Source organism: Equus quagga, chromosome 2 (assembly GCF_021613505.1).
Source record: "Equus quagga isolate Etosha38 chromosome 2, UCLA_HA_Equagga_1.0, whole genome shotgun sequence".
NCBI classification, from domain to species: domain Eukaryota; kingdom Metazoa; phylum Chordata; class Mammalia; order Perissodactyla; family Equidae; genus Equus; species Equus quagga.
Window position 1 is genome coordinate 105,943,175 of NC_060268.1, and position 60,948 is coordinate 106,004,122.

The 60,948-nt window shown below is 47.4% G+C and overlaps 1 protein-coding gene across 1 annotated transcript; it reads left to right on the top strand.

Moving 5' to 3' along the window:
- The first annotated feature begins 12,780 nt into the window (after positions 1 to 12,780).
- Positions 12,781 to 59,303, top strand: TRIM67 (tripartite motif containing 67). Its single transcript, XM_046654553.1, has 10 exons — positions 12,781 to 13,824; positions 43,846 to 43,941; positions 45,577 to 45,699; positions 46,690 to 46,800; positions 47,947 to 48,106; positions 50,230 to 50,375; positions 52,741 to 52,879; positions 54,322 to 54,625; positions 57,474 to 57,636; positions 59,238 to 59,303. Exons 1-10 carry the CDS (start codon positions 12,781 to 12,783, stop codon positions 59,301 to 59,303), a joined length of 2,352 nt encoding a protein of 783 aa, XP_046510509.1.
- The last annotated feature ends 1,645 nt before the right edge of the window (positions 59,304 to 60,948 follow it).

A 60,948-nucleotide genomic window follows, 5' to 3' on the forward strand; every position in this document is an offset into this window, starting at 1 on the left:
TTTTTATTTTTCTCCCAAAGCCCCCCAGAACATAGTTGTAGATTCTAGTTGTGAGTGCCTCTGGTTGTGCTATGTAGGATGCCACCTCAGTGTGGCCTGATGAGCAGAACAGTGCCATGTCTGCGCCCAGGATCTGAACTGGAGAAACCCTGGGCCGCCGAAGCAGAGCTCATGAACTTAATCACTAGGCCGTGGGGCAGGCCCCCAATCTTTGCCTTTTAATTGAAGTGATTAGAACACTGACATTTTGTGTAATTGTTAATATGATTGAGGTTAAATCTCCCATCTTGCTATTTGTTTTTGTTTGTCCCATCTGCTCTTTGATTTCCCCCCCTCTTTTCCTGTCTTCTTTTGAATTGAGAACTTTTTAAATGATTCCATTTACCTCCTCTATTGACTTAGTTATTCCACTTTATTTTATTTTTAGTGATCGCCCTAGGGTTTACAATATACACTTTTAAGTTATCACAGTCTGTCCCGTTCTTTTTCTGTTTTCCTCCTGCAACTCCAGTTACATACGTTAATCAAGTATACATTAGATCATCTGACTTTGTCTCACAGCTCTTAGAGCCCTATCACCCACTTCTAGACCCTTTGGTAAGCTGGACCCCTTGTTCACACGACGATGGAGTGAATGAGAATGAGAAGAGACGGGATGCAGGATGTGACTGCTTTTGGCAGGACAGACGTCCAGCCAGACCAGCAAGGCACAGGTTGAAAGGACTCAAGTCTTGAGTCAAGTCAACCTATTAGCTCATAGTTGGAGAGAAGGGGAGTGGGCGTTTAGGAAACTCAAGAAGAGTTGAGTATCATGTTCAATTTGACATGGGTAAAGAACAGAAGTGACTTGTGCTGTAGTGAATGGCCATAGTCAGAGACGACATTGAGAATATCAGCCCACTGTGAGTTCTTAAAAACTCTATAAAGCAATTTGGGCTTTCAAAAGGTGTGGAATCACCAATTTGAACCAAAATATCTAGATTTCAAGGGGCAAGCGTGCCCCAGATGATATCTGTTATACATTTTAAATTGCTATCTCCTCTGCTTGGCCTGGAAGTTCTATGAAGATAAGAGTCATATCTGTCTTCTTCACTAAGGGTGCCTGACACATGGCTGGAGAGGAAACATTTTCAAATGATTGATGATATGAAATCAGAAGGCTTGGGTTAAATTTCAGTCCCACCACTTAATGGCCAAGCACACTTGGGCAGTTACTTAATGTTTCCCATCGCTTACATTCTCATCTATAAAGTAGAGTGTCGTAATCCCACTTTACAGGGTTGTTATGACGATTAAATTGAGGAATATATGAATTAGATGGGAATCTCATGCCAAAAACTTAGAGGAACAAGAAACATAACTTTTTTATTGTCTCTATAAGTGAATTCAGTTTCTATTTCAGCCACCATTCTACTGGGTGATGGAAATCTATTATCTGCCAATTAAGTGTTCTCTCAGTCATGTCTAGGCAAACACCCTCACCATCCGCCCCACCTCCCACCCCCTGGGCTTAACTTGAGTTCTGGAGGACTTCCCATGGTGAAAGTGTGTGTCTGTCCAGGGGCACTAAGCATCTAGTCTCATGGAACTGTTGTCCTCACACACAGTGGCATCTGCTAAGGTATCTTGTTCCCAGTCTGGCTTCTGGTCATAGGGTTCTTGTAGATTCTGGCTAAAAGGCTGCTTTAGGTTTGCCAGTTTTCTGGGCTAGAGCTGAGCCACAATAGACACACAAAAAACATTCGGGTGTTTCTGGAGCCCTTGCGGGGAGTGCAGGGACTCAGCTGGACTGCCCTGGCCTGGCTGTCTGGACACGACATACAGCCATTTCAGCTCTACTGCCTTGTCACCATCTGGCCCTGCACAAAGCTTGAGGCCTTTCAGTCTACTCCCAGAAATTAAAGTTCCGATTCCCTCTGCTTTCAGATCTCCTGACCCACATGAAGTGTCTGTTATCCCTCATCCCTTCTCGCAGGGCCAGTTTGAGGACATGGATCTGCAACGTCTTCCTAGTGACATAAAACTCCTCAGTTCTCTAGCCCTCCTCTGACTCTGTGTCCTCTTCTCCTAAGGAGTGTTTGGTTTGGTTTTTGTTTTCTCCTGAGGCAGGAAAAACTGATTCTAGTTGATCTTATAGTCTTCTAAAACTATTCCTTGTGACATAAATTACGTGTACTGAGTTATTTGGAGCTCTGAATTTTTTTATACTCAAAATTTGAAAATTGTTTTTTTCTCTTAAAATATTGTCTTTGCCATGAGTTCAAAAGCCTTATTTGGGAGTCACAAGCCAAGACTGGACTCTCTTCTTTCTCTCTGGTTCTCTGGTGACAATCATCCCTTTGTGATGGGTACGGAAGGTCAATAAGAGGATCTTGAGATACAGAGAAAAGATTGAAAATAAAAAATTGTTGAAAAAAGTATTGAGACTATTTCGATTACTATAGCAAAATATTATCCAGTTACATATATAAATATATAAGATGTACAAGGGTTGTTTGGTCATAATTTCTTTATTTAGCATTGTTTTACTAAAAGCTTTAAAAACAATGCTCTTAAACCCTTAATCTGTACATAGTGTAAAGACTTTAGAGTCTTTCTTTGTTTCCTCTGTTTTTTAAAAACTCTTTAGGTCGGAAGTTTGTCTCTTGTATGCAGTGTATATATGGGTCTTGTTTTTTTATCCAATTGGCCACCCTATGCGTTTTGATTGGAGCATTTAGTCCATTGACATTTAAAGTAGCTATTGGTAAATATGTATTTATTGCCATTTTGTTACTTTTTTTTTTCTGGGCATTTTGGTAGTTCTTCTCTGTTCCTTTCTTTTTCTCTTGCTCTCTTCCCTTGTAGTTTGATGAGTTTCTTTAGTAATATGTTTGATTTCTTTTCTCTTACTTCCTTGTTTAGTTATTATAGATTTCTGATTTGTGATTACCATGAGGAATCTATATAATATTCTATGTCTATAATGAGTTGATAGACTCTTTAGTTTGACCTCTTTCTAAAAGCTCTACTTTTTCACTCCCCTCCTCCCACATTTTACGTTTTTGAAATCATATCTAATCTTTTGTTTTGTGTGCATACATCCATTACCCTCTTGTCACTGAAATAGGTAATTTTAGTACTTTTATCTTTTAACCTTCATATTATCTTCATAGGTGGTTGATCTGCTACCTTTACTATATTTTTACCTTTACCAGTGATTTTATTGCCTGTTTTGGGGGAGGTTTTTTGGATAATATTTTTATCCCTATTTGTGATCATCGCTTTCCCATTTAAATAAGTCCCTTCAGCATTTCTTGTAGAATGGTTTCTTGGTAACAAACTCCTTTAATTTTTGCTTTTCTGGGAAGCTCTTTATCTCTCTTTCCATTCTGAATGACAGCCTTACTGGATAGAGTATTCTTGGCTGTAGGTTTTTTCCTTTTAGCATTTTAAATATGTTATGCTATTGTCTTCTCACCTGTAGGGTTTCAGCTGAGAAGTCCGCTGATAGCCTTATGGGCTTTCCTTTGTATGTCACTTGTTGACTTTCTCTTGCTGCTTTTAGGATTCTCTTTTCATCTTTAATTTTGGACAATTTAATTATAATGTGTGTTGGTGTGGGCCTCTTTGGCCTTATCTTGTTTGGAGGTACTCACACATTTATGGACAGCTAATATTCCACAAGGGAGCCAAGAGCATACAATGGAGAAAGGAGAGTCTCTTCAATAAATGGTGCTGGGAAAACTCGACAGCCACATGCAAAAGAATGAAAGTAGACCATTCTCTTACACCATGCACAAAAATCAACTCAATATGGATTAAAGACTTGAATGTGAGACCCGAAACCGTGAAACTTCTAGAAGAAAACATAGGCAGTACGCCCTTTGACATTGGTCTTAGTAGCATATTTTCAAGTACCATGTCTGACCAGGCAAGGGAAACAAAAGAAAAAATGAACAAATGGGACTACATCAAACTAAAAGCTTCTGCACAGCAAAGGAAACCACCAACAAAATGAAAAGACAACCTAACAATTGGGAGAAGATATTTGCAAACCATATATCAGATAAGGGGTTAATATCCAAAATATACAAAGAACTCATACGTCTCAACAACAAAAAAACCAAAAACCCAATTAAAAAATGGGCAAAAGGTCTGAACAGAGATTCCCCCAAAGAAGGTATACGGATGGCCAAAAGGCACATGAAAAGATGTTCAACATCATTAGCTATCAGGGAAATGCAAATAAAAGCTACAATGAGATATCGTCTCACTCCAGTCAGAATGGCTATAATTAACAAGACAGGAAATGGCAAGTGGTAGAGAGGATGTGGAGAAAAGGGAACCCTCGTACACTGCTGGTGGGAGCACAAACTGGTGCAGCCACTATGGAAAGCAGTATGGAGTATCCTCAGAAAATTAAGAATAGATCTACCATATGATCCAGCTATTCCACTCCTGGATATTTATCCAAAGAGCTTGAAAACACAAGGGCATAAAGATACATGCACGCTTATGCTCATTGCAGCATTATTCACAGTAGCCAAGACTTGGAAGCAACGTAGGTGCCCATCAAGGGACGAATGGATAAAGAAGACGTGGTATATATACACAACGGAATACCACTCAGCCATAAGAAACGATGAAATCCAGCCATTCGTGACAACGTGGATGGAACTTGAGGGTATTATGCTGAGTGAAATAAGTCAGAGGGAGAAAGTCAAATACCATATGATCTCTCATAAGTAGAAGATAAAAACAGTGACAAACAAACACATAGCAATGGAGATTGGAGTGGTGGTTACCATAGGGAAAGGGCGGAGAGGGGAGGGCAAAAGCAGGGATTAGGCATACATGTGTGATGATGGACTATAATTAGTTTTTGGGTGGTGAATGTGATGTAATCTACACAGAATTTGAAATATATTGTGATGTACATCTGAAAGCTATATAATGTTATAATCCAATGTTATTGCAATAAAAATAAAAAATGATTTCCTTTTTAAAAAAATAATAATTAAAAAAACCCCTCTTGTTCTCTATTTTTAGCAAGTCCATTACTTCTATGTTTTTGTGTTGCTTTTTTGTTTTGCTCCCACTATGATATCTGCCTCAGATATTAAGTTCCTTTGGAGCAGAAATTTTATTTTTCTCAGATGCTACACCCATTTCCTGATAGATTGGTTCTGATAGCTCTCCCATCTTCCCTTTTCACTCACTCTAGAAATATGGCTCACTTTCCCCAGTAAACTCAGATACAGTGCAATAGCCCAGCCAGAATAGTCTACTTGCAGTTCACTAATTTACTGATATCTTTTTAGAGTCAACCATATGATACGTGTTGGGGGCAGAAAAGTAAAAGGGTAGTAATACCTACTGTGTGTTAAATACTACATACCGCCTACTTTTCTAAGTGTTTTGTATGTGTTATTTTACGAAGTTGTCCCAACTCTTTGAAGTATAAACCCATTATCTACATTTTACAGCTGAGGAACCTGACTCTGAGAGGTTAAGCATCTTACCGGAATTTTCCCAGCTGGAGCCAAGATTCCACCCCATGCAGTCCAGCTCCAAAGCTCTTAACCCTCCTAACCTCCATCCTGCCTCAGAACCCAGGAGGTTTGTCAAATTTCTGCCAAAACGCAAGGGATCCTTAGGTAGAAATATGTCAAATACGATGGATGTTAAGAAACTATAGCCCACTTAGCATGTAGTGACTTCCGTATCATAAAGTAATGCTTTGAGCTAGTAAATTGGATACTGACATGGTTTTGAGCACTTTGCCATAGAGAAGATGCCCTGCCTGGTGGTCTATGTGTTCTTTCCCCTTGGTGGTATATCCTTGCCGGGAAGATGGGTGAAAAAACTATCAGAGTTTGAAAGCACTTCCACAGAATTTTCCACAACCTTTTCTCTGATCTCTCTTATTCCCACCAAGTAACCAACTTGTTATCCCTTGTATAGCACTTTACAGTTTACAGACCTCGGGCTTTGTTTTAATATGGGATGCTGTGGGACTTATAGGCACTACCAAGTACATTATAACATCCCATTGATTTCCTGTCTAAGAGAATACGGAGTGGAGAGAATAAGGACATCATGGTTCTGCTGTGGTCAGGGAGAGGAAACAGGGAGCCCAACAAAAGAAGTCAATGGTCTGTTAGAGGTGGTGGTTAGGATGAGAGCAAAGACAGAGGTGAAGCTTAACAGACTGAAAAAGTCAAGCTATGGGTAGAAAACAGCATCCAGGAATGAAAAGAGCAAAACCGACAAATAGTCGGGGCCAGAATCCAATAGAAACAGATTGAGAGCAGAAAAATGTCAACATCCCGAAAGAGATGATAAGTATCCAACTAAACAAGGGCATTACCTTAATTATTTGAATAGGCAGATGGGTTAACCTGATCTTACCTTCCTGAACTCCTTTCTGAACGCTTATCTTTTCTGAAAGGGAAATAAGGGTATCATAATGATGTCATAAGGGTAGAGGGGTGTTTTATGGAACCAACAGGCAGGAGTGTAGCTGTGACTCAGAAACATGCAAGGTTGTGGGACCCTTAGCCAGCCCTCTCCTCTCTCTCTGTATTTCTGCTTTATTCTTCATTCTCTGTTTCTTCTGCTTTTTCTAGGACCAAAGCAGTTCTTTAACTTTGGTGTTAGAGGCCCATCCAGATTCTTTCTCTGGATCCAATTCTACATTTTAGGAAGGAATTCTGATTGGCCTAGCCTGGTCAGGTGCCCATCTTTAGACTAAACAATGGTACCTAGGTTTGGGATCAAGTTGTACTAGCATGGCTGATGAGATCTTACCATGTGGGTTAGGGCCCGTCCTTCAGTTTCATCATCTCCCAGGCCAGTCTGTGTTGCTGTAAGGATCAGGTTATGTAATCTATACGAAAGGGTGCCATGAAAATGTGAAGAGCTATTACAATTCTCATAGCGAAATTTCTAACCATAGGGAAGTGTTTGAGGCCCAAATTGCTTTTGTAGTAATAATATTAGTTTCCATGCATTAGGAAGATATCCTACGATACAAAGAGTCTTATAAATTGGAATCAATTTGCTTCATCCAAGATTTGACTCTAAACCCTTTTACTTGCAAAAGATGCAAAGAGAGAAGGGCAAGCTTTCCAAGACCAGGTCTCCCGATCTGTAGAGAAGAGTCTCAGAATTAAAGGGGGGGCAGTCCTTACATGGTATTCAAGTTAAAACAGAAGATTGTTAAGCACCAATCAAGGATGTTTAAAGGGGAAAGTGGCTGGATTGTGAGATTCCTCTACAGAATCTGTCTCCTAGAAAAGAAGCCCATTGTGTACCCTGGAGAGGATGCTTTATGTTGCTAGTGATAACGACTCCTCATTAACTTTGCCACAAAGAAGCTTTGGTGCTCTGTGCATAGAGGTGGATGTGGCTGCTTTCTTCTAGTTAAATGCAAGCTACTTTAGACCATACGGTTTCTGGGCTGAAGATTTTTATTATATTCCCTGAATCCTCCTACACTGGAAAAACCAAACGAACGAAAAGGTAACTTAAAAGAAAAATATCATAAGCTATCATTAAAAAATTTGTTTCAGAGATTCTTATACTTGAGATTACAGCATCTCTTTTTATCTGATAAAGCCTTAAATTCCATTCTACTTCATCTTGAAATTCAAAGGACAAAGCAGATTGATTGTTTTACTTGTAATTTGCTGTGTTAGCCTGAGTAAATTACTTAACTTATTTGTGCTCTTTTGGGAGGAAAGGTAACATTATCCTGCCTCTTGAGTGTTTCTGGGACACTTGAGCATAAAAACCATTCTGGAGCACAAAGTAACTCTTGGCAGAGCGTTTTTCTCTGTCTTGATGACAGTGCATTGTGGAATTTTAATTACTAATGTACTGTTCAGATGTGTGCACATGCTTCTCCTTTAAAAGAAAAAAGGCCGTGGAAAATGGAGTAACTAGGATGACACTAGAGGGACTTGTGCTCATGAGCAGAAATTAAATACGAGGCCATCTTTCTGAGATCCATAAGTAGTTTAGAACAGAGATGGAGAGGATCAAGGGAGAGGGAACCAAGCAGGAATAATAAGGCTAAACACTAAGAAGATCAAGAGTAAGTAAAGAATGTTATGTGAAGACACGTGAGCGCATGTGTACACCCACACAACAAAGAACAAAACAAAATAACCTATTTGAACCTGGGAATTAAAAGGAGAAAGTTTCCATGTGGAAACTGAAGGCTTCTGCAGGAAAAATAAATTATTTCCACCAGAGCTATGCTTTTCAGGGCAGGTTATGAGGATGGATCTTCATGCCTACGGCCAGTTAATTGGTCCACAAAGATGGATAACTTGGTATGAGCCAGCCAGTGGCCAATCTTTGAGGAGTTTCTTGTCTAGAGGAGAGAGATACATAAACAAAAATGATAGGTGATGATAGAGCTACAGAGGAATAATACAGGGTGCTTCCAGGAATACATTAAAGGTGCACCCAACCTGGAGGGTGCAGGTAGGATGGGAAGGCAGAGAGAATTGCGTGTTCAATAGCCCTGGGTGACGACAGAGAGCACGGCAAGTCTGCTTTCCTGAGCTTCCCCTCTACTATTCACCAGTAACTCAAAGCTGGGAGGGAAGTTCCCACTGGCAACCGTGGCTTAAAGGAAAATGCTTTGAACTCAAAATCAGACCACTTTGAGGTCCACCATTACAAACTGCAAGACCTTGAGTTTTCTCATCTTAGTTTCTTTGCCTGTGAAATAAAAATAATAAAATATTTCCATGACTCCAAGTGATTGTAAGATGCACCATCGATTTAATAAGGAATTTTCAAGGTAAGGGTGGAGAGAGGAGAAGTATCTGTCAATTGTAGTATACTTCCTGATTTCAGCAACATTAAAATGTAAAAACACGTACATCATAAAATTGAGGAAATGTGGCAATGTGTCCTTCTGAGGGTCGTTGTGAGGATTAAATGAGATTATACATAAGAATGTAATTTCACACTGTGTTATGGACTGAATATTTATGTCCCCTCCCCCAATTCATATTGAAATCCTAGCCCCCAATGTGATGGAACTGGCAGGGGCGGGGGCTTTGGCATGTAATTAGGTCATGAGGATGGAGCCCTCGTGAGTGGGATTAGTGCCCTTATAAGAATAGACAAGAGAGCTTGCTCTCCCCTGCCCCTCTCCATGTAAGGACACAATGACAAGGCAGCCATCCGCAAAGGAGGAAGTTGCCCTCAGCAGACACCAGATCTGCCAATGCCTTGATCATAAACTTCCCAGCTTCTAGAACCATAAGAAGTGAATTCTGTTGTTTAAGCCACCCAGTCTATGATATTTTTGTTACAGCAGCCTGAACAGACTAGGACACACTGTCAAGTTCTGCAATGCAAATATTATTACTTGCCTCACCCTCTGCACGGCCCAGACTTTAACAGTATGCTAGTGACTTGAAAAAGGGAAGATTTCATTTAATCTTGGGATTGAATTTTTTCATGAGAGTCATTTTTATTAAGTGGGATAGGTCATACTTAACAACCAATATACAAAGCCTTTTAGAACCAAAAGAAAAGCAGAAGTTCAATGAATTCTATCCTTAAATTTTAAAATAGAAAAAATCTGAAGATCAAACGAATAAAATGACTTTTCTATGTACATATGGTTCGTGGCACAGTTGGGACAGAAAGAGGACTTTTTATAGACGATCTTGACAATTGTTAGTAATTATGGGTATATACACAAAATACTGAAGCCGGCTGTGCAACCTCAGCTTATACAAAGCAGCTGTCGGATGCCAAGCCCCCAAATGAGCGATGCTTTAGCAGCAGTGCAGTACAAGGCTAAGCTGATTTAGGCCATGGGATTGGGTGGTGGGGATGGAGGGCATATGAGAAATGCATGTGTGGAATTCTGTGTTAGCTGAGCTTCCCTCCAACGGGAAACAAAATCAAGCTCAGCCTGAGTGACAGAGTTCCTGGAATTGTAGGTGTAGGTCCTTCTGTACAGGGAAAGATTTACATATCCCTCCAGGTTGCGCCCCAACTCCCACCCCAAGCAGCTTATCTTGCTCTGAAAATGACAAAGCAGAGTGGATCTCAGACATATGACCGCTGGTGGGGGGCAAGCCTGTTCACAGTAGAACCATAAGAGGTTATTACTTTCTTTGTAGTCACCAGGAGGCTGGGCTGGGCTGGGGTGAGTGATGACACTGGTAGAAGCACAAGGAACACACCTTTAAGTGCCTTCAGTGACAGACCTAACTATCTCCACGCTCCAGCATTTCTGATATGGCGCTGTAGCAATACTGTAGCAACTTTCCTGAAAGCTTATCAAAGCATTGCAGGCAGGATCCAGCTCATTGTGGCTTTATCCATAGAAGGCGGATTAGGACAGGGTTGTCACCATCTCCCACCTGGGGATACTGATGCTTGGTTAAATAATTGCTCTAAGCTCCCTGTAGCTGAAGGGAAGTATAGTCAGGTCTCCAACTCTGTGTGGTGCTCTATCTGGCACTAGGTTGGTCTGCTCTTCAACCTTAGACAAACTGGAAGCAGGCTACTCAACAGTGGGCAGGAGTGAACTGAGGAGTCATAGGATTTTAAAGCAGGACGTAGGATTTGCCATCTGTATTTACTTCATTTAGTTCTCACACGTAAGTATTACAATACTCCTTTGAAAGAAGCAGGATCGGAGACTAGGAAAGCACAAGCAAACTGCTTAGAATGGGGCGACTGGTCAGCAAAGGAGCCAAGATTCCCACCCGGGAGTCCTGACCCCCAAAGTTCTGGGCCATCCTGACTACTGTGAGGAGTGCACGGCCGCGCCCCTCCCCCAGCGGCCCACTTGCGGGCGGTCCCTATCTTTTAGGCACCAAGCCATAACCAGGGCTGCCGCTTTCTCCTGCCGTGACCCGCCAGCCGGCGCCGCTCCCTCCCCGGTGACTGACAGACGCTGGGGCTCCACGCCTTGCGCGGCCGCGCCTCTTGTCTTTGTTTGGAGTACGAACTGGAGAACCTGAGAACAGAGGGAGGCGCGACTTCAATATTCATGCCGCTTTCAGACAAACGATTTCCTAATTTGCGTCTATTTCACGCCAGCGTGAAACTTCGTACGCAGAGCCCTTCCTCGGCCTATCCCCACCCACCGCGCCCTCCGCCTCCCGCCACCGTCCCTTCCCTCGGCGGCGGAGAGAGAAGAGCCGAGCAGAAGAAACAGCCGGGCAACGGGTGGGAGGCTGTTCCCGCAGCTCGTGGCTGGTCTTGCAGAACGTGAAGATTTCCCCATTCATAAAACCAACATCCCTGCTCGCTGACTTCCTTCCCGCGCCACACCGCCCATCCGCAGTCGGGTTGGGCTGGGTCCGGGGTGCCCGGTTCCGAGGGGTAAGGGGCCCAAAGTGGCACGTTCCCACTTTATAAATCCCATCTCTTGCCCTCACTCAGTTTGCATAGACGACTGACATCGACCGCGGATGAGCATTCTTGGTTGAAAAGAAGAGACAAAATGGCTTGTGCTTCAATCCATAAATAAAACCTCACCCTTTGACTTCAGGCTGTCCGACATTTTGTGACTTGCATTTTTTGCTCTCATAGATTTAGAAAGTGACTGTCAAACCATGCTACCTATGCATTTGTAAACAACCGGCTTTTAGGTCCCTGTTTTTACGTTTTTATGGTGGTGAGTGGGGGCAGGGAGTGGGCAGGGGTGATGATGGCAGGGGCGGGGTGGGGCAGGGCATTGTACTAATTCAAGACGCAATCTCCATCCAAATAATAGATTGTTATTAACAAAGATCCTCTCTGCGAAACCTTTTAAATTGCCCCTTGACTCCCCTGGCAGCAAGAGACGAGCCCTTATTCGCTGAGCTGACGTCTCCTCTCTCCCCGCCCCCAGCTACTCTCTGCTCTGGAAATTACAACTCCTCAGCGCGCCGCGCCGGGAGGAGGCGGCGGCGGCGGGAAGGAGGCGGGGAGGGGATTCCCGAGCCAGCGGGGAGCTCGCCCTCCGCCCGCCGGTTGCAGCGTCGCGCGGCCAAGGTCAGGGGCGCCGCAGGAGCTGCAGCTGCGAACCAGAGAAGCAGGTCAATCCTGGCCGTGGGGAGAAAGCCCCAGGGCGCCTTTGGCCCGCAGCAGCAGCAGCCGCCGCCAGGGAAGGAGGCGAGCGAAGGTCTTCGGGCCGGCCGGGCCTCACCGAGATAGTCGCGGGCGCAGCAACAGCGCGGGTGGCGACCCGCTCCACCCTCGGCTCCCGGGCGCTGTCCGCCGCCTCGTGGTGCTGAACCCAGACCCACGGCCAAACGGCCTGCTCACCTGCCTTCTCACCTACCGATCGTCCCGATTAGGGGTGGGGCAGGAGCAAAAGGGGGCCCTTGGACAGCTGCCCACTGGAGCCGAGGGGTTGAAACTGGAGAGCTAGCGAACCGCAGCCCGGCCGCTGGTCCTGATGTGGAGAGGAGACGCGCGCTGCGGCCGGCGGCGGCGCTAGTGCTGATTCATCACCTAGAGCGCCTCGCAGGCCACCGCCAGGGCAGCCGACCGGCTCCGGACTCTGGCCGCAAGTTGAAGCCGCTAGTGCAGGAGCCTCGCAGGCAGGAGGTGAGGACCCCCTCCCTTCTCTTGCCCCCAACCGTCTTAGGGCGGGTGGCCCCAGGACAGAGAGAGGGGCGTGCCCCCGGGCTGTGAAGTAGTCATGCTTGTGTGATGCCCCCGCCTCCAGTCTCACTGGTGCTAACCAAGCTTGTTCTCCGCCGGTCTCCGGAACTTGGGCCATTCCATCCCTCGCCCTGAGCATCTCGACCTGCCGGCGCCGTGATGGAGGAGGAGCTGAAGTGCCCCGTGTGCGGCTCCCTCTTTCGGGAGCCGATCATCTTGCCCTGTTCCCACAATGTCTGCCTGCCTTGCGCTCGTACCATCGCGGTGCAGACCCCGGACGGTGAGCAGCACCTGCCCCAGCCGCTCCTGCACTCTCGGGGCTCGGGTCTGCCCACGGGTGCCGCCCCCGCGCCCCCTCTGGACCATGATCCGGCGCCTGGCCAGGCCTGCAGCGGCGGGGGCGCGAGCGCAGCTGGCGGCCTGGGCGGCGGTGCGGGAGGTGGCGGGGACCACGCGGACAAGCTGAGCTTGTACAGTGAGACAGACAGCGGTTATGGCTCCTACACCCCGAGCCTCAAGTCCCCCAACGGGGTTCGCGTGCTACCCATGGTGCCCGCGCCGCCCGGCTCCTCGGCCGCCGCGGCCCGAGGTGCCGCCTGCTCCTCGTTGTCTTCGTCCTCCTCAAGCTCCATCACGTGCCCGCAGTGCCACCGCAGCGCCTCCTTGGACCACCGCGGGCTGCGCGGCTTCCAGCGCAACCGGCTGCTCGAGGCCATCGTGCAGCGGTACCAGCAGGGCCGCGGGGCGGTGCAGGGGGCGTCCGCAGCCGCGGCGGTGGCCATCTGCCAGTTATGTGACCGCACTCCGCCCGAACCGGCTGCCACGCTCTGCGAGCAGTGCGACGTGCTCTACTGCACTGCCTGCCAGCTCAAGTGCCATCCATCCCGAGGACCCTTCGCTAAGCATCGCTTGGTGCAGCCACCACCGCCGCCGGCGCCCACCGAGGCCGCCTCTGCGTCCCCAGGCGCAGCCCAGGGCGGCCCCAGCGGAGGCGGCAGCTGCAAGAGCCCCGGGGGCACCGGGGCCGGAGCTGCTGGGGGTAGCGCGGGCCGCAAGTTCCCTACGTGCCCTGAACACGAAATGGAGAACTACAGCATGTACTGCGTGAGTTGCCGAACCCCGGTGTGCTATCTGTGCCTGGAGGAGGGCCGACACGGCAAGCACGAGGTGAAGCCGCTGGGGGCCATGTGGAAACAGCACAAGGTAAGCGCCCGCTGGGCAGGGCGCGGGGGGCACGGGTGCAAAGAAGGTGCGAGGAGAAGGGTTCTGACCTCTTCCCTGGGGAGCTGGCAGAGAGCTGGCTAGAGTATCAAGCAGGAATTACCTCATTCATTCTTTCATTCATTCATTCCCTCATCAGTCACTTGACAAACACTTAGATGAACTCCAGGTCCTCTGAGCTGGGTATTGGGGATGGAAGGGCATGGGAAGATGACATGCTAGTTCCCCTCCCCCCTGAGATTTTATGATTCCACACAAGGGGCAGAAGCAGGGCTCTTTCACTCCCAAAGTTAACTGACACATTACCTTGATGGCTCCTCCAGATTTAAGGCATCCAGGGTCCTCTGCCTCCCTCTAAAAAGAGGGGTTTTTTTGTTTTTAAGTGCAAGTGTTATAACTGCCTGCAGGCAAATGTCTGATGGCTTCCCATGTTTGGTCAGTCTTCTCTGAAGGCAGAAGGATTCTATCCCAGCCCTCAGTGAAAGATTACACTATTTCTTCCAGAGCAGAACTTCCATCAGCTTCCAGAGAAAAAATTCTCCTACTCTCTCAACCAGTCTCCCTCACTTTCTACCCCTAGAATGCCTCTCAGCCTAGAAAGAAGATATAATTCCTCATGGACCTTATTTGAGAATTTGGGCATGTGCCCTTTTGAGAAGGGAGCATGATTTCCCCCCAGAGACCTTCTCTTGCTGGGACTCTGCCACTCTGGCAGTGGAAGTGTGGTGGGGTGGCAGAGTAAGCTCTTAGTGAGACCACCAGGCACAATTTCATCTGCAGACAGTCACAAGCCTTCTTCCTCAGGTACTTGCCTGAGGGTGCCACTCCCAGGTGGGGGTGGAACAGCCTCTAGAGGCAACTCGCATGAACTCTCGGCTGCCCATGTGTCCTCTGTCTGACAGTGGGAGAAAAAGAGGAGTCTTCAAAATTGGGTCAGGTTCTCGATCAGGCCCCAAGGCAAGAGTGGGGTCAGTTCTTCTCATGAACATTCACCTTAACTTTCTGTCCAAAGCTGAGCAACTGGACTCACTGGCACTCAAGGTCAATCAGTCAGGCCTGACAGAGTTAGAGTCCCTGGTTCGAGGACCCGACTGCATCTGCAAATTTGCACACCTGTCATTCAGTGTCCTCTTTCCAGTAAACTCACCCTGCAAAGAGGCAGGAGGTCTCCATATCACCCAACAGGAAATCTGTATTCTGATTGAGGAGGAAAGATACAGGAAAAGAAAGCAATTTGCCGTGCTTGTCTTGTATCATCCAGCTGGAAATGGACAAAAAGGGGAGCACAGATGAGAGGAGAAGAGACTAAGCATTCCATTATAGATTTATTACATATAGTTACTATATAATTTCATCTGCTACAATGTGCACGTTATTATTTTAATTTAACATTTGCGAATAAAGAATTAGAAAAGAAAACAAATGGGGATCACTTTAGAAATTCACTTTGGCGAGGGAAATCTGCATAATATGTCAGAAGAAGTGTGAAGTGGGACCTGGAGTCAAATCCCTAATTCTAGAGCAGTGGTTCTCATTTGGGGACAATTTCGCTCCAATGTCTGGGGACATTTTTGGTTGTCATGCCTAGGGAGTACTACTGGCATCTAGTGAATAGAGGCCAAGGAGGCTGCAGTGCATGAGACAACCCCCCCAAACAATTATCCACTCCCAAATATCAACAGTGCCTCTGCGGATAAACCCTGCTGTACTGTTACACAGACACGGCTCCAAATCTGAGGGCTTGTAATTCACTCGCTGTAAGCATTCAGGTATAATTTTGAACCCACTGAATAGTAATATCTAACTCAGATAATTGTTGTTAGGAGTGAGTATAATACTGTATTTTTAGCCTCTAGCACAGTACTGGACTCACAGTAACCAATATATGTTCCTTATTATTTTTATAGTCCTAATACTTAAGACCACTAGACTGGCAGAAAACTGCAGAGCAGCGGCAAATAGGGCTTATTTGTCCTCAATGACTTGGTTATCCGGAGGAAACATGAGCTGGTAACTTTTGGTGTTATTTATGTTGAGTCCTAAAATAACTTTGAGCTAAATGAGAATGTTTGTCTTGAGTTAGTGATCAGTCATACGATGTTTTGTTGCATATTGCGCACAGTAATTGTAGCTGCCTTGCTTATTTCATCTTTCCACTGAAGAGATAGCATTTTACACATAATCTTTTGCAAAGAGGCTGTGATCAGTTACGAAGACAAGAGGTACAGATTCACATTCAGAGTTCACGAGCTGCTAAATTTCACAGCCTAGAAGGCTGGATCTAATTCTGGGTGTTGCCACCTAAATCTTTAGACGATGAAAAGTGGAAACCAAAATGAGTAGGGATAAGAGTTTGCAATCTTAAAAGAGATTAAGTGTCTTAGCAGGAAAAGTGAGTTGGATAATGAGCTATGGTTTCAAGAACCCAGATCATGCTGGGAAAATCATCCTTGACCTGGTGTCAACAGCAGTTTGATAACACATCTATCCTCAACCAAAAATGCAAGGTTATGAGGAAATACGGAAAGCACATGTGATATTTGCTCAATAGAGTGAGACAGTTGTCTGTGGGAAACACAACTATGCAGAATCGAGTGTCTCAATTTTATATTTAGTGCCACTGCTTCAGGGAACTAAGATGTCTTCCTAAATTCAGAAGGAATGCTCTGACATACTTTTGCGAAAACCTGTTTTCAAGAGTGAACAGAAGTTCTGCTGTTCTCTTTCAGCAGCTGCTATTTTTCTACAGAAAGGGAAATTATTGACTGCTTCTTATGAGCATCTCAACTAGGGGCTGAAGATCAAAAGAAAAGTTAGGCAAGGGAGCCCTGGTCTAGTGTTGGTCTTTCTTTGTGGGCAGGCATCTAGACCATCACTGTGAGCTGTGAGGGTGGCTACTTTTGCAAGATAAACTAGAACACTCAACTTCGCACTCCCATCATGGCAGTTAAGTGCTTTAGTAAAACTTAAAGTCTCTGGCTTTTGTTGTTGTTGTTGTTGTCTAAGAATCTTAGAAGCCGAGACAAAGCCTTGTTGCACTATGAGAACCAGCCCAGGGACTGGAGCGATTCCCTCACATTCCTTTGACTGGAGACGCCTTCATCAAAGCACGGCTTTCAGTCCTCTCTCTTGTGGCTGGAGTTTGCCATCTGATGAGTGGTTCTTAGGTAAAGGGACATATAAGTGACGCTGAACTCTATTTTAAAACAAGATTGATTATCACCTCTTAAAAACAGTGTAAAAACTTTAGATCTTGGCTAAACAGGTCTCTAGATGATTCTCCCGGCAGAGGATTAATTATTTCAAAGAACTTCTGATGTGAGGAAACTATACGCTGTATAAGATAGGACAGGGAAGCAAAGCTTTCCACAAAAGCTTTTGTCTTTTTGCCTTTGATTATGGAATTCTGATTTCCCTGAAGCCAGGGAAAAGGGGCACTGTGGGCCATTTCTCTTCCCTGGTGTGACATGTCACAGAATGTCGACAACGTCTATAACTCCTGTTGGATGCAGATAGTTGACCCTGAATTAAAATGGGTAGAAGTTGATTCCTGAACTGAGGTATGGGATGCTGGATAAGCCTTTCTTTAGAAGTCTTTTGAGAACCCTGCAAAACAGAGTATTAAAACAAAATCTCCTTGATAGCCCAGGATTACTGTCTCCAGTGAGTCAGCACTTTGGCAGAGCAAAGGAGACAGTGAGGCTTGGAAATCTCAGGAAAAACGAGACTTCGGGTTACTCCCCTGTCTTGAGGCTCTGCTGGTCCCACCTTATTTTGTAACAAAGATAAGGATTTTTAGCCTATAAACCCTCAGAAGAAAGACTTCCTTTATCCATTCGTCCCTTGATGGGCACCTAAGTTGCTTCCAAGTCTTGGCTATTGTGTATAACGCTGCAGTAAACATAGGGGTGCAAGTATCTTTATGCCTTTGTGTTTTCAAGTTCTTTGGATAAATACCATACACGATGGACTACTACTCAGCCACAAGAAATGATGAAATCTGGCCATTTGTGACAACATGGATGGACCGTGAGGGTATTCTCCTGAATGAAATAAGTCAGAGGAAGAAAGTCAAATACCATATGATCTCACTCATAAGTAGAAGATAAAAACAACAACAAACCAACACATGGCATTGGAGATTGGATTGGTGGTTACCATAGGGGAAGGAGGTAGCGGGGAGGGCAAAAGGGGTGATTAGGCTCACATGTGAGGGGATGGACTATAATTAGTTTTTGGGTGGTGAACATGATGTAATCTACACAGAATTCGAAATATATTATGACGTGCATCCAAAAATAAATTAATTAAAAAAAAAAAACAGATCCTGAAATGAGGGGAAAAAAAAAAAAAGACTTCCTCCATTCAAAGAGATATCACATAAATGACAAAGGCAGAATGTGTAATCATAGCTGTACTGTGGTATACCTATTTGAAAATTTGCAGTACTTTATAACACAAGTGATAAATGCTCATTGTTAGGAATTAAAATTAAAGATGTAGAAATTAAATATCATCCCCAAATTCGAATTTGCAGAGACAAATATTTCTAACACTTTAGAGTTTTTTCTTCTAGATTTCTATTGTACATTTATTTTGTAACGGTCTTTTTTCTTTAATAATACAATATAAATATCTTTCCTGCCAGTTGATGTACATAATTTTTGATGGCTGCATGCCGTTCCATCATAAGGATTTATTATTTTGTTTGCTCAACACCTAATGCTGCGCTGTAGGTCGTTTTCAGTCTTTTGCTGTTGTAAACATTTTTCTAGTTAGATCTATGCTTATACTCTTAGTTGTTGCCTTAGGTTAAATTTCTAAACATAGAGTTGCTATATCAGGAGACATCTGGCTTTAAGACATCTGATTAATTTCCATAAAGTTTATACTTATTTTTTCTCCCAACAGCAAAATTATGTAAATAATAAAAAAATTCATGTAGACAGGGTCCATGGGAGGAAACAATAAGGCGGATTGTCTTGTTTCTGCTAATTATTGTTTGTTGTTTTCATTACATTGCTGTTAGAACTATTTTTAAAAAGAGGATCACAAGTATCTAGATTTTTATATTTTTAGCTACTAGTTAGTTAGGGACTTGCCTTCCATCGATGATTAGTTTGATCTGCACAGCTATTGCCCAAGTATCCCCTCTTGATTTTAAGGTCCTTGAAAAGACCAAGCCGTCAGGGCCCACCTAAGGCACTTTTGGGTGGGTTTGGGTGGGGAAAAAGAGAGTTAGGCAAAGAGACGTGCTAGGCAGAAACTTTCTGAGAGGCCTGAAGTCTACAACCGTGTGCCTGATTGCCACACACTGGCTGCTGATTCTAAGCCGAGTTTACTGAACTGCAATCTGCCAGGGCCCTCAGAGCATGTGGCACAGAAATATGCACAATCTGAGTAAAAGCCTGGATTTAAGAGAAGTTGAATCTTTCACCAACTCTGAAGTTCTGGAAAGTGAGGTGCATAGGTTGGCTAAGAACCAAGAGCTAATCTGCTTAGACCCCGGGGGACATGAGCTGACTCACATCGCTAGAGGCTGCACATCTTTTCTAACCATCCTCCACGTTAACATTGCCACTATCTCCAAAGCCACTTGGGCTATAGCCCTGCCTCAAGCTTGGATTTAGTTCCAAGCAGGTCAGTAGTTCCGGAACAATCTTTGGAGAGAATCCCTGAGTTACAACCTTGGAAATACCTGCTTCCCTCGTCATTCGACACATCTGGAAAACAAAGAGTGGGTTTGACAGAAGGTAAGAATCCACAGACTTGAATTGCTTTTATCTTCTCTTTGAAGACTATTTATAGAGATATAAATTTTGAATTGAGGAAGACCTTAAAGATTGTGAAAAGACAACCTCCCATTACTACTGATGAATATATTTCAAACTGTATGCTGTGGTGGTCTCTCTATGGCTGAGGTATTATATTTCCAGCCTGCAGTGGGAGGTCCTTTATGTGGGTAGACATTCATGGTGATGAGACCCTCCCTGTGGATGTTAACAACATAGTGTGTTCAAGAGGGGAGGACTCTCTTAGTGTCTGAGATAGAGTAGGTAAAGGGTGTACAAACTGTGGCCCACCATCTGTTTTTGTAAATAAAGTTTTATTGAAACACAGCCATGCTCATTGTTTACGTATGGACCTATGGCTGATTTGGGGTACAGTTGCTTTTGGAAGAGTTGAGTAGTTGCAACAGAGATCTGTGGCCTGCAAAGCCAAAAATATTTACCATCTGGTCCTGCATGGGAAAAAATGTGCTGACCTCTAGACTAGGACATTGTGACTCAAAGTGTGGTCTGCTGACCAGAAGCAGCAGCTCCCAGGAGCTTTTTGGAAATGCACAATCTTGAGATCCTCCACAGTCCTACAGTCTCAGGATTTGAATTGTAGCACGACCCCTCGTTGATTTGTGTGTACAATAAAGTTTGAGAAACCGTGACGGGAATGCTTTTTGGGCCCCAGGGCACTGGGCCCTTCATTCTGACTGTCCAAGTCGTCTGAGAAGTAGTGCCCCCACGGGCCGGAAGCTAATACTCAGTAAGTGGACTCTAGGGGGCCTGGGGAGAGGTTTGAACCAGAGAGTCTTACTTAATTGCTCTGGGCACCAAACAGAATCTGTAGATTCAGCAAATCCTGGGTGCTGGGAGACAATATGGTGCTCAAAGATTCCCCTGGGCCGGAGACAGGCAGGCATCTCTGAGGGCGGAGGTACGTGCAAAGCTGTATGACTCCTCCTGGGCAGAGGGAGCATCTTAGGAGTGTCCTGGGCTAGCAAGTGTCTCGGGAGAAGGGAATTCCAGACAAACGCTCTTGGCTGCTTTCCTGGGATTGAGCAGCAAAGTATTTACTGTTTGTATCAGTGGATTTCCTTTTGATTTGTGTCTTAGTTGTTCAATAAAGAAGCAAAGAGAATGCTTTGCTCACTCTTCAGCCGGTTTTGAAGGACCTGCCCAGGGAGGGGTGCAGGTTGTAACTATCAAAACTGTGGAACCTAAAGGAGCAGGAGAGAATCCAGGCAGACCTTGGGAGGGGCTCTTGCGAATTCACTCCTCCTGGCTTGGAATTTCCTCTTGCAAAGCAAAAACTCTGTGGGATTTTTTGTTTTTCCTTCCTAGGACAGGCTGTTTCCTAACAGAGATCATAAATTACAGCTTCCTCATTTTGCATGTGAGGAACCAGAGGTGAAGGGACTTGCTGCAGTTGCACGGCATGTTATGAATGATTTTGTAAAGAGATGAGCCTTTAAATATCCTCCTTGTACATTTTGATTAACTATAAAAATGTAACAGAATGCTATGTCTGTATCTGAACAAAAACAAATATGTGTAGCATCACCTGAAGAGTAATTATGAATGGAAGAAATAAGGGGTTAGCTGACAGCTACTCTAAAAAGTGGGGATAGAGTGGGGGCACCATGCCTCTCTCATTCAACTGTAATAGGGCAGCAGAAAATAGAAATAAAAGGGCAAGGGGGAGATAAAGCATCCTGTGGAGAACAAATAGGATAAAAGAGTTTGAAGGCTGAAGGAAATCTAAGAGATCAAATAGCACTGCCTCTTCATTTTCCAAGTGGCCACAGAGGGGAGAAGTGGTTTGGTGGGAAGAGAGAGTAAGGAAAGATCCACAAGGAACAGAGACAGGTGAGGTGGGGCTGGTGAGCTCAAGTGTGGAGGGGTCTAAATGACAGATATATCAGTCAGGAATATCTATACATGCCAGCAGGGGCTGGGCCTTGGTCACATGTCATTTGAAAAATCTATCCAGACAGTACATCATTTACAAAAATTAGATCAAGTTTGGGTTAGGAAATTTAGGCGAATATTTGTACTTATCCAATCTCCCAATCCTTGTTTATAGTTTGATTCTGGGTAATATCTACAAAACCAGGAAACTAATAAAATGTGAATAATCAGAAATGACAGGCCTCTTCAAATGGAGAACTGTGGCTTAGCATCACTCCATAAAGTATGTGTTGCCACATGGTTGGTTTACCTAGCACCTGAGCCACGTACCCAAACAACTAGAAGTAATATCTAGTACTTACCTTAGATAACTTAAAAGCTGATGATGCCTCTTGACCATTAAGTCCTTTTTCTGAGCTGATGCCTCTAATGAGTATTTACTTTTCCATTCACTCAATTACTTATTTAATCAACAAGTAAATCTTGAATGTCTATATCATACAGCCGCCATTCTAAGCACTGAGGCCACAGAAGGATGTGTTCTCTTCCCTCAACGAGCATAAATCTACTCATAAGAGAAAGAAAATCAACAAGCGCACAAACAAATAAATTGGATAATTTCTGAGAGTGATAAGTACTAAGATGGAAGTAAAACAATATGATAAAAAGTACTTGGGCAGACTTCTTTGGGGAGAGGATTGAAAAGCAAGACTTGAAGACTGGATAAGAAATAATCAGCTCTGCACTGTTCTGAAGACAACTCGTTTCATAAGGAAAGCAAGAACCAAGAACCAGAGACGGAAGACACCCAACGTGTGTGAAGGACAGAAGTGGGCCAATGTGTTTGGAGTGTAATGAAAAAGATGAATAAATGGCAGGGGCAGAGAGATGGGCAGGTTCTGGAGGACACGGGCCTTAGAAGGCAGGGAATATGTTGGATTTTACTGTAAATGCAATGGAGATGGCTAGAGGGCTTTACACTGGGGAGTAACATTTTTTAAAAGATCATTCTGACTGCTGTTTGGAAAATGTGTGGTAACGGGTCAAAAGTGAGGCAAGTGGGGCTGGCTTCGTGGCTGAGTGGTTAAGTTCGTGCGCTCCGCTGCGGCAGCCCAGGGTTCGGATCCTGGGAGCAGACATGGCACCACTTGTCAGGCCACGTTGAGGTGGCGTCCCACATCCCACAACTAGAAGCACCTGCAACTAAGATATACAACTGTGTACAGGGGGGGTTTGGGGAGATAAAGCAGAAAAAAAAAAAAGATTGGCAACAGTTGTTAGCTCAGGTGCCAATCCTTAAAAAAAAAAGAAGAAGAAGAAGATTGGCAACAGTTGTTAGCACAGATGCCAATCTTAAAGAAAAAAAAAAGTGAGGCAAGAAAACCAATTAGAAGGTACTAGAGTCATTTAGGTTATAAATATGGGGAATTGAATTAGGAGCAAGGCAGCAGAGATGGAAAGAAGTTTATGCGGTCATACCCTACTTGGGGTTCTCCGAGCATCTTGGACTTGTAATTTGATGTCTTTTATTATTTTTGGAGAAGTCTCATCTATTATTGCTCCAGATAATACCTTTGCTCTTTTCTCTCTCTCTGTCTCTCACCCTTCTGGAATTCCAATTACACGTATGTTAGATTGTTTGATATTGTCCCACAGTTCTTGAGTGTTCTGTTCTTTTTTCTTTAATCATTCTTCTTGTCTCTTTGTGTTATAATTTCTGTAATTTCTATTGACCTCTCTTCAAGTTCACTGATTCTTTCCTAGGTTATGTCAGGTCAACTGACTGCTCCCTTTCCAGCTTTCCTCTGCATCTTCTCAGTTGTCCTGCTCCCTCCTCAGCAGTAGGAACCCTTGAATGGTCTGGACCTGTGATTGTTTTCTGCATCTCCCCCAGTAACATAGGGTTTTTTCCTTTCCCCTTCTTTCAGCCACATGGGGTTGCTTGGGGTGGTCGGGGAGAGTGACAGGACTTATTGCTTGTCTCCAGTGGCTTAAGGTTTTTGTTCTGGAGAGGACAAGGGTCTCAGTGGGCCTTGTGCTTTCCTGCAGTGGATGTCATGTCCCTTCTTCAAGCCAATTTCTGGGGTACAAATGTTTCCCTTTGTTAATTTAATAGACACTTTAGATTGTGTAACTAGTCAGGTTTTACTTTTCTCTCTGGTTGCTAAAATGCTTAAAGCCAAACATGTGGTGCATGCATAATAGATGTAATTGTTATAAATTTTGAGCCTTATTTCTGGCTCCAGTTTATGTCCCTATCCTTGTTTTTCTTTCTTTTAAGTTATTCATTCTTGAATTCTGTAGACCCTGGCAACCCTTTTAAATAAAGAGATTAGTAAACAAGCAAGCAAGTCACCTGCTTGAATAAAACCAAAGAGAACAAGAAACATCTGGAAAATCACATTAAGATAGTCCCCTACTTCTGAGCAGTGCTCAGTCACTATCACCAAAACTGAATGCTGCTTGAAAATGTTCAGCTCAAGGAACAGTGACCTTCCTGGTCACTGGGACATGGGACTGCTCCCTTTCAGTCCCATACAATAAAGAGACTCCAAAGTGATTGTGCCTGCTCTAGACAGCAGGATCAGTTATCCTATTGCACACCTTTCATGGGAACATCACCACATGCCATCAACTTGTTTGGAGAGTGTGATTATTCCTTCTCAAATTGGTTTCCTTGACAAGTAATGGCAGCTTATCACTGATGAACGTTTGTCCTCTACACAGTCCTGCCTGTCTAGCAAGGTTCCACACCTATAGCTTATTGGGAATATGAAGATGCACAGAGGGGAAAGTCAGGGCACAGTAAAGGCCAGAAGACTCTGCTGGGGGTGTCAGGAGCCATGAGAGGTTTGAGACTTTAGCATATATTCAAGCTAGAAAATTCTCCTGCCACAGTTTCATGAATGTGGGCAGAAGATGTGAGACACGTGGGTCAGAGATGAAGAACAGTGTATTACTCACAGCAATCACAGTAGACAGAGTATCAGCATGTTCATGCCAGCTCCCTGAGCTCCAATTCCCATAGGGTGACACAAAGAAGGCTAGGTGACACCTGCATACACTGTAGTTTGCATTACAGAAAAGGAATGTTGAGCTTAGGGAACCCAAATCTTTCATAAAGGGTTAGCTTGGGGCACTTTGCTCCAGAGGGAGACGGCATCTCTAGCTTCCAAGGTTGCTGTCTATACAAACATCCTTGGAAAGATAGCACAGAACCAAGAGCAATCAGTGCCTCACTAGCAAGACTGACAGAAACATGAGAGACCCATGGAAAATTATCTTCCAACAGGAAGATTAAATCAAAATTCAAATAGTTCCTCAAGTGGTTTCTGTCTCATGTACATCATGGGAACTTCCCCTGGCTCCTCTGGTTCTTAAAACTTCTTATTTCACTTGGGGTACACAGGCCTCAGGGCCTTCTGGGTAAAACGAGCAGGGTCGGTGCTGTTTCTTGCTCTTTTGGGATTTGCTGGGTGTCATGATGATGATGATGAGATGTCTATGGTGGGACCAAAGTAAAGTATGAGTTAAATCTGTACAGTTAAGGTGGTTTTCATTCCCGAGTCCATTTGTGTCCACTGTAGCACATGAAGGGTGACCATCGTCTCATGGATTCTTTGTATTATTCAACCAAAATATTCCATTGGATACACATTCATTGGGCACTTACTGAAATCCACAGGCTGTGCTAGGGGCTGTCGATACTTATAAAACAGGCCCCAAGAGAGCTCATAGCCAACTGGAGGAGAAGGATAATCTTACAACCAACCTAACTGTCTGTACAATTAATATAAAAAAGTGGAATAAGTTCCATATGTGTAATGTGAATAAACTGCTGAAGGAAGAGAGAGGGGAAGGCAGTTAATTCTGCCTGGAGATTCGGAAGGGGAAGAGAGGAAAGAGTAGCGAGGAGGAGTTGAAGAGAAGATGATGTTTGAGCTGGGGTGTGAATGATGAGGCTGAGTGTTATTAGTCAGGAAAGGAAGAAGAAACTTAAATGTACAGCGTGGGGTAAGGTGTTAAGAAAGATGTTTGAAACCTAGTTCCTACTTTCAAACAGCTTATTATCTGCCAGTAGAGTGCCAGGGATTAACATATATTCACATGAAGTAGAGGGACATTGAGAAATAAGACGCCATTTCTGATAAAAATGAGGAAACTTGAGTGACCCATCCTTTAGCATCTGAGATTTACAGAAAACATACTGGATCTGGAAAGAGTCATAAAAGAATGATGGGATAAATGGATTCCAGAAGCCACATTTAAGGGGACATCTAGCTTGAGAGGCTCAGAAAGATTAAACATTAGCTTCATTTAAATTTTAAGGAAGAACAGAAATAACCTGGCTATAATCCTTTTGAAGATTCTTGTAATTTTCATCATTTTCCCAGGTCGTTATATTTGCCATGTTTACCTGTAAAACCTGGCAGCAAAAATCTTTTGAGCTTCACAATTTGCTTTGCTAAGTTAAGGAGAGAGAGGTGGGGAGAGGTGGGCAAAAAAAAGAAGTGAGGAAGCTGGATGAGAAGAGACTCACAGGAGGAAGTTGGCAGTATAAGAGACTTGGAAAAGGGTTGAGAAGTAGATTTTAGATTGGTCATTAGCTCTAGTCATTAGACAGACAGGAGGGCTTGTCTTTCCACTTATGCACAAGAAATACAGAACAATACAGAGCACAGATAACTGGTGCTAAAAGTGTATGGAACAATCCCTAAGTGTAAATGAGCACAGAGTGCAGCAAACATTAGGGAAGACTGCATAGAAGAGAGGAGAGTTGAGTTGGGTTTCAAAGGATTGGAAGGATTTGGAGAGTTTGAAAGGAAGGAGGTGTCCGAAAAAGAGGACCAATGTTCTTTTTTGTAATTTGACCATGGAAAGAAAGCCCTAAGACCCATTCTCATCAGACATGATGAGATTGTCACAACTATTCTATTATGGTTACCAGTGACTGGAGCTGGCCTGATCCCGAATGAAGAAGCAGTTTTGGTTACTGGGTGATAAAGAGCTTCACCTGGCTTCGCTCAGTGACTGGTCTTTATACATTGACAAAGTCAGGCTTCTGATTCAGGGGCCTCATGCACCTGACATCTTCTCCCAGGCTCGTTTCCTACCATCGGAGCATGACCTGACTTACACTCTGGTCTCTGGCCTTTCTTTATGTAAATATGATCCAGCTGTGCCCAATTTTACTTTTCTGCCAACTAGGTCTTCTCAGAGTCTCCATGGGCACTGATTCTAATACTCCAGACAACTTTAAAAATAAAATCCCACTTGATTAGACTTTTCTTATTTATACTTATTGATAGTGTCTTGTTGCTAACACAGACTTACAAGGTCTCTTTCTTCCTTTAACCAACTTCATACATCACCTGCATAAATAACTTTGAACGTCTTGGCAGCAAGGACTGTGTCTTATTTATCTTTGTGGTCCTGGTAGCCAGCAGAGCCGCTGGCACCCAATAGGCCACGAGAAACATTTATTTCATAAATGAGTAGTGACTTAACACCAAAATGTATTCTAAAATCAATGCCATAAATGACTATTCCAGTGTTGTAGCTATTAACTTCTAGGTGAATCATGGAACAGAGTGACTCATGAATGAAGGGGGCATTCTAGGGAACAGTATGGAAAATGAGAGGAGGAGGAATCATGCGTTTTTCTAGGCCCCTTATTGAAAAGAGCCATCCACACTCATTAGCATGGCACTCCCGTCCCTCATTATATGTGGTAGTGATATCAGAAACAATTAGCTGATCTCTTGGGATGACAGATGCTAGCTGGAAACATTGGTGTGACTTTTCCCGGATATTAGCACTGCTTCATCTCCTCCAGAGAATAGATTGAGTATAAATTCACTAGACTGACATTACTGAAATCTTTGGTGCTAACGGAGGCAGTAGCATGCAAGGAATAAGAAAATTTGTCTTAGAGATAACAATCCTAAGACTACTACTTGCAATGGAGTGACCTTGTATTAAAGGAGATAATGCATTGTAACAACTTCAAGCAGTGTGCACCACATAGCAAGGGCTCAATAAAAGACAGTTACTATTATCATCATCGTGATTATCATTGTGAACATCAAGGCCGAGCATGGCGTGAAAGAAGAGGGAACTGTTTCAGGGTCGGAGGTTGTGCACAAGAGCCCTCTTGTGGGAGGGCTGAGAGTCAGCGTTCGCCCTAATTGACGTAACTGGCCCTTTGGCAAGGCCATTTCATCACGTATGTCATGTTGAATGGGTGCTAGGGTGATCTAGCCCAGGACCGCCTGGACCAACCTTCTGGTCTATCACAGGCTGATATAATGGGAAGGATTTGAATTGACATTAAAAGATCCCGGTTCAGTTTGGAGCTGTGTCTTTGGATAAGCTTCTTAACGTCTCTCAGCCTCAGTTTCCTCACACTTGAAAGGCTGGTGTGAGGAAGTGAGATAAAGTAAGTAAAGGTACCTATCACACCTGTGAGGCACTCAGTTCGTTGTAGCCCCCGACTTCTTTCCTGAAGGTACGAGGAACTTGGCCTGCTTCCCCTCTTCTCTACAGAACCCAATCCCCATAGTTATGATTTAGGGGAAAAGTATGTGTAATATGACTCCATTGAGTGACTATATATAAAAGAATATGTACTAGAATAGGAAAAAGGCTATAGATGATGTATTAGTTTGCTAGGGCTGCTGTAACAAATTATCACAAACTGGGTGACTTAAAACAACCAAAATTTATTCCCTCACAGTTCTGGAGGCCAGAGGTCTGAGATAGGTGTCAGCAGGGCCACACTCCCTCTGAAGGCTCTGGAGAAGGATCTGTTCCAGGCCTCTCTCCTAGCTTCGGGTGGTTCCTTGGCTTGTGGCTGGATAACTCTGGTTTTCACATGGCCTTCTCCCTGGGTGTGTGTCTGTGTCCAAACTTCCCCTTTTTATAAGGACGTCAGTTATATTGGATAAGAGGCCGCCCTGCTCCTCTATGACCTCATCCTAACAAATGACGTCTGCAATGACCCTATCTCCAAATAAGTCACATTCTGAGGCATTTAGGATTAGGACCTTAACATGAATTTTCATGGGACGTAGTTGAACTCGTAGCACACAGTAACATTTATTGTTAACCTGAGTGGGGAAATGAAACGAGAAAGAGCTGACAATTGAAAGACAATTAAAAGTTACTAACCCAGGCAGGTTAAGCCAACTGTTTCCTCATACCCTATGAAAATACTCAGCCGGATTGAGTTACTTTCTTCCCGACACTCGCAGACACTTGGGTCACTAAGGGGTGTGGAGTTTCGATTCCAGTTGTGGGTCGGGGAGAATGAAGTCTTTGAGGTGGGGGACAGGCTGTGGGGTGTTACATGGGCAGCGCTGGACGACTACAGGGCCCTGAAGACTCTGGGCAAAGAGTAGAGAAGAGACAGAGGAGAGATGGGGATTTCAAAGGGAGTCTATCATCCTTGCGACTTTCCCCGGAGCCCTCGTGATAATCACCAAAAGTAATTATACTGAAAATATTAACCATGTAGGGTTACAACAGGAAACATTATTGTCGCATCAGGACGTGGTTGTGGTGTTTAAATGTCCTGAATCAGAGAACATTTGGGGAAAGAGCAGTGTGGCTGTTAGTTTTCAGTTGTAAAATTGCTTAACTTCTCAAGGACGGAGATTTCAAATGAGGTCTTAGTAAATTATAAGTTTTTTTAGTGAAAATAGCTTTATTGTTTCTTTGACTGTAAAGGAATAATGCTCATTGTTAAAAAAAAAAAAGTCTCAGACAATACAAAGAAGATGCAAATAAAAATATGAAAAATCTGGGGCAGACCCATGGCTGAGTGGTTAAGTCGTGCGCTCCGCTTCGGCGGGCCCAGGGTTTTGCTGGTTTGGATCCTGGGTGCAGACCTAGCACCGCTCATCATCAAGCTATGCTGAGGTGGTGTCCCACATATCACAACTAGGATATACAACTGTGTACTGTGGTGCTTTGGGGAGAAGAAGGAAAGAAAAAAAAAAGATTGGCGATGGATGTTAGCTCAGGTGCCAATCTGAAAAAAAAAGAAAAGAAAAATCACCAGATCACACACATAATAAGAGTTGTAAGAGTAGTTATATGTGTATATTTACCTTAATAGTGGTTTTATATATATATATATGTATACATCTTATTAGTGGTTATTTATATATAATGACCTCAATAGAGGTTATATAACTACCTTAATAGTGCTTATATACATATATAAGCCACTGATATACGTATAATTTTTTAATAAAATTTTTAATGAACTCTTCTTATATGTGCTTTTTGGTATAATGGTCTTCTTTCCACTGAATAATCTATCATGGAGATTGTTCTGTGTCAATAAATACAGAAATACATCGTCGTTTTAATGGATGCTGAGTATTCAGTTATGTGGATAAAGTATCCTCCATTTAATCCCTATTCCTGAACATTTAGATTGTGCACAAATTTTTACTGTTTTTAAAAAATGCAGCGACCCCTCTTGTATATATACATCTTTACGTGCTTATCCTATTATTCCCTTTAGGGTAAAGTCCTATCCAAACATTAAAACACTTTGGGGACTTATTTCTTTCCTCTCGCTGAATGTATCAAGCCAGGATCTTGTCTTAGAGAAGCAGTGTGCCTGTCTTCCTTTCCTGCTCCTTCTCTCAAATACCCTCCTGCCTTAAGTTGTTCTGGGGGCTCCTGTCAAGTCTGTCGCATTGATGTCGGCAGCATGGAGGGGGAGGAAGAAGTCAATGGTAGAAGGAGGGTTGGATGACCCAGGAGAAGGAAGAAAAGAAGGCATCTGTTGTAATATGTTATTTGATTTTAATTGTCACAGCTAAGAAGTAGGTACTATAGGGGCCAGCCCTGTGGCCAAGTGATTAAGTTCATGCGCTCCGCTCCAGCGGCCCAGGGTTCGCAGGTTTAGATCCTGGGCATGGACATACGCTCATCAAGCCATGCTGTGGCAGCATCCCACATAGAAGAACTAGAATGACCCACAACTAGGATATACAGCTATATACTGGAGCTTTGGGGAGGAAAAAAAAAAGAGGATGATTGATAGCAGATGTTAGCTCAGGAGCAATCCTCCTCACCAAAAAGCATTAAAAAAGGAAATTAAAAAAAGAAGTAGGTACTAGAATCTCCAATATATAGATTCCATGGGAGGGTCAAGACTTGCCCAAGAGCACATGACTAGTAAAGAAAAGCTAAAGTCGACCTGACTCCGGACCATGTTGTTAGATTTTATTATTTGTTAAATATTTTCTGCTCTCCTAGGAGAGTTATTCCTCTTACCCCATCGATATAAGGCTGCGCTGTGTAACTTGCTTGGGCCGGTGAAATGAGAGTGGAAGTGATGTGTGCCACCTCCCAGAAGAAGCTTTAAGAGCCATGGGTGTTTGGGCTGGAGCTCCTTTTCCTCTGCGATGAGGCTAGGATGTCCCAAATGTGGGATGCTCCTTCAGCCTGGATCCTGAAATGAAGAGGACAAGAAATAGAGCTACCGGTGACCTGCAATGGGCATTCAATGTGAGCAGGAAGTAAATCTTGATTGTTGGAAGTTTCTGAGTTGTGGGGGAGTGTTTGTTCCTGCAGCATAACTGGCTTAAGCTGTCTGATACAACCACACTCTTTTCCTATTTCACTATTTTGCCTCTCTCTTCTGAGCTTTGCCCTGGTTATCGGTCAAAATATTTCTATCTTTTCCTCTGGTTGCAGAAGAATGAAGAAACGCTTTTTAATTCTAGCAGTGTCCTCTACTAGACCCGTATTTACATTTCTTTTTAGACTTGCTTTAAAAAATGTTCTTGACTTTTTTCCATGATCCCCTGAACTCTAGAGAGATAGGCGTTCCCTGTCACACATACAACTCCTGGAATAGGGCATGCATCCAGAGGTGACTGAAGACTATCTTTTTGATTATTTGAATTTCCTTTGAACTTATTTTCTCTATCCTGAGCCTTTTTCTGGATAGTTGCATTTTGCTTAAAATCTATTTATTCTGCCATGGTAGAAACATAAATCTAGCAGTTTCTGAGCAAGCTTAAAAGTGATAGTTTGAGATATTCAATGTACCTCACAAGCATGTGTTGCTTATAATATCTCTACACGGTGAGTGACAAATGAGGGCCATATAATGCTTTTTTAGAGTAAGTTCTCCCAAAGTGTAAGAAGTGAAATTGCATGACCATTCCAATATCATATTGCATGTCAGATGCAAAAATAAAATAAAGCTCTCGTCCTTGCTTCTGATCCTTGGTTCATTTTATAAGCTTCCCTGTCATGTTGTCCAACAAAAAATAACTAATTCACTTACTCAACAAATACTTGCTGACTATGCACTAGCAGCTCATACAAAGGTAAAACAAATAGGGTCTCCATCCTCTAAGACCAAGCAACTTAGCAGAAGAAAAAGTGAATGTGTGATGAGAGTATAATATAACGAGGTGTGGGATGGCACAGGGCCCAGAAAAGGAGCACGTCACAGACGGGAGGGGAGTGGAGAGGGAGGGACACTTGAGCTGGGTTTTGAATGATGACTGTGGGTGCTGGCCAAGCAAGGGGAAGGTCACATCAGGCAGATGAACAACAAATGCAAAGGCATCGAGGCGTGGAGCAGCTAAGGCGGTTTGGGTCTTGAAGGTGGTACCAGCTGCTATCCTTGCCTGTCAACCTCAACAGGAACTGACAAACCCAAGTCTCAGGGGGGCGTGAATTTTCCAATTATTCTGGGTCTGCTTCCTGCACATGTTGAGCTCTTGAGGGTCATTTGGCACTAACTGACCCCCTTATCAGAATGAGAAGCAACTGTGTGCCCATGGGTATATCCAATGATCGGAAGCCAGTTCCTGGTGAGATCGCCCATCGGGCCTGCCTCTTCCTATTTTTGATCTCAGCATTAAGTCCTGACCAAGGAATTTGGGTTGGTGGCTCTGACATATCAATATTGCTAGCTTGGAGATCCCTGTTGACAAGCCGGACTACTCCCTCTGTGTGCCTCAGGGCAGGAGCTCACGGAGAACTCCTAAGCTGTCAGCATTTGGGGAGTCAGAGTCTAAAGCTGAGTCGTGATTGGGAAGGAGAAGAGCCCGCTTGCCATTACCATCACAGAGAGGCTGAATTTACTGAGGTGAGGCATGAATCACTAATGATGGCATAGCTATCTTCGTGTTTGTTTAACCTCCAAACCACTAAAGCAGTTAGAGTTCTTCGTCCCAAGCGAAAGGATTCTAGTGAACTTGAATCAAAGAGAATTTATTGGAAGAATGATACTTTTTTCTAAGCACTAAGAGAATCAGTGGACGATCTGAGAGCCAGCTTTGAAATTATAACAACAGCAGCACATACACCGCACTGAGCGTGTGCCAGGTTCCGTCCTCAGCACTTTGCATGTGCAAACTCACTTCATCCCACAATAACGCCATTAGAGCCCTGATGCCAATATCCCCCTTTTCCTGGTTGAGGAAAACAGGGCCTGGGAGAGATTAAATGATGCGCCCGGGCTCACAGAGCGTGTGAACCTGAATTTGAACCATGTTCCAGTTCCAAAGGCTCTCGCCAGTGCTAAGAAGCAGGATCTACAGGAATGATCTTATAGCAGGAGTCTGGCCAGGGAACTATGAAACAGATGCCCATCTTTCTAGGTCTCTTTGTCCCTTTGCTCAGTTTTGAATTCCGAGGAGCTGCCCTCCTGCTGGCCTAGATCAGGGCCTGTATCTGCCCCTGGCTGGGGTGAAAGCAGTGGTATTGGGGCTGATTTCAGGCCCACCAGACTATATCCAGTGGGGAAAGGGAAATTTCTCAAGGCAAAATTGGGATACCGTTATGAAGGATGACTGGAAGGTCAGCAGCAGGCAAACAGCAGCCCCTGCGGGTCTCGTTACACCCGGGTCTCATTACACGCAGAACCCCCATCAGGAGAGTGCCAGCCCCCGAACCCAGGGCTTTCCACGCACACTCTCATTTAAACCTTGAGACAACCCTTTGGGGTATGTATCATTACCCCCATTTCACACGTGAGGACACAAAGTCTCAGAGAGGGTAAGAAACTTGGTCACATCAAACTAGGGTTTCAGTTCAGGCGCTGACTCAGAGTCCAGCTCTAGGGTCACTGTGGGGACACTTGCCAGGGCTTCAGAGAACGTGGCCAGCAGGTCGGGAAGGGTCAGTTATTCTGCTCTCAGAGCCTGTGTTAGTGTGGTGCTGAACTGTGACCTGGGCTCCTGGGGAGCGGAGCACCTCAGTCACCACCTCCTGTCTACCACTAGAGTGACTGGCTCAGTGGAAAATGTCTGTCGGTGGGAAATTCAGAGTCAAGCCCACCAACACATAGTTATACTGCATCCATTCCTGGCCGCTCGCCACTGTTGTCAGGATTCGCATGGCCTTTATCTGAAACCTCTCTGTAAGAAGAGCTTTCCCATCCCCGGGACCACCTTCCGTTCTACTACCTGCTTCGGAGGGGTCTGAGGAAAGAAAAGGAAGGAAAGTCAGGAGAGTGTCTGGCTCTATTTTTTCTCATCCGAAGTGGGGGAGAATCTAAAATCGCCCAAAGGAGTGAGCTCAGGAGTTCCCACCAGGGCAGGCCCCTCTGGGATGAGCGACAGGGCAGGCTGGGGAGGTGGGGCCGCAACAGGAGTGAGGCATCGGAGCCCTTAGAAACAGATGCCATCTTCAGTCGTGCCCCTGAGACCCCCTGGCCAAGGGAGCCAAGATGCTTTCCTGCTTTTCTGCTGCCCCAGAGCACATGGCATTGAATTCAGCCAATTCAGGAAACACTACTGAGCGCCTGTTCTGTGCAGGCACTATGGTGGGCACACGAGGATGAATTAACTTCTCATTCTGAAAGTCCTGGTCCGGTGAGGGACACAGGCAAGCAGACAAGTAACTAGACTATGAGACAGATGGTGGTTAGGGCTAAGAATTGGGGGTAAGCAAGAGGCCAAGGGAGCACAGGGGAGCAGGGACCCCACCAACTCACAGAGTCTGGGCAGACTTCATGGAAGAGGGGAAATGTGAGCTGAACTTGGGCATGCTGAGCTAGCACTCCTAATGGACATTGAAAGTGGAAGTGACAGCTGAGACAAAGGCTCACAAAGCTGGGAAGAAGCAAGGGGGAGTGGATCTGCTGGAAGGTAGGTGCTTCGGGTGCAAATTACCCCAGGCAGGGAGAAGGTACAGATCCTCCTGAGCAGATCACACGCCTCCCTCGTCTGGAGGCGGCCGACAGATGTTTGTTGAATGAATAAACCCGTGAATGGTTGAAGGTCTTGACATCCAGGCTGAGGAATTCCAATTTTGCTCTGCATGAGCCACAGGAGAGAAGACCTTGAGCCCTAAGGGCCAGAAGGAGAGACATTCTGGCCAAGAGAGACTTTCTTACTGAAGGAGGAGCGCATTTCCAGTCAGAACAGAGCAGATCGGGACTTCTGTGAACCTCCTACTTCAAGCCCTTGTGTGTTAGTTTGCTGGGGCTGCCATACCAAAGTACCGCAAACTAAGTGGCTTAAAACAATAGAAATGTGTTCTCTCATAGTTCCAGAGGCCAGAAGTCTGAGATCAAGGTGTCACAAGGCCACATTCCCTCTGAAGGCTCTAGAGAAGGATCTGTTCCAGGCCTTCTCTCCTAGCTTCTGGTAGCTCCTTGGCTTGCAGCCGCGTAACTCAAATCTTCACATGGCAGCCTCTCTCTGTGTGTGTCTGTCTCCCTGTCCAAATTTCCCCCTTTTTATAAGGACAACAGTCATATTGCATTAGGGCCCAGCCTATTGACCTCATTTTAACTTGAGTACATCTGTAAAGACCCTGTCTCCAAATAAGGTCACATTTTGAGGTACTAGGGTTTGGTCTCCAACGTATCTTTTTGGGCAGACACAAATCAACCCATAAGACCTCCCCGTGATGCTGATCCAGAGTGCAGACTTGAGTTGAGAAGGAGAAGTACCTTGACCACATGAAAATGCGAAGCAGCCTTTCCTGGTTCAGTGCTCCGAGGCCTGAGATGAAAGCTCGGGTGATAGGAAGGTGCTGCTCTGGCCGTTTGGACGGCTTCTGTTCTGCCGACACAGTCCCATGACATGCGTGTCTTCCTAATCAGCAAGGCTGGCGGGGATGTTAGTCTTAACAAGCACATGAATCTTGACCAGAAGACCAACCTAATAATGGAAAACTCAAAAGCTGCCCAGGCAAGTGACAAGGCCAGGAGGCCACCCCTGTGAGAGTTGCTCCTGTCCTAGGTCCTCACCTCTTACGCGGCAGGAGGGAGCACTTAAGAAGATGCAATGCAAGGGAAAATCTGCCTCCATTGGGTCCGACTCCCCAAGTGAGGCGTAGGATTTACCCTGGGGACAGTGGGGAAGCCACCTGCTTAGGTGGAAGGTGAGTGCATCTTACTAGTGCTAAGGCCTCTCTCAGGAGGCTGCTTGGAAGTCCATTTCTCTGTTTATCTGGGAGTCCCTGCCTTTTAATTTTCTTAAGTGAGTCCTCCACATTTCTCTCTTATTATTGCTGTCCTGTCAAAAGATTAAGACATTTCTAACTCTTTCTAGGGATTATCATCAGCCACAAATTTAGAAAACCAACACCTTGTTACTGAATGGAGGATGAAAAGGTGGGAGAAATCCCCATGGTCGTTGTAACCCATTTCACAACTTTCTCCTCTGTGGCTAGTGAGGATGCCAAAATCTCGGTGTATATTCAGCTCCCCTTTCAATGTGCGCCCCATCTCTACTGTCTCCTGAGGGGGGTGTCAAGCTGCAGGAGGCGGTGTGGGAAAGGCAGGCCCCAAAGCAGGGAGATGGGACGCCAGCTCCCTCTGAGCAGGGCTGAGCACAGAGGGCTCCTGGTGGCACTTCCCCATGGAGACAGATGGAGGGGGGTGCCTGGTTAGGCTGAGGGGCAGGAAGTCTAGTCTTAGGGATAGCAGAGGGAACCGTTGGGAGAGCCCTTCACAGATAAAAGCAAGCCCTCTCTTCGTTTTCTCTCCTAGAGTGTGGCTGCCAGCATATCCTTCCCCCACCTCTCCATTCTCGCCTCACACACAGTCCCAGTGTAATAATGTGATACTGTGATTTATAATAAATATATACTTGGTCTTCGTCCCAGTTCTTGGCACAGAGCTCTTAAAATCCTAGGAATTTCCTGAGTGAAATTTCTGCTGACACCTTGATTTTAGCCCCTTAAGACTTATTTTGGCTTTCCGGCCTCCAGAAGTGTGAGAGAATCAACCAGCGTTGTTGTAGGCCACCACGTTTGCGGTAATTTGTTACAGCAGAAACAGGAAATCGCATGCCATAAGAACCCCCAGCGGGGGGAATTGAATGAGGCTGAGGAGTCAAGGAGGGGTAGATCCTCTCTATTCTCTTATTTTGCATCAGCCCGGGGTGGCGGCAGTAAGGAGGATGGGGTCTTCATCCATCACCAATTCTTGTGTTGACAGAGTCCTGGCTGCAGCCTCCATCTAGAGTTTGTGGGGTTGGAGGCAGCTTTGATGTCCAGAACAGAGCGCTGGAGAGCCCCATTCGAAGCCCACCTCTCCTCCTTAATGCTCAATGGCCAGAAACACCGGGGGCCAGTGGGACCGGGGCTGATCCTCTGAGCTGTTTTGCTCAGGGAACCCCCTCATATCGGGGTCACACTCACTGGAGAGAGAGGCTGCCTGGGTCACCCTGGATCCTAATCCTTCCACCACAGCCCCTTTCTGCCTCTGGCGGGGAGAGGGATCCCCTGAGCCTGTGACCCACAGTCTAACACAGAAGAGGCCTGCCACCCAACAGTGCTCCCCTCACGGCAAATACTAATCTGATCTGCCCCTAGATGACTTCTACCCAAGGACCCACCCCTGTCCACTTGGTCCTTGACCATCAGTCTTTCACACCATGGAGCAAAGTCTCCATGACCTGGCCCCTTGGGGGTGGGGGCTGGATCCTGGGAGCCAACTGGGCATGGAAAATCCTATGGGGTTGGGGAATCTCGGAGGTCTGGCTACCACCACCTCATACAGATCTGTACCAGCTGCCCTCTCAGCACCAAGCGTGGGTCCTGTCCTCTCCCTGCTCCCAGGGCCTCCACGCGCCTGCCTCGCCTGTCTCCCGTCCCTGTGAGCTGTCCCCAGGAGTGGAGTGCTGCTCTGCTTTCCAGTCTCCAGCTCTGTCACCACATCTGCTTCCAGAGAAAGAGCAACCAAGGCCCACCATGCGTCTCCCAGCCTCAACTTAGGCTGACCACTAGGGCAGGTATATTTATTTTGGTTACTGGGCTCTTGGAACCTATGGCTGGAGTGGCTGGAGGTCAGAGAAGCCTGGAAAACAAAGCCGCTATCTGCCAGCTGGAGAGGGGGCCGCTGCGGGCAGGGATTTTCCAGCTGTGGCAGGTTGCTTAGGAAAGGGAGAGCACAGGACTGGGTGGAGGAGCCCTCCAGTCTTCGAGCAGAGGCAGGGAATGGGAGGATGTCAGAAGTCCCATCTAGTATGACCACACTGGGGACGGATCAGTGGTGGCAGTTAACTAGAAATAGTTAACACTCAGAAGTCGTGACAAGCATTTCAGTCCTGTCTCAAGCAACAGGGTAAGGTCAGACTGCCAGTGCCCATAACATATGGGGCTCTGTGCCCTAGAAACGGTGGTTTCAGAGTGGCCACATGGCCATTTTAATTACGCCCAGTGTGTGAGAAGATTGAGATTTGGATAGCTCAGGGGATGCTAGTCGGACAAAATCTAGAACAAAGTCGATTCACTGACATGGATATTTATGGAGCACATTCTAGGCGTGAGGGACTGTGCTGCCCACACAGTGATGCACAGGACAAGCTTGCAGGGCCCCGGGGGGCTGGGGTTGGCCAATAGGATGGGAAAGTTGATGTGTCTCCCCTGAGCCTGTCTCAAAGACAGTGAGATGTGTCCTAGAAGGAGTTCAAAGGGCACCGTCCATCTGGAGATGGTAGGAAAGTTTCAGGAGGACGTGGCATTTGGGAAGGGTCTTCGCAGACAGATGGGCTATTAACAGGCAACAGCAGGCAAAGCAGGAGGAGGAGAACATATGAGGCAGAGGGGACTACAGGAGCCAAGGCAGGAGGAGGAAAACCCAGGGGCAGTGGAGTCCATTTTGACCGAAGAGTGGAAACCATGTGGACATCGCTGGAAGGTGAGCTGGAGAGGTGGCAGCACAGAGAGTTGTGGACACTGAGCTGTAGGGCTGGACCCAGATTGAGTGGGGAGTGGAGCACACTGGTGAGTGGGGAAATGACACAGTCAGAGCAGTTTGAGAGAGAATGGTCAGGAATTTATTTGGATATGCAGGACTCAGATTTCTGCAGTGACATTTAAGTGGTGATTTTCATCAAGTAACTCAACATTGCCCCCCTCAATGCATGCGGCCAGCATTGAACCCCAAACTCTACCCTACACTCCAGTTGACAGGGGCTGAGAGTTCTATCGGGGGCTTCATCTTTTCTCATTTAGCAGTGGGGTCCATAGTGCCAAAGGGAAGGATTCACTAGCTCTTGCGAAAAATGTTCTCCACACATTGGTAGATGGCATGAGCTACGGTCAAACACTTAGACATTGTAATAACATGGATCTTATTCCTCCCCCTGACTTCAAGCCTATGGACAGTGGTTTCCTTGAGAGGGGCACCTAGTTTCTAGGCCTTTTAAATTCACATAAGAATAGCCTCTAATTAGCTGTATGATCTTGGGCAATTTCACAGAAAGACACATTTAATGAGCATCTGCTGTGTGTCAGGCATGCTACCTGCACTTTTGTACATTAAACCATTTAATAGTAATATGCTAATGCATTTGTACGCTCCTGTACTGTCAAATTTTACTGCAAGCTCAGTTTCATTGCAGGTAAAATGAGAGGTTGGACCGAACCATGTCTAGATCCTAATCTTCTGCACTTCTGTCGGGTGATCCTGATATAAGAGAGCAAGGACCAAGTTTAAAAGGAGGAAATTGAGGGGCCTCTCCACAGAGACCATAGCAAACACAAATTATCTCTGAGACTGTATGAAACGAAAATATAAACAGGTCCCAGTTGGGTACTTTATGTAAATTCATGTCTCAGTTCATTTGGGCTGCTATAGTAGAATACCAAAGACTGAGTGGCTTAAACTACAGAGATTTATTTGTCCCAGCTCTGGAGGCTGGAAGTCCAAGATCAAGGTGCTGGCTGACTCAGTTCTTAGTGAGGGCTCTCTTCCTGCCTTGCAGACGGCCACCTCCTCGCAGTGTCCTCACATGGTGTTTCCTCTGTGTGTGTGCAAGGGGAGAGAGAGAACAAGATCTCCCTCATGTCTCTTCTTATCAGGGCCTAATGTCACTATGGGAGCTCCACTCTCATGACCTAATCACCTCCCAAAGGGTTCATCTCCAAATACCATCACATTGGGGGTTAAGACTTCAACATATGGATTTTGGGGGCGCACAAACATTCAGTCCAATAATTTATATATGATAGACCCAAAGGATTTCCAGAGTGCTTGGGTTATGCGACTAAGCATAATAGTTAGAACTCTTATGAGAGACGGATTACAATTATCATTCCCATGCTACAGGGATGACGCTATACAACAAAGAGATGAAGTATCTTCCCAAGTCTCCCGGCTAATGAGTGATGGGATTTGCACCCTACTAGCCCAAAGTCCTCATGCTCAATGCATTATAATGCACTGCAACACCATCCAGAATGGGAGGGTAGGGCAGAAAACTGCCCTGTGTACCTAGAAGCTACTCCTCAGGGCTACCAGGGAAGATGTGATTCTGGGCCAGGCAGGTAGTTGGTTCAACTCAGCATGGAAATTCTTTTAAGCTATTTCTCTAAACTCAGAGACTCTACAGGAATGTAATTATAACTTTAAAGCAATAGGAAGACATAAAATGCAACTTTTGATTCAAGTTAAAGTCCATCTAGTCATTTAAAAGAATTGATCTTCTGCCTGGATATTTCCTTTCTTTCCAAGAGTTTAGTATAATCAATATCCACAGAGACAAAACGATCCTTTCTCATTTCTCAGAGTGCAGGCTCTTCTCTCAGATGAGAAAGGGATAATTTTCAGTATCTTCTGCTAACACTTCAAACAATCCCTGTGGAAAAGAAGATTCCCGTGCCTTACAAAACTGAAGCAACATACAGGATACTGTAAACCCCCAATACACTACCAAGAAATAAACCTCTTGTCACTTGAGAAACCATTTCTACCTTCACCCTACAAACCTTTGCTCCTTTTCCACTAGAATAACCAGGTCCAGTTTCCACAATGCTGTCTCCTGGGCAAGGAGAGGTGACTGGTGGCCATTTCATACAGGAAGCATCTGGGGTTGAGAAAAGTACAAGGGCATGCTTGTGGGGGACATCCCTTCGTAGTGGCCAACCTCCCACCACCGTCCGGAGCTCTTTCACGAAGACCAGCAGACCAGGGCTAAGCCCTTACACAGGTGAAATGGCTGTGAAATGGTTTGCACTGGGCATTGAGAAGAAGCAGAGGGAAAGATCAGGTGGCAGGTCTGGTGGGCCCAGAAGCAGTGTCTACTGAGCCTTGAGATTATTTCCCTTTCAGCAAGGTATTTGCCTAAGGTCACTGGTCTCCTTCAAAATCGCTCTGTTCTTGGGCTCCTTGCCAAGCTCCATGGTCTACTTGCCAAGCAGGAAGGAGGTCAACAGGCTCCGGGGAGGGCAGGGACAGAGCCGTGCTGGCTCTCAGTGTGGGTGGAGGTTGGAGGACCCTCACTAACGTGGCCTCTCAGGGCTTCTCGGCAGCAAAGGGTACTGTCAGTGGTGATGGGTCTAATGCGATCTGTCCTGTCTTGGCATGCACCTCTAGCCAAGCAGTCACTCTGCTTTTCAGTCAGCCATGGAGCAGTTTTTGAGTCTCTACTTTGTGCCAGCACCACTGGCTAGAAATACAGACAAAAGGCAACGTCCCCACCATCAAGGACTATATAGATTAGTGGGAGGCGGGCCCCTCCTTGGGGAGGGACTGGTGCAGCCCCAGGGGGCCCCATGTGGCAGGAAGGAAGATGCTACCCTTTTCTGGACACTGAGGAACTTCAATTTGAAAATCTCTGTTGCTAAAGATACCCCCCATGGCCTATGAATGATGCTGACATCTCAGTCTCCTTCCACATGCAGTTATCCGGGGGTAGGCTGAGTGGTCCTAGGACCTGGACCCCTCTAAGGATGGGTGCAAAGACCTGCGTTGTCCAGAATAGTAGCCACTGGCCACATGTGGTGGTTGAAACTTAAACTAAATAAAATTAAAAATCCAGCTCTTCCGTTACATTAGCCACCTTTCAAGTGCTCGGTAGCCACATAAGGCTGATGGGTGCCATATTGGAGAGAGCAGACGTAGGACACTTCTGTCATTCCCGTGAGTTCCATCGGATATTCTTCTTGCATAGATTATTGCAATAGAGAGTGGCACACCCTGGGAGAGCTCTGGAGCTGGGGGGGGGCCTAAATCAGCTGGGGGGTGGTGGGATGGTGAAGCCAATGGAGAAAGGAAAATCTTTGCCAAGGAGCTGCATCTTAGCTGAGCCACAGTCTGAGGCTCGCAGCTGTCTCCAGGCAGGACGGAACCCAAATCTTACCTTGTCTTCACCATTGTTGCTGCTCCCCGGGCCTGAGGCCCCTTCCTTCTCTTTCCACATGTCTCCCTTTGTCTTCTCGTCCACTCCATAGCTTCGTTCGCCATTTCTTCAGAGATTTTCAGCTGAGGCTGTGTTTGTACAGTCCAGCAGATCTCAAACTGAATCAGAACCCCCTGGAGGGCTTGTTAAAAGACAGATTCCTGGGCTTCACCTCCAGTTTCTGATCAGTAGGCCTGGAGCGGAGAGAACTTTCATGTCTAACAAATTCCCAGGGGACGCTGATACTGCTGATGTAGGGACCACCTTTGAGAACCATTGGTATTATCTAAAGAATCACATTCTTTGATTCATTCATTCATTAAATATTAATTTTATTAATTTATTAACATTTATTAATCTATTAATAAAATTTATAAATTAATTAATTTAAAGCATTAAATATGCTGCCATGTGCCAGGTGCTCTTCCTGGGTGTGAAGAAACCAGGCAAGATCCCTGTTCCAGGGAGCTTCATTTTAGGGAGGGGAAATAGGCAATAAACAAAGCTATGTCAGGTAGTAATGAATGTTGTAAAGAAGAATAAAGCAGGGGGAGGGGAGAGGGCTATTACTTTTTTTTTTTTTGGTGAGGAAGATTTTCCCTGAGCTAACATCTGTGCCAGTCTTCCTTTATTTTGGATGTGGGACACCTGCCACAGCATGGCTTGATGTGCAGTGTGTAGGTCCACAACCAGGATCTGAACCCACGAACTCTGGGCTGCTGAAGCAGAGTGTGCCAACTTAACTGCTACACCACTGGGCCAGCCCCAAGAGGGCTATTTTATAGGTTCATCAGGAAAGGCCTCACTGACAAGGCGACATTTGAGAAAAGACCTAAAGAAAAGAAAGGGAGCAGAGCATGACCCTGGCCTTTCTGACTCCATTTTGCTCCATAATTTGCTTTTTAATTTGAAAAATGAGAGTCATGTTAAACTCAAGGTCTAGGTTTTTAGACAAATTTGATTGTGTGTACATACATTTCACTAAAAATAAGAATGATGGTAAAGGCCATAGATTTGATCGATCCCAGCTTGCAGTTCCACCTTTGGGTCCCAGCAGCTGAGGCTCCCTCTGGGCCTCCTCTGTCCATACCCCTCTCCACAGGGTGGAGTCTGTAGGGCTCAGAGGAGGACACCAGGAGCCTGTATCCCCCTTCTAGAAGATGCCTTAGGATTCCCAGTTCTAAATATGGCTCCAGCTCATTTCCAGGGCCTGCAGGCCTCTTCCCTGCCCATCCCCCCCAGGCCCATCTGCATAGGGGCGGGGTGGGTGGAGCTTGGCCTAGGACCTAGGATGTCCATCCGTAAGCATCTGAGTGTCCTACTAATGGGGGATAGAGCTGTAGGAGAAGGGGCTGGACTGGGCCAACGGCTCTATTTATCTTCTTGTCCTGGGTTCTACAAAGATCAGAGGCAGGCCTGTCAGCCTGAACCAATTAGCTGAATGCTCCTTACCTCTATCCAGCTTTGGGGTCCAGATAGAAGAGAGTAGGTCAATCAATACTTATCAACCATTGCTGGAGAAATAAGCCTATGTTGTAGAGACCATGAGTCAATAGTGGTCTCTTTATAAGTAAGGACAGCTTATGGGTGGGATCGGTTCTATCCCTTCTTATAAACACAAGCCTGTATGATGGAGTGCAAACTGTGTGCCTTTAACATCTAATTTTCCTTTTCAATCTGTGATATCTTCCTAGGCCCAGCTGTCTCAGGCCTTAAATGGAGTTTCCGATAAGGCAAAAGAAGCAAAGGAATTTCTGGTTCAGCTGAAGAATATTCTGCAGCAGATCCAGGTGAGCACAGCCCCAGCGTGGGGAGGTTGAGTCAGTGCACGAAGTACATGAAAAGTATCAGGAAGAAAGGAAAAGTCTCTTGGCGAGCATCTTGTCAGTGATGAACACGAGAAGATTGGCTTGTCCTACTGCACAGCCTCAGATGTCGCATACCCCACACACTCAGTCCATTGACACCCGTGTGACACCTGATACGGGAAAGGGATTTCACATGAACTCAGTCAGAGAGAACTGTAGAAAGAGAGCTGGAGAGACGGACTACAGCACTCTGCATGGTCAGGTGGTCCTATGCGGTGTCTGTGTATGGTGATTTTGTTCCCTTGTCATCAATACATCAAAATATAAACGCCTCATTTCTTAAATAAATGTATTACTGAGCACCCGTGCATGTCACATACTGAGCCCAACAGATCAATAAGGCACAGTCTGCGGCCGAAGGAGCTTTGTCTGTAGGGGAGGAACTGTGTACACGTGTGCTCCACATGGGTGTGCAGGCGTGGAGGAACCGTTCCTACAGAAGATGAACCCGTATGGTATTCCAGTGTCTGGATGGAGAAAAGGGACTGAGGACACTGTATTCTGAATCAGCCCATAAAAGTTGTCCTTCCTGATAAGTTAAAGTTCAGAATCAGCCACAAGGCATTTTAAGTCATGTTTCTGATGTTTCAGAGACACAAGATGTATTGGTTCAGTTATAACAAAGTACCACCGATTGAGTGGTTCAAACTGCAGAAATTTATTTCCTCACCATTCTGGAGGCTGGAAGTTCAAGATCAAGGTGTTGGCAGGTTTGGTTTCTTCTGAGGCCTCTCTCCTTGGCTTGCAGATGACCGCCTTCTTGCTGTGTCCTCACCTGGTCATCCCTCTGTGTGTGTCTATGTCTCAATCTCCTCTTCTTATAAGGACGCCAGCCATATCAGATCAGGGCCACCCTAATGACCTCATTTCAACTTAATCACCTCTTTAAAGACTCTATCTCCAGATACAGTCCCATTCTGAGGTCCTGGGGTTAGGACGTCAACATATGAATTTCGGGGATGGGAGGAGGCGCAATTCAGCCCATAACAGGAGGTCTGAATCCACGCTGATCTTAGAGACCTAGAAGGAATCTTTTTTAGAACTGAGAAAGACAGACCCTACAGCAAGAGCACTGTTTCATTCATTTTGCTATTTTCTGACTATAAAAAGCAAAAGTAGATGTCACAGAAATTTTGGAAAGTAGAGAATAACAGACAGAACTAAGAAAAAGTTCACCAACGTCTCACCAAAGGAGGTGACCACCTCACCATTTTGACACATTGTTCCATCACTTCAGACACACACACACACACACAATATGTGTGGGACTATGCTGTACACAACTTGTAGCCTACTTTTTAAAATTTTTTACAGTCACTCATGAGCATTTCCCATGACATTGAAAACTCTGTGAACAAGGTCTGAATGACTCTGGAATCTTCGCCCATGTAGATGTGCCGAGATTCACGGCACCCCTCCCCTAATTCATATTTACACAGTTTCCAATTTAATAGCGTTACGGCTAACTCTGGATGAGCTTCTCTGAAATCCTTCTTTGTCTCCAGCACTTGCCAGATTTCAGCATGGCTTCTCCCTAAAGCTCTCTGCTTCCCCCAGGAAAATGGACTGGACTATGAAGCCTGCCTGGTGGCTCAGTGTGACGCGCTGGTCGATGCTCTAACGCGGCAGAAAGCCAAGCTGCTCACCAAGGTTACTAAAGAGAGGGAGCACAAGTTGAAGGTAGGTACCCGCAGGACTGACGCCCTCAGTCCCCATCACAGCCTCCACACCCAGCACACAGAGGAGCACACAGTAGGCAGTGGGTCAGTATTAGTTCAGTGAATGAATGAATGAAAGAGCGAATGCGGCAAAGAAGGGATGGGCAAGCTGCTTTGGGCCTACTTACACTCAACACCCATGCTCTCCCTCCAAAGCTGGAGTCAGATGCTCTGAATTCTGCTATTTTCAAGTCAGAAGTCCTCCCTCCCCCATCTTCTCTAAGTTCCTGTTGTCTGTCTGAGGGACTCCTCCTGTCCTCATTTTTCAGAGCAGAAGTGACCAGTGATGGTGACGAGGCCTTGCTCTCTGAGGTCTCCAGCTCTGTCTGCTCCTTCAGGCTCTCTCTGATGTCTTGTGCACTCAATAGTCAGCAATAATGATGCGACCAATTTCCACCATGGGCAGGGGGGTTTCCCTCACATGACACTGGGCTCGTAGTCCAGACAGGGAACCCTGCATTGACAAAGGACTGCTTCATTGTCCAGGGCACTCAATCTATTTTATAGACATTTCCCAACGAGTCGGAAAATATTACTATCAAGGAAAGAAGGAATGAGTGTGGGGGGGGGTGGTCCATGGTTTACAAGCAAAGCACCTGAGTCCATCGAGTTATCCACAACCAGCCAACCAGTAAGAAGGGAGACAGAAGTTGGTCATTGGTCATATGGAGAGTTTCAGATTACGCACTTTCTCTGCTTTACTATCCAGAGTCGAGGAAGTTTGCTCTGTTGGTGTCGTGGCCCTGCTTGTCGGGAAGTGGGTCCATTTTATTCCCCAGTAAGGAGGGCACATGGAACTCAGGAGCAGAGCAGTGAGAGGAGAGGGTGCCAAGTGGTCCACACAATGCTGCCTCTTTCAGGGCTTTCTCTGTGCTGTTTCTCTGACCCTCGCTGCCACCTGGCTGCTCTTCTCTGACAATGAGGTGATTACTAGGGATTCTTTTCATCACAGATGGTTTGGGACCAGATCAATCACTGCACGTTGAAGCTGCGCCAGTCAACAGGGCTGATGGAGTACTGCCTGGAGGTGATCAAGGAGAACGACCCCTCCGGGTTCCTACAGGTGAGCCCACTCCCAGAGGCATCTAGGCAGGCTCGGCTTCCTTCCTTCAACTCCACTTCCACTCCCCAAGCTAGCTGAAGTTTTAGGAAGGTCCTTTCCAGTAGCTTGGAGTCGAGTAGATTCTCCTTTGCTCAGTGACTCCAGAAGACCTCGGTTCTCATCTTGACTCTGCCTCTCACTAGCTGTGAACCTGGCTCTGTGTCATCGTTAAACAAGGAGGTCAGACGTCATACTCTCTAGGACCAAAATGCCACGTATTTATGCTTTGACTTCTGGAGGCCCCAGTACAACATTTCCCCCATAAGTGGGAAAGGATAATCTTTGCCAAACAAGCTGGAAAGATCACCCTGGAAGAAGTGAGTTAGCAGAATCCACATGGCCCATTAGCTCCATGTGCAGAATCCTGTGGGCCTAGACAAAGGATCACTGCCTGCAGAGCCAGTGAAGCCTTGCTGGGCGCCCCTCCAGCAGCCAGGCGGACGCGGGGTCACGAGCATCTCTCAGGAACATGGCAGTGATGCAGACAGGAGCTCAGTCCTCCATGTGTGGGGAAATGATGAGTCTCCTTGATTAGTCCCAAAAAAGGGTACATGGGATCATGGCTCTACAGAGACACATGTAAATGTCTGAACAAGCAGGCCTTTCCAGCAAAGGAGAGCAGAGCTGTGGGGGTGACACAGTGAGAGTTTGGAGCAGAAGCTTGAACAGCCTGGAGGACACACACCAGGGGGAGGGAGCTTCAGAATTCTGGGGCTACAGGGAATGCCTTCTTCAGCCCCTGGACAAGACACTAGTATGTTTCACTTTGCAAAGTAGATCCAGCGAAAGAGGTATAATGAATGAAGAATGATTTTTGTCTATTTTATAAAGTATCATTTGCTTCACAAACAGGATTAGTCTAATTTCTTTCAATAGCAAATGCTTCTTTCCATTTCACATGATTGCACTATTAAAATAGGATTTAAACAGTAGAACGCATTGCTACCTGCCCAGGGTCATACTGGCGGAGGTCGTTGCATGTCCTCTGCGTCACAGCCTCTCCCTGTCCCTGAGCCCACAGAGATGAAGACCCTACCCATTCCTCCCCACTGGCAGTGCGCTTTTTCCTTTACAAATCGAAACCCTAAACTCTGTGCTCCCTTTAAGATCTCGGATGCCCTGATCAAGCGTGTCCAGGTGTCTCAGGAGCAGTGGGTCAAAGGCGCCCTGGAGCCCAAAGTGTCTGCGGAGTTTGAGCTGACGTTGGACAGCGAGCCGCTGCTGCAGGCCATCCACCAGCTGGACTTCATTCAGATGAAATGTAGGGGTGAGCCGCGGTTGGCCCAGTTCAGTCAGGGCTTCTTTTGGAAGAGGCATCCACTCTGAGGGGGCAGCTTAGTGCCGTTGGGAGACTTGTGATACTTGGCGTGAGGCAGAGCGGGAGGGGAGGGATGCTGAAGTCACAGACCTGGGTTCAAGTCCCAGCTCAGCCACCCACTAGCTGGGTGACCTAGGGCAGGTAGCATCCCAGTCTGAGCCCGTCTTCCCATTTGTAAAAGAGGATCATTTGTTCATTCAGAGACACTGATTGAGTGTCAGCCACGTGCCAGGCAATATTCTAGGTGCTCAGGACACAGGCGTAAACAAGTCTACAAACTCCCTCACAAGATTGAGTTGATATTTTAGAGAAGCAAATAGACAACACATCAACAAATCTATAACATGATGTCTGACAGTGGCAGGTGCTATAAGAAGGTGCTTTTCGGGAAAGGGGCAGTGGTGGATGCACGAGGGGTATTTCGAGGTGAGGAGGAGGACAGAGATGCAATATAGGGGAAGAACATTCCAGGTGGCAGAGGGATGGCAAGTGCAAAGGCCCTGAGGCAGGAATAAGTTTTCTGTGCTTCAAGAAGGTCAGAGGTGAGAGCAGAATGAACAAGGTGGAGGATAGTAGGAGGTGAGTTCTGAGAGCCATGGGTGTCACAGGCTGAGGGTTAAGTAAAGTTTGCATAAGTTGTCCCAAAATTGCAAGTGACAGCCAGAAATCAGAGTCTTGTTCTAAACGCTGCCTCTCCAGAGACATCAGGGGTACATTCAGGAGAGCCAACAAAGCTATTTGGTTTTTTTTAACCAAAATATCAAAGGACTCAGTGCCACACCTACAGAATCTGTGAACTCAGGAAATCCTTACCTGCAAAATATGTAGCCATTTTTAAACCAAAGAAAAGACAAGTCTCTTGCACACCTCTGTGCTCACTCCCACCCTCAGTTTGCACCTTGGGGGTTAAGAGTTGGGGGTGGTTTAGAAATGCCACCCACCCTAGGAGTAATGCGAGGAGGTGCTGAGGGGCAGTAGGAACTCGGCGCTGTGGGGGTGGGAGAGGGTGGAAGTGAGGGGTGGCTCTAGAAAGCGGGGTGTGGAAGGAGGAGGCTCCAGACGGGGTCGGGTAGTGGAATTCACAGAGGAAGCAGGAGCCTGAACAGCAGAGCCCAGAGACGAAGAGAGGACTCCTACACACTAGTAAACTGAGGCCCCCCGGACTCAGGCTCCACCCAGCCAGCCCTGAGACCAAGTCTGTAATCAAGACTGGGGTTGCACTCAACTAAACCATCAGCTGAAACCTGAAGACGGTGCCCTAATTTTTGGAGCTAAACTGAAATTTGTAGTTTTTACAAAACTGATGTTGCAATTTTCCCTTTAAGAAATGTCAGTGTGGACTATCTTTCTTTCTAAAATCTCTTGAACCTGAACACAACTGGAAAATAAAAACATTCTCCCAATCTCACTTTAATAGAACTTACGATACATTTGATTCAAATCCCTAATTCCATGGGTTGAGTCTCTGAAACCCTAAGCTTGCCTGTCCTTTCTGAAAGTAGTTCCCTGGGCCTTTAAAATGCTCCCAGGCAAAGGTTTAAATGTGCCTTTGCATTTTGCACACACACCCTCTCCCCCCAGCACCATTCCAGGCCCAGGGTGAGCTGCAGGCTGGCCCGGCAGAGGGGGTCCGTATAGGCCTGTGCTGTGGCTAGGAGGCACATCCAATGTGGCTCTGTCAGATGCTTATGAGTTAAACAGACCTGAGAGTCAAAACCAGAGGTTCTCAGTGGGCGTGAGGAGGAGGACAGCCCTTCCTTCGGGGTACAGACTCAGAGGAGTGAGGGGTCCGCCATGCCTCTCGCACCCCAGACTCCAGGACATCCTCTGGGGTGAGAAGTACACTGTCACCTCCCCTCACTTGCTTCCGCTGCAGCCTGCCTGTAGACCAAGACTCCCAGGGCTGAGGTGAGCATAGGCGAGGCTCAGAGAGACCCCAGGGTAGCCAGTGAGAGAATTCAGCCCCCTTTCTTTCTGGGGGTCAGGGGCCCCAGAGATGGGGGAGGGGTCCAGGGGTGTGCCAGTGCCCTGTGGAGGTGTTGTGCACTGAACCCCGCCGGTCCCTGTCACAGTGCCACCCGTCCCCCTACTGCAGCTGGAGAAGTGCTGCACCCGCAACAACAGTGTCACGCTGGCCTGGAGGATGCCACCCTTCACCCACAGCCCCGTGGACGGCTACATCCTGGAGCTGGACGACGGCGACGGGGGGCAGTTCCGGGTGAGGCCCTGCTGCTTGTTTTGGGGGGGTCCTAAAGCGGAGGCCAGGAGTGGCTCAAACCACCCCAGGCTTTGGACTAGCCCACGGGGCTACCCTTAGCTCTGATGCCACGAGAGAGGGCATCAGCCCCAAGGACAGAGGGCTGGTGGGTCGGGGCTCGCAGCAGATGGGCTGTCTCTACCAAGGGCTCATCCTGGGCGGGCCCAGCAGGCAGAGATGGGGGCTGCAGAGAAAACTGGAGATGCCTTTTCCTTGAAGACTGACAGAGGTCTGAGGCTGAGGTAGAGCTCAGAAAAGGTGTCAGCAGCACATACTTGCTACCCCACCAATCGGATCATCTCTATTCTTCAAGATTCTCCCACATATCCCCCTCACGCAGCTGCCCGGTCCCTCAATGTTCTATCACACCTTGCCTTGCCTGGTTCACTAATTATTTTACCTGGCAAGCTGCTCTACATGTGGCAGACACTTGATAAATGGTTGTTGGGATGTGATGACCTTCTATATTCATGTCCCCAAGGATGAAATATCATGGGGACAATAAAGGCTCTGGGGGGGCCAGAAATGCCTCTTCCACTTCCCCATCTGGTAGAAACCCTGAGAGAGCCCCCCACCCCAACACAGACCCCCTGATAGATCTCTACCCTGAGATTTCACCCAGGGAAGTTCAGGCTACTCTCAAGTTGTTTTCTCGACATGACACCAGGGAGCACAAACTCTGGGTCTTCTTCAAGCTCCTCCTTTCCAGCCCAGAGAAGAATAAAGAAAGATGCATTCTAACAAACCACGGCAGTCCTAACAATTCTGCTATTTCTTCTCCTGGGGAATTGCACCCATTTGACAGATCTTGCCCAAGGGCAATATTCCTTTTTTTAATCTCAAAGGGATTTATGCAGATGTCATTTCATTTTTGTGTTTGAAAGAATACCCTACATGATGTAAAGAGTTGGGGAAATAACTGCACGCTCTCTTGGGAATTTCTGAGTCCCTTGTGAATATGGGTAATTTAGGAAAGCGAGAAGATGAGGTAGCTTTAGGCAGGAATGGCGGATCATTCACTGGGTCAGAAGCTCAGTCATTCCGGTTGTGCACATGTGCCAGGAACTGAAAGAGCTCCTTGACCGGAAAGTAGGAAGAGAGCCCGTGTTTTTGAAACAAGAAGAAAGAGAAGACTGTTTTGAGATATTAAAGGAAGCAGCCATGAAGCTCAGATAAAGATGGCCTCTCCCCTTTTAGACAGGGCACTCACAAGAGCCAGATCCAAGGGCTAGAATTTATGAGGAACCACGTGTTATGGTGGGAAAAGCATTGGCTTTGAATCCAGACAGACCTGATTCAAACCCTGGCTTCTCACCGGATTAACTGTGAGCTTCGGCAAGTTTCCTGCCATCTCCGAGTCTCCTCGTGTGTAAAATACGAAAAATAATAGCAATGTCCCAGCGTCGTGTGAGGATTAAAATGCCTTATACAACGCCTAGTAACTCGGAATGACAAATGAAGAGTAACCCCCCTCAACAACCAAGCAGGAAACGTGTTTTAGACAAACTCAGCAGAATACAATGACACAGGAGAGGTGTAAGGCTACGCATCCAGGGGAGTTAATAGGACAAGGGTAGGTGTGAAGTGAATGGGGAAGGAAGTAAATCGCTAGTCAAGGATCTTTGGGGTCCCATGCAGAAACATCTCACCCTCCCAGGAGGCCAGGAAAAAAGCAACTACGGGGGCCAAGGAATGGAAGATGCCAGCCTCAGAGAGGGAGAAGATGGGGAGGGGGTGGAGCACCCCTTTCGTCCAGAAGTGGTTTCAGCTCAAGCCAACTTGAATCCCCTGTGCTTGGCCACGCCCTTCCTGTCTACTTTTTCCCATCAAGTATGATGACCCTTCTTTTAAGACTATTGGTTATTTTTTTAACTTTAGATGCTTAGCTCATGTTTTCTAACTTAAATTCCCATTAGAAACCAACAATCTTCTATTGCTCCACCCGAGAAGGAACTGGGGTTTTCTGGAAGAGTTGGTGTCCCTGCGGTCCAGGGTCCCATCTGACAGGACTGACCTCAGCAGACACAGGACTCTCTCGAGCAGCATCCGAGCTGGCTGCAGACCTGTGGTCCCTCTCTCCTTCCCTGGGACTGCATCACATCCCACAGCCTCGCAGGCAGAGAGGCCAGTCAGCCAACAGTGAGGGTTCCTGCCCACCCTGGACGTGGTCTGTGACCCTGCCGCCCCACATCCCAGTAGTCCTTATTCAATAACTCTATTGGGGTGACAGTGCTTTTAATGTCTACGTGTTGCCCAGGAACCATTTGCTCAGAGAAATTTTCCAGATAACAGAGGCCTCTAGTGAGCAGTCTTGGCTCTCTTTTAGGAAGTGTACGTCGGCAAGGAGACCCTGTGCACCATCGACGGTCTTCATTTCAACAGCACCTACAATGCCAGAGTCAAGGCTTTCAACTCCTCCGGCGTCGGGCCCTATAGTAAAACCGTCGTCCTGCAGACATCCGACGGTGAGCACGGGGTCTCTCGGGGGCAGAAACAGACTCAGGCTGTGGATGAGCTTCTAAAGGAGAAAAATGGGGCCTTAAGCCCAACCCACATTTCACCCCTTGGATGGGAAAAAAGTATCAGCTGCTTAAGAAGGAGGAGTGAGGGGGTGGAGGAATTGACCCTGGCAGTCAGGAAATAGACCTCCCACCGGCCCCGCCCCTGCTCTGCCGGCACACAGCTCCTTGCCTGCACCTCCCTCCCCACAAGCCATCAAAGAAAGAGACATTCCCTCGCCCCATTTGCTGGACCTGCGAAAGGAGACTAGGAATTGAGAGGTTCTGGGAGACTGAAGTCCCACTTCCGAGGGGCTGAGAGTGGGTAGGACGGCCCCAGAGAAGAGAAGGCTGTGCAGTGGCCAGGGAGGCATACGCTGGCCCCAGGTTGGAGCCTTGCTCACAGCTGGAACCTATCTCTCGAATACCCAGTGCAAGAGCTCAGATCTGGTGGTTTACATACCTAACTGCGTCCCTTCAGGCTTCGGGCAACAACAGCACATCAGTAGTCCATTGGATGTGATCATCTGATGGGGAACGATGATGCAAATGAAGAACGCGTTCCAAAGAGATTTGGCCCTGCTGAACCGGGCACGTTCCAGCCCCGGCTGCAGGGCTTCCAGGATGGTGCCAGTCCTATGTCTACTGTCATCATTTATCCCAGCACCTCCTCTGGTTGCCCTGAGAAAAACATGGCATGCCTGGATCGTCTCCCAAGGACGGGGAGGAGAGAGGACAGGAGCAGACGCTTTTGTCAAGGGCACAGCTAGGGATGTTTTCCTGAAAACGGTGCAGCCTGCAGAGTCATTTTACAAACTGCGAGGAGTTCACTGGCTTTCTGCCCCTAGGAGCCCTCCTGCCAGAGACAGGCAGTTCTTGCCCTGTGCACTGTGGTCATAATGTTAGAATAAAGACCTCACTTCCCACAACCTGAGGGCTTGGGGGAGCAGGAGGGGGCACCATCCAGTGGGCTGTGGAAGGGGAGAATGGAGCTTTGTGACTCCGGGTGCATCTCTTCACTTCTCTGGGTCTCAAATCTCCCACCTACGAGGTGGGGCATGGAGACCTCCTTCCTCTTTCACTCATCACAGTGTGTGGAGCGCGTGGTAGGGTGTTAGAAACCAAGACACCAGGAGATGCATTTAGATTTGGGGCTTTGAGGGCTGAACGTCTGTGTCCCTCAGCAAGGTTGGGTTCATGGGGTTGGGAACTTGGATGAGCACAGATAAGGAAATGTGCATGTGCGGTGCATGTGTGCGTGTGTGCATGTGAATCATACAGGGAAGAGCATTTGGTGATGGGTTTCAACTTTCTGACAGATGCCAGGGAGTCTGTGTCTCTGAGCCTGGGTTAGAGACTGCTAGCAAATTCTATCCCCTGACCCAGCTCTTCTTGCCTCCTGCCTCCAGTGGCCTGGTTCACATTTGACCCCAACTCTGGCCACCGGGACATCATTTTATCCAATGACAACCAGACGGCCACCTGCAGCAGCTATGACGACCGGGTGGTGCTGGGCACAGCCGCATTCTCCAAGGGCGTGCACTACTGGGAGCTGCATGTAGACCGGTACGACAACCACCCAGACCCCGCCTTCGGGGTGGCCAGGGCCAGCGTGGTCAAGGACATGATGCTGGGCAAGGACGACAAGGCCTGGGCCATGTATGTGGACAACAATCGCAGCTGGTTCATGCACTGCAACTCCCATACCAACAGGTATGCTGCAGGCCCCCGCCCTCCTCTCCTCGGACATGGGGTGTTTGGGAATGAGGGTCCTGTGGGACCAGTGTCCCTTCTGCTGTTCCCAAGTTCAGGCATCAGGAATGTGGGGGAGGTGTTTTCAGCCACTTTGGCGTCCAGTTGCCAGGTAGAAGTGACCGTTTGCCTGCAGCCAAATGAGAGCATGCAGCAGAGACAGGAACAGCACCAGTGCGCACAGGGTTCCAGGTGATTCGGCTGCACGACAAGATTCCCCCGGGCTCCGCAACTTGGGTTCTCTTCCCAGTTCTGCTCCGCTTTCCTTCACACACTAGCAGCCCGAGCTTGAATCACTGCAAAGCCCGTACCCTCATGGCTGAGACCAGGTCTCTACAGAGGGAGCAAGTGCCATTGCCATGGCTGGTCGTTTAGCTGGAGTGACCCCTCCCGCTGCCCAGCCTTGCGTGGGCTTTGAGCCCAGGCAGCGCCCTCCAACAGGGGTGGCCTGAGAGCGGCAGGCACTGTTGGGGTACTCACCGATGATGGCTCTGTCAAGGGCGTGCCCAGCGCTGCTTCACCCCCGGGGCTGGCCCTGGGAGTGGTGTTACCAGGGCAGACAAAGTAAACTCAGGTCCTGGGAAAGATGGGCCCTCTGGGGCTGCCCTGGGAAGATGCCCCTGATGCCTGGGCCGCCCCAGGGACTTGTGGGTGCCTTGGTCTCTCTCCTCAGACACGGAGGAGGCAGTGGGCCCTCCCACCATCCCGTCATAGCTCAGTGCTCTCTTCTTCCTCCCCCCAGGGATTCTGTGCTCCCTTCCTATGTGTAGGAAATGGTGGGGATGGGAAATCCTTGAGACCAGCGTTGGCCAAGGAACCCAGAAATGGAGAGTTGTGGCCTCCTGGAGCCACCTCCCCACAGTGGGGTCTCCTTCCTGGTCTGCTAAGGATCCTCTCCCCACCAGGAGAGGCAAGGAACCTTGAGGAGCCTGCCTCATTAGGCTCCAGCTCCAGCAGAGTCAGCCCTGGAGGCTCTCAGTGCTCCGGGTGCATGCAGTTCCTGCGAATGGCCCAGGTCCTGGTGTCGGGCAGGGACTTGCCTGAGGATCCCCGGGGGAACAGGAAGCAGACTCGACCCCTCCCTCCTGCCTTTTCCCTGACAGTGACCCCTATCTCCGGAGGCCTGGAAGAGGCAGCTCTGTCCCTCTGCACCCTCTGCCTGGGCCCTATATGCTGCCCAAGCCCTGTATGCTGCCCAGGCCCTATATGCTGCCCAGGCCCTATGTGCTGCCCAGGCCCTATGTGCTGCCCAGGCCCTGCAGGCTGCCCAGGTCCTATATGCTGCCCAGGCCCTATATGTTGCCCAGGTCCTATATGCTGCCCAGGCTCTGCTCCCTGCTCACAAACCACAAAGGCACTGAGTCCAGGCCCACCAGCTCCATCTCTGTTTGCTTAAGCCAAACCAACACTCTGTCTGCCGGTGGGAGTAATAACTGGGGGCATTTATTGAGCACTTACTTTGTGCCTGAGGCTATAGGAAGCACCCGACTAATACGATCTTATTTAGTCCTCACAAAAGTACCATTGTTATCGCCATTTTACAGATTACAATTGTGACTGGGGAGTAGAAAGGCTAAACAGTGGCCCGAGTCACAGGGCTAGTTAGTGGTGCTGTCAGGGTGTAACTCAGGACCCCGGTTCCTGCTTTGTGTGTGTGGTGGGGAGCCTGGTGGTGAGGTGCAGAGGGGAGCACGGGGCCTCAGGGCGGCGCCACCAGCCGTGACCTCGACCGCAGGATGCTCTTGGGTGGGAATCAAACTTCTGCGCCTCAGATTGGTCGCTCCCGCCACCCTGTGGTCACTGTGTGAATAGCACCAAGGCCGCTTTCCAGTTCCCTCCTCCCACCTGAATGCAAACACACCGTCTGGGAAAAACACCCTCCAAGTCAGCCCACCGGGTCCTCCTCACGACTTTCCCGTGCGCTCTGCCACACCATCGGCCCCCAGCTCAGTCCCAATGGGGAAAGGACAAAAATGGTCTTCTTATCAGAGCAGAGCAGCTCTTAAGACCTCAACCCTCCACTAAGGGAAGGGAGAGTCTAAGGGACTCTGCCCACCAGGAGCGGGCAGGTCAGCCAGGGCCGTGGGAGAGAACTGCTCACTGAAAGATTCTTCCGCGCCCAGTGGATATGCCTTCCCACCGCCACAAAATGCGGTTTCACTGACGTTTATCAAGAGGTCGCCGATATACCTTCTCAAGGATCCACTGTTGGTTGCCCGTGGGCTGGTGACTCAGGCAGGGGACCCGATTCCGGATTCAGCACCCATCCCCTGCCCTGCGCTGCCTTTCAAGAGTCCCTGGGATGTTTCTAGAAGGATGAGCTGAAGCAGGGTTGGGCCTCTTAAAGTCTCCTGGTGGCCTGGATGTCTGCCCCTCCATCCATCTCAACATCCTCACCTGGTCCACGCTGTACAGGGCACCAAGGTGGTGCCCTTCCTTGGCAGGTAAAGGAGCCTTCTTTACCCACGCTCCATGCTCCATGTTTACAAGAGGGACCGCTCATCAAAACCCTAACTCCCTGGGTGTCCAGGTCTCAGACACTCTCAGGAAACAAGGGACGGAATAACCTGGTTCCCCTAGGGTGAGAAACCTTATGCAAAGGGTAAGGTCTTCCTGTGTGGCCCCTTAACAGGTGAGTGCACTTCAGGAGAAGGCTTGTAAGCCCAGAAGAATAGCTCCCTGCACCAGCATGGCGGCTGTGTTTTTCGGGTGAGGTCATTCCCAGCATCCTGTAAGTGATGCTCCTGAGCCGTCACCTATGTCCCAGGCAAGATGTGGTGATGGGGCTTCCTGGGGTTTCTCTTCCCAGGACGGAGGGTGGTGTGTGCAAAGGGGCCACTGTCGGCGTGCTGCTGGACCTGAACAAGCACACTCTGACCTTCTTCATCAACGGGCAGCAGCAGGGCCCCACAGCCTTCAGCCACGTGGATGGGGTCTTCATGCCAGCCCTCAGCCTCAACCGCAACGTGCAGGTACTATGCATCCCTCTGGGCCAGATCCCCTCTGGCTGCTCCCCACTGCTGCCCAGGGGCCTCCGAAGTGCACTTGGGCAAAGTGGCCTATAAAAAAAGCTGCCCACATAGGCCAGCCCCAGTGTCCTAGTGGTTAAGTTCAGCATGCTCCACTTCGTCAGCCCAGGTTCAGTTTTCAGATGCAGACCTATACCACTTAAATTGGCAGCCACACTATGCTGGCAGCCCACATACTAAAAAACAGAGGAAGATTGGCACAGATATTAGCTCAGGGCTAATCTTCCTCAGCAAAAAAAAAAGAGAGAGAGAGAGAGAGAGAGAAAAGAAGCCACCCGCAATGCCCGCCCAGGCAGAGAGCTTACCTACTGGCCCACCTGGGGCACTCCCTGTAGACAGTCTTCTCTGGCATGATCAATTCTTCCGTGTTCACTTGAAGCAAGCAGAGGCTCTAAGGCAGCAGCTTGTGGAGGAGCAGTGGAAGGGAGGGGGGAAGAGGATGGAGTGGGGAAGCAAGTAGTGATTCCATTTTCTGGGGAAGCTGCAATAGAGGCATTAAGCAATCAGAGGGAAAGTCAGTGCCCTCCTGCCCAGCTGGGACCCTGCTGGCCAGGTGGATGCTGGGGCCCTCAGGTGGGGGCAGGTCAAGGCTTCACGTGGCTTTCCCCTGAGAGGGGAAGTAACAAAAGAGAGTTGGGGAGAGACCAATCCTACAGTGCCATGGGCCTTCTCTTGTTCCCGCTCATCCCTCTCTGGCTCCCACAAGAAGCAGGACACTTGTTCTTTTAGATGTCAGAGCTGGGCCCAGTCCTAGGGGAGTGCTGATGGCCCTGGAGGCCCCCAATGGGCAGAGACAAAATGGGAACCCAGTGAGAGTATGAGGGACGGAGAGAAGTGTGGAGGCTCCATCCTCTGTTTCTAGCAGAGTCCTCCTTCCCCTGGGGAGTGTGGGGTTGGGGGAGGCAGTCCTGCTTTGTGGTGCCCATTGGCTCCGAATATTGATGGACTACATCGATCAATTATCGATCGACTTGAACCTCCACTCATTTGCAAAAAGGGTCTGAAACAGCCTGAAATATGCGCTGTTATTCCATTGGGTTAACAGAACAAATGTAGGAAAGGAAAGAGCGCCATGGAGAGAAAGCAGAAACAAATATACAACCATGAGAGCCGGTACGCCTTCTGCAACAGAGCATCGGCCTTGCCTGGGTTCCTGGCAGCTGGGGCACAGTGGGAACCCCAGGCAGCTGTGTGGTTCTCACTATGAGGAAAGAGGTGCAGACCAGCTCCTTGAGGCACACTTGTGGACCTCACATTCATGATATTAAGCGGCATGATAAATAGCAGAACCCACAATACGGAGAAGCTGTCGCTCAGGCTGCTGCCTGTGGCAACCCCCCTCCCCCCCCCCCCCCCCCCCACCCAGGGGGCGGGCCGTGCGCGACCTGGGGGGGGCGGGGGCCCGGGGGCCGGGGGGGGGCGCCCCCCCCCCCCCCCCCCCCCCCCAAGCAAGCAGAGGGCGTGACTTGTGGCTGCTTGGCTGGCTGAGTGCTCAGGATTCATGGGTGGCCTCACCCACCCTCGCTTATCCTCTTCTTTTCCAGGTCACCCTGCACACAGGATTGGAGGTGCCGACAAACCTGGGGCGGCCAAAGCTGTCAGGCAACTAGCCCCCCAGCTCCAGCTCCCCATGGGCATCTGGGAAAAGCCCCGCCATCCCTCGCGGTCAGATAACACACGAGGGCAGGACAACCACGTCTTGGGTGCAACCCAGCAGCCACTGAGTATCTTAGAGACACGTTTTGGGGGGGATGGAGAATGGGTCTGCAGGCCACGCTCATGGGGCCACTGTCAGTGGGAAAAAAGATGTGTGTTTCCCCTTCATTCCACTTGGATGTTACAAATACTCACAAAGGAGGACCTTTCTCAAGGGAGTGAGAAAGCATTCGGGGTTTGGTTTTGTTTCCTGCCATCTGTTTTCAAAGCTTTTCTTTTTTAGGGGACGAAAGGAGGGCAGACTTTGAGACTAGCTTCCTAAGAGCAAGAGGCAGGGAGACACAGGAATCCCACATCCTCAGTGTCAGCCCTTTCCTGGGACGCCGCTCCTTCAGAGGACCAAGGTTGCAGGATCCCATCTTTGCCAGAAAAATTATCCTTTAGCTTTTTGGTCCTGGAATCTTCGGTATGTTATGCTACTTGTGGAGTTAATCCAGGATCAATGGAAAGGGGCATTAATCATTAATCTTGATCTTTGCCCCTCTCTTGAACTGTTGAGAAGCTTTTAAAATGGTTTTCTTAGGTCCTTCATTAATCACCAGTCTCTCTCTCTCACACACACGGATGCATGCGCACACACACACATACATGACAGTTTGCTCAGATTCATTCTCTCAGTTCTTAGTTCCTAAACACAAAAGAAAACACTGAAATTTGAATGACTCTGTGACGCCTGTCCACCTGGTGGTGGCTTTGTTCTGGAACTGGCTCCCCAAGAGGTTAAGTCCAAACCTGTCTGAGTCGCTCTTCTGAGCTGTCCACTCTCAGCCTCCTAAGCCTGTAGGATGAGAGACGCTGGGGAAGCCTCTTTTACTCAATCCACCTTTGCTTGGAGACCCATCCTACTGTCATCATGAAAGCATCATGAAAGCAAGAAGTGGCCCCGATGGCAGGGGTGGTTCTGCCATGACAGGGCCGGCAGGACCTCTGAAGAAGGCAGGAAATATAGCAATATCGTGTTCCTCATCTCCCAGCTTCCGAGCATGAGCCTGGGTATGCTGAGTCCCAATGGCCAGGGCGGGGCTCCGGGGCTGAGCCCTCCCCTCCTTGCTAGGAACACTAACTTTCTCCCTCAAGACCCATGGAGTCATTTCCATCTCTCGGAAGGAGCCTGAACCCAGAGCACTTTCCCCTGCTCCTCCCTCTCTTCTTCCTTGTCACCTGCCACCTCCATCTCGTAGTCAACCTTTCTCTCTCCTTTTTAAAAGAATATATTTTATCAAGCTTTTTATTTTTGAGCTTGAGGAGTAACTTGTCTATTTGCTGGATTGGATTTTTATACACCTTAGCCTGTAAACCGGCACCAACTGTGTTGACTTGGTTCTCCCTGCTTGTTTAGACACCGCACTTGGTTTCCGAGTTACCCGGGCCAATGCTGTGCACATCCTACCCTCTATTCAGCAGATCCGACAACCCTACCTCAAAGCCCACGCTCTCGGACTGCGAGGCTGCCTGTCCGGCCGTGTCCACCAGTGTGGTCGGCAAGGCCAGCTGCCCGGGGTCCTCAGGAGCTGCTTGGTGCTGTGTTTCAGCCTCTGC

Coding starts and splice junctions, on each gene's coding strand:
- TRIM67 (XM_046654553.1), top strand. CDS start 12,781: ATGGAGGAGGAGCTGAAGTGCCCCGTGTGCGGCTCCCTCTTTCGGGAG. Junction 48,107..50,229: donor CATTCAGATGAAATGTAGGG/GTGAGCCGCGGT, acceptor TCCCTGTCACAG/TGCCACCCGTCCCCCTACTG. Junction 52,880..54,321: donor CGTCCTGCAGACATCCGACG/GTGAGCACGGGG, acceptor TCCTGCCTCCAG/TGGCCTGGTTCACATTTGAC.